Raw genomic sequence first — 69,239 nt, forward strand, 5'->3', positions numbered from 1 at the left:
CCAACTGATGCATGCATCAATGTGGGAAGTTCGGCGGGGTCAATACTACAAGCGCAAATCATGAACGTGAGGTCCTGTTAACCAACAGAAACTTATTGACCAAAATGACCCACACTGGCAAAAAAATGCATGGGCGAAGCTCAATATCTGAGCTACAAGAAAAGTTTATAAGACCTTTAGGAGCAGAGGATGGTTTTTGCTGGTGGTCTCAATCGTTGAGGTAGAAATGCTATAGTATTGGTTCAGCCAATTAAGGCCAGATCGACTAGATTCCTGCGACGCAATTATGCACTCATCTGTGCCAGAGGACGCAACTGCATGTTTGCCATGTTTCCGGTACCAAGGGTCACGAAAGTTTAAATCGGAAGACTCGTTTCGGACATGGAGTTGACGTGACGTCCCACACGAGCTTCTCCGTCCGGCTCTCTGCGGACGACCAAAAGCAGTCGAATGGCGCGACGCTTGTGACATCACGTAGACTCTATGCCGTCTGAATAATCCGAGCACATTCTTAGCATGCGGCCGCACCTTTTGCGTCTGCCCCAGCCTATATTTTAAGCTAGTGTGATCACGTCCGACAACCGGGTGTGAATTTATGAATGCATGGCTAGCTCGGTTCAGTATGGTTGCGGCGTTCAGACATCATGCACGTGGTTTTTCGCCTGTCACGTGCGGCTGTAATGCTTACCAGTCGAAATATAAACCTTACCTACGGCACTGCGTTCTCACGGCCCGAGGCATTACGGCCTGTCACGTGATCGCTGCCATGCAGTGGTGCCCGGCCTGCCGCCACCGCCGGTGCAGCCGCAGCGATCCGGGCATGGCGATTGGCCGTTTTAGCCAGCCGCCGCAGTGAGTTGCGCGAGTGTGCGTGATAAAATCCAGTTCTGTGGGAACACGTCACTCTCGTGGTCTTGCTTATGACTGTTGGGTTTACCCGAGCTGCACAAGTCGGAGGTGTACTCACCTCAGGGTTGTGCCGCTTAGTTGGGGTGTGTCTATTGCGGTGAATGGGGTTAACCGATTTCATAACTGGATGGATTCTAGGACGAGAAGCAAGTGGTGATTTCTGAACATTCTAGGACGTGATGAATAGCCTTCCACCTCAACAAACACATACAGGCACAGTGCAGGTGATAAGTTAGGCGAGCACGGTTAGTGAAAGTCTGCAGTAATACATGCGTGATCGAAAATATACCATGACCGCAGATCATCATGGATTTAGGAACAGGGGGAGCGAGGGGTCCATGGCCCCACTTTTCGTGGTGGGGGACCAGCAATGTTAGCTGCCCTCCCACTTTTTCGTATTTTACGTACGTTTAGCTTACTTTTGTTCTACCTTAAGCATGCATGCCGATTTACCTATTTCACCAGTAATTTTCCTCAAACAGTAAGGTGCTTCCCAGTAAAACAGTAAGAATCTGACGCTTCCCAGTAAAAGTATGCCCTTAGTCTGTCGCCCACTTTTTGAAAATTTCCTACGTCTGCGTAGATGAGTGCTTCCGTCCTGCGGTTTCTTTGAACGTCAATCATGTCAAGGTAAAAAAAAAAACGGCTGGTGGCTCACCTAGCCGCTTTGTTTTGATATGAAAACCCACCAAAAACTGATATGACTGACTGATATGTATGTATGACTGATGTATGACTGATATGTAGTGTGGGCGCCGAATGGCCCCATGTCACACACAATACGTTTTGAAGCGTTAAGGCGATACAGCTAGCAACGAAGATTTCATGCCCACCGGGACTGAACGACAAAATTGTTCACACGCGTTGTTAAATGAGTATCTTGTGATAGGTTCAGTAAGCGTCTGAGCCCCGGGAAAATTTGCTGATCTTTTCTTTGTTTTGCTCGGTATATGGGTAAATTTGAATGCCGAACACCTTTAGCGGGATGCCTAAAGTAGCGTTTCTGGGGCAAACTCAACACTGCGCGTGCAGTGAAAGGTATGTAGAAAACATGCACGCGTTGTAGAACGCAAATACATATGCCAATAGACATTGGAAAGTGTTTGAAGATTGCTCGAATTATCAAAATCAGATGTGTATATGAAATAAAAATGTGTGAGGAATAATGCTTCAAACAAATTGTGCATTACCGATCACATGCTCGAATGTTGTTGAGCGGTCTGCTTCGGGAACAAGTTTGAATACGATTTGAGAGCCTCACACATGACAAGGAATGACAACACATTCACACAAAAGTGTGAGTGTCTTGTATGTTCCAGCTGTGTTGCAAAAAGTAGTGATCGTAGTCGTAATGCTTTGTGTCTGACACGTCAAACGTACGTGCAAGGTCGCATCCGAAGTCACGTGCACCAGGACATTGCTGCATCTAAAAGTTCTCGTTATAATGGAGTGATCCGAATCTGTGACATTGGTTTTAGAATGCGCTGTCATGCACGTGTTTCCCCATGCCCTTCTGAGCAATGTTTGCTTGTGCAATATAAAGCCAGGGCTGATGTGAATGCGCCTTGAAGGTACTGGTAAGCCGTTGGGCCCTGTGCATTCTGTACGGAAATTAGTGTACAGATAGACGTCAATGACGTTCGGACGTCCACATTTTGTATTGTTCGAAGACGTTTGGGACTAGGTCAATGCGCTCTGTGAGTTGGGCGAGAGCACCCATAACCGACCCAAAGCATCGCCGCTGAAGTTTGAAACTCATCATGCAACTGTACAGCATTGCATTGTATTGCATGGACTCAGTCACGAAGAAGATAATTGCGCGTACAGTGAGTGGAGCCTAGCTCGTCCATGTAAACGTCGTTTGTTTATGACATGGGCAGTGGGGTGGCGTTTCAGCTACCCATGGGCACCTGCAGGCTTGTGGATGGGTATGGTGCATGGAGGCTGGTTAGGCACGCTTCAATTGCGCGCAACGCCGACGGTGTCGTAAATGCCGATTTTAGGCTTAGGGTTGGTAGACGAGTGGCGGAAATGAAGTTCAAAGCCATGTTGCCTCTGCGTGTTCCATTTCATTTCGGAACACGCGCATGCAAGACCACGTTCGTTTCCTGGACAAAGAAAAAAGCGGCATAAGATGCGTTACGCACATGCATGATGTTTGTGTCGAGCAATCGCCGCCGAAGAGTGAGGACAAGCAGATGATGTCAAGGAAAATGGCAAAGCGAAGGGAAGTCGCGTTTAAACATACATACATTCGAGAAACCACCGCAACGAGCGTTTCATCGCGATCCACTTACTGTTCAGAGTCGCTTTTATGATCGTCAGGTGCAACATATTAGCACGTGCCTCCTTTGCAATGTAATTTAGTACACCGCGAGAACGATGCACAACCCTGCGATAACCGGTGCTTAACGCTTGATGTTTGGCTGGTGCAAATGCATGCAGAAGTGATAACATTATGATTTGGGGCCTGCTGATGGCTCTCTTGAGCGTTGAACCGGGCGTATGGCCTCTAAGGCCTGCTGCCCCCTCTGCTCCGATAAGAGATACATAACTCCCTGTACGGCTTAAAGGCCAACAAGCCCTGACATACCTTTAAAAGTGTCCCTTCCCACCATCCAGCGGACTTCCCGATAACTCAATCAAAACGCAATGTGCTACACTGCGAGATGTTATCAGAACGACCAGTGTAAATATGACAAGCCCCGCACCCAGCCGCTCGAAAACGAGGAAGAACATGTGTGACCACAGCATACACTGTGCCTGCTGCTAGCGGCGGGTGGGGGCCTCGCCCCAGGAAGACCGGGCAGACCGCCCCTGATCGTGTTGTTCGCCTCGTGAGCAACATTTGTTCCGAGTCCTAAAATGGCGTTATCATCCGTTAGCCCTGCTTTGTTTCCACGGGGCGAGCTTGGCGGGCTTGTTGAAAGGACTTTTTAACGCTTGGTATTCTGTCCGGCTTTGGCTGCATTCTCGGATCGCTTCTCAGAACGACATAGATACGATTTTCCGTGTTTTGCGATCAGGAAGAACCCGAAGTCAAACCACCGTTACTGACCGGAGATCATGAGCACATAAATAGCAGATTAAGAGTACCACCGATTAAAACTCGATGAATAATCTCGATAACGCTCTGATTTGCACAATCGCTCCACCGCGGCTTTCCCCCGGCTGTGAGTGTGCTTTCCTTCTGCCGCGGCGCGGCTTGGGCCGGTCGCGCCTCGCGACGGCCCGCCACCTAGCGGCAGTCGCGCCAACCTGTCGCGGCGCGGTGGTCATTGAACGGGCCGCGGGTGAATCACGTGGCGGCGAACGGCGCCGGCCGGCCGCGACACCTGCTGTTCTCCCGCCGGTCAGCCAGCCGCCAGTGTCGGTCCCGCGTCCTCCGCCGCCGTGGTGTCCGCGCGCCGTGTCCGCCTGCCGTGTCTGCCTGACGTGTCCGCGCGTCCGCCCAGCAGATGAGGAGCAGGGTGTACCCGGCCGCGCCGCTGGGCCTGGTCCAGGGCGGCGGCGGCGGCGGCGGCGGGTACGCGCCGCCCCGCTTCCTGGAGAGCCAGCCGCCGGCCGGCCAGCTGCAGCTGCAGTTGCGCTACCCGGCCCAGCCCAGCTATCAGCCACCGGCGTACCGCCACCATGGCCCACCCAGCACGCCGGTGAGTACCGCCGTCGGTGCGGCCACCACGGCCAGTGCCCCGGCCGGGACCGTCAGCGCGGGGCGTACCGCGGCCACAGCCGCCATCACGGCTTGGTACCTCACTCGGTACCACTAGCGCGGAGTGGCACCCCGTCAGTACCGTCACCGGGTTCGGTGCCCGGCTAGTGCGATCGCGCGGTCGGTGGCTCATGGGCTCATCGCTCACTGGCCGCCCCCAACCCCCGCGTCCCCATGAGCTGCCCAGCACCCCGTTCGGCCCCAGCATCGCGGTCAATACCGCTACCCCGGCCCGGCACCCCGCCTCCACCCAGCCGTCGGTCAGCACCCCAGCCAGCGTCCCGGCGGCCAGTCGGTCGTTGCGGCTGTCGGTCATCAAGTCGGCCACGGTGTCCGCGCTGTACCGTGTCTGGCTGTAATGCGCGCTCGGCCATTTCGGCTCGGCTCGGTTCACCGGTGGCAGACTCGCCTAGTGGCGAGAACTGGTGAAGTGAGGGGGATGTCCGGAGGGGACGTGGCAGAGACAGGAAGAGCTGCAAGAGGCGAGGGACCGTTACGAGAGAGAAAGTTTTGGGACGGGGTCCAACAACAGAGTCAACACCAAAGTCAAAACATCGCTTTAGGGACGAAGCCCCTCCTCGGTTAAAGAGGACGTCATGTTGCCTTTTTCGGTGATGTCTGGCTGCATGCATAACTGTAAGGTCACCCCGCTCTTAAGCCATGGACATAATGCAAGCTGCTGCTTACGGAGCGTAAAATCCCTCGCTAATTGCATGACTCGCCGCGTTTCAGGACTCCCCTTCCCCGGCCCCCTTCCGTTCGAATGGTCCCGTCACGGGAATCTGTCTGCTATTGCGGCAGCCGTTCAATGGTTTGTCGACGCTTCCAACCATCACAAACCATTACCGATGTTCCCTCTCACCCTGGGCGTGGCATGGTATGCACTGAGCAGCAGCCAGTGCAGCGGCGGCAGCGTCGCCGGAAGCGCGCAGCGCGCTGCCGTGGACCTCTGAACAGCTGAACAGCTGAACAGCTCAGCGGGGCCGTCAATGCCCCCCCCCCCCTCCCCACTTTCCACGTAACATCAATGCCTGGTCTGTCCCGGCGGCGGGCGGCGTGACTTATCGTTACGCATCGCAATACCGGATGTTTTTTTCAGGCGCGCGGGTGCTAACGCGACGGAAGGCCCCCGCGGGTGCGTCACGGAATTTGCATCGCTTGATTGACGGGCGGCGCTACGATTTGGCGCTGCGTGGTTTAGCGGTATCGCGATTTCTGGTCTGAGCAAGTGTCTTAATTCCGTCAAGTAATGAAGATTGTCACGGTGGTGCGCCGAGCATTCCCCATGAGGGGCGTCAAAGTGGGTTCTATTTGTATTGTTCTGTGTACTTTGGCTTTGATAGGCGGTTTATCGTGAGTTTGTAATCGGAGCTGATCTAATCGTGAAGGTTTTTTCGTTGCATGCGTTTTCACTTGCCCCCAAACGCTCGCAGGATTGCAGTTTTTTTCCAGTTAGCTATGGCTCAAAGTTATGATAGGTTCCCAGACAGCTAATGAATAAGCAGCGTTATGCTATCACACGTACGACGTAAGCTGTTGAGCACATTTTATTGCTCACTGAAGTCAACATCACTTGTACTGTCTGGCACCAGTTTGGGTGAGGGACAGCGGGCGATGGCGTGGTGCACCCGGATGACATGGAAGTTCTGGCGCCTGGGAGATGTCTTCGCTGGCGCGTCCGTATGCCATCGACCTCTGTGCTCGTGCTTTCATTGTCTGACAGTGGAGGTGCAGAGTCATGCTGCATACTGTCGCCTTTTGGGGCCGGCGAAAACGCCTTGGTCTGGGCTCCGGCCAGACTGAGCGGTCTGGTCTGAGCCCAGAGAAAACGCCTTGAACTGGCTCGCATCAGAGTAAACGCCTTAGTCTGGGCTCGGATCAGATTGAACGACTTAGTTTTGGCACAGGCCTGATTGAACGCATTGGTCTGGGCTCGGGCTAGATTGAACGCCTTAGTCTGAGCTCAGACCAGAGAAAACTTCTTGCTCTGGGCTCGGGCTGGAGTGAACGCCTTAGTCTTGGCTCGGGTCAGAGTGGTCGCCTTGGCCTGAGCTCGGCTAGAGTGAACGCCTTGGTCTGGGCTCGGGCTGGAGTGAGCACCTTGGTCTGGAGCGTGCTCTTTGGAGTGCATAACAAACACCGTTGCCTTTGACTTATCACGCCTGTCACTGATTCCTATGATTGTGTGACCTTGCGCGCCGCCCGGGCTCCCTCTTGCGTGATATTTTGCTCCGCCGCACCACACCTCCCTCTCGCGCGACCCTCCGCCCCACCCCACCTCTATCACGTGTGACCCTCGGCTTCGTCCCAACACTCTCCCGTGTGACCCTCGTCCCCGCCCGCTTTCCTTTCATGTGGCCTTCCGTCCCGCCCACTTTACCCTTGGGTGACCCTCCGCCTCGTCCCGCCTCCCTATCATGTGACTTTCAATCATGCCCGCCTGTTTCTCGTGTGACCTTTTGCTCCGCCCGCTTCCCCTGCCCAGCCTCCCTCTCATGTGACCTGCCCCGCCCGCCTCCCTCTCTTGTGACCTTCCGCCCCTCCCCACCTCCCTATCGTGTGACCTTTCGCCCCGCCTGCCTCCCTGTCGTGTGACCTTCCAGCCCGCCTGCCTCCCTATCGTGTGACCTTCCGCTCCGCCCGCCTCCCTGTCGTGTGACCTTCCGTCCCGCCTGCCTCCCTGCCGTGTGACCTTCCGCCCCGCCCGCCTCCCTCTCGTGTGACCCGGGCCCGGCGGCGTCGCGCGCCGGACATGATGCAACGCGGCGCCCGGGCGGGCGGCGGCGCGGCCGTGCTATCAACGCGCGCTGCCGGCCGTATCCGGCCCCGGGCAGCCGCCATCGCCGCCGCTGCGTACCTGTGGCGGGCACGGCCCAGGACCGCGGCGTGCCGCCCGCTCGGCCGACGCCAGGCGGTTAGGCCGCGGCACGCCCGGCCGTCTGTCTGCCCCGGTCTGGCTGCCCGCAGGTTCGGCGTGTGCTCGGCCGCCTGGGCGTGGAAGTCAACATTCAGTTGGTGCCTCACTGCCCGCCGTGCGTTGCTGGGTCGCGATCCGAAGGGTGCGGTGAACACCATAGGCTAGAGAGCTTGTAGAAATTGTAGAAGAACACTGATAAACGGGAATAATGGTGACAGCTCCATGGCAAAATCAACAAACAGTAATCTTAGACTGGCAGCGATTGGTGCCTGCCACAAGAAGCACCGTTTGACAACGATGCGGCCGGGGCGGAACGGTGAAGTCAATCCTCTGTGGACGCGTGACGCCGATGGCTTACAAGTGACGCGCCGTCGCTGGGGCTTCGGCGGGACACCGCGCGCCGCCGCCGCTCCCGACCCCGCCGAGCGCGCCCACAGCTGTCAGGCGCTCATTAGCACCTCATTACATCACACGCCGGGTGCCGGCTGCTCCACGTGTGCGCGTGCTGGCCACTTGCTGGCGGCGCGCTGGGCAGGCGGGCGCGAGGGGAGCGGTCCGGGGTGGCGGCGCGCCGAAGGGCTTCGGCAGCCTGCGCTCGTGGGTCTTCCGCTCGGGGGATTACGGCGGTCGACAACGGCCGCTCTCTACGCGCTGGCGCCCGCTGACGGGCGTGGGGTTAGTTATGATGGTGTGGCAAGGCCCAGCCGATGGCGCTGACGTCATCGACTGCAGAGCGAGAGTGGCTGGGACGACCTATCGCGGAACAACTGTCCAGTCACGAATGAGGGAAATGCTTTGGTGATAAGGAAATGAAGGCGCAGTGCCTTACATGTGACGAATATCTAACCACCATCACATATGTATATATATATATATATATATATATATATATATATATATATATATATATATATCGCTTAGCGTCTTGTATGCTCAGCACGAAGTCATGACACACTCATTCTGATGCGTAGGCTTTTTACGTGTCGTCTGTCCCGAAGACCTCCATAATCATTTCGTTCCATTTTCCTTCTTCCCCAGCCAGAGGTTTATTTGTTCGCGCTGTATGTGTGCTTCTCTGGCCCGCTGCACTGTCGTCTGGCAAGGATGCCTGCAAAATCAAAGTGTAAATAAATGCGCATTCCAAATGTGACTGCACAGTGATTAACATGAGCTCTGCCGGCGGTCTGGTTTGAGCCTGGGGCGTAGCTGAGGTTCACGTGAACCTCGGTGGCACCGCGCACGGGATGACACCGCTCTGGGCCGTACCTCCTCCTCCCACCCCCCTCCGCGCGCTGCGGGCTCGCTCAACGCCAGCTGGACTGCCGCTGGCCGCCGCTGGCTGCCGTGAGCGGCGGCGGCTCGTCACGCCGGCTCTGGAGCTGGCGAGAGCGCCGACACTGAGCCAGGCCGGCGAGAGCGCCGACACCGGGCCAGGCCGGCGAAAGCACCGACAGTGGGATGAGCTGGCTAGGACGCCGACAGCGGGCCGAGCTAGCGACAGCACCGACAGCAGCCGGGCTGGCGAGAGCGCCGACAGCGGGCCAAGCTGGCAAGAGCGCCGACAGTGAGCCAATTTGGCGAGAGCGCCGACAGCGGGGCAAGCTGGCGAGAGCGCCGACAGCGGGCCGGGCAGGAAAGGCCGACAGCGGGCGTGGCAGGAAAGGCCGACAGCGGGCCGGGCAGGAAAGGCCGACAGCGGGCGTGGCAGGAAAGGCCACCGAGTCAGGCAGCGGAGACAGCCGTCGCACTGTCGGGCTCAGCGACAGCGAGGCTGGGCGAATGGCGGCGGACGCTAAGAGCGTTCCGCCAGACGACTCCAGAGGTCGCCGCGGGCGTCACAGCTCCGTCTTGGCTCCTGTTTTGCATTCTGCTGTTGTCAGGTGGGATGCGAAATAGTGTTTGTCACCTTGATGAGGCTATTTTTGTCGTTCTTGACGTCGGCTTTGCATCGACCTTACGACATTTCTGCGGGTATTTGACGGACGGCTCTGACGGTGGTGATTGAACAGGCGGGCTTTGAGGCCGCAGCTGAGGCGTCTTTGGAGAGCTGCATGAGCGACAAGACAGCTCTGATTCCAAGACCCACGTCGATATGCAGCGGCAGTCGTGCTTGTCGCGTGCTGAAATGGATTGGTACGCGGCAACTGCTGCAGCAATGCCTGATGAGGGCAGATGCACTTGGATGGTATGATTCGGGGGTATGCGCTCTGATGCCTCCGGCGTTGCGAGCGGCCTTCGGCATCGTGAAACTGTCTAGCATTTGGGCGCAAGCTCACTCGTATTGACCAGCGTTTTTTTTCGCGTCGTCTCAGCATGACACGATGGTTTTCACGGTGGTAGACCCCCAGGTCTGTGAGGAGCCGTCTTAGAAATAAAGTTGTATGTATTACGGCGTGTGGCAGGCGCAACGCCGACGCCTACGGGTAATGGTGAGCGCGAAGCCTACTGCAGTTCTCGGGGCAAGCCTTAAGGCTCATCTTGCCCCGACGGACAATCTGGTGCGGGGGCACAGATCTAGATGATGTCCGCGACTCTCGGTTTCTCGGAAGGATCCTGTAGCGACGTTGGCAATTTGCGGCAGCAGCATTTGGCGCCCACAGCCGTGGTACAAGTCGTCGTTCTCGGCCCCATCTTCCAGCTGACGCAAAGCTGCGTGTTGGGGCTTATATTTCGGAGTCCTGTTGGGCCCCTTGCATGCCATGGCGCTGGAACCATTGCCAAAGCGGGATCAGTCCACCAACGGAAAACCCTCCGTCGCGGGGACCGACAGTTAGGCATCATCGAAACTTACGAACTTCATCTTTGAGGATGTTCGTGTATAAGTGGAGCATCCTACTCGCGGAGCACCTGAGGCCCTTAAAAAAGAAAATATCCAAGCTAACTCTCAAAAACAACTTTGCGCGGACTGGAGCGGAAGGAAATTTGACAGTTTTTCCCCGGACACCGCACCTCACCGATTCCATGGCCTTGGTATGATTGACCCCACCTGCCCCGTTTCCACCTCAGAGGCTGCAGACGTGACCCGCGGCTTAACGTCTCCAGGTGCGGCCTGAGCGTGGCGAAGACGGTTCCTTGACACCGCTGTAGGGGTCAAGTCTTCTGAAATCCCGAGATGTGTGGTTACAGCTGCGCTGAAGTGAGCCATTGTCTACGAGATCAGATTATGTGATTGGCCGTTTATGAGGGTACTGAACATACCTCGGGCGTGACGGCAGTATCATCACACGGAGCTCACGTTGTTTTGAGTTAAAGGAACGGCGGCCAACCAAAAAAGGCTATTCATTTGTTTTGCAACGAAACTAAAACTCCCATTCAAGAACGCATTTTGTCAGCCGCAAAAAATCACGAACACGCGGGGCATTATAGCTTATGTGCTTTATCCACGGCCTTAACGTCATAGCAACGCCAGTAACGCCAGTAACGCCAAACGCCATTAAGTAGTCTCGCCTCTCATTGGACCGGTGTTAAGGCCAAAGCCGTGAAGAGTTATTGGTGCATAAGGCGAAAAAAAGCTGGTGAAAGTAAAGATGTGTGAATCAGAACATGCCGCAACCTGCTTCATGTCTAACTTGAAGGCATGTCAAATTGAAAAACCGCTGCTAGTGCAATGTTTGCCACACCATTTGGGTGGGAGGGGGCACACGTCTGCTCTGCGGGCTCGATGTGGGTTACGTCCCTATCCACCCTTCGTGGGACGCGCCCCTCCGTGGCTATCGCGTCCAACGTGGCCACCAACAACCCGTTACACAGTGGAAGGCTGACGTAGCTTCCCTGAACTCTGAGAAGGTCCCAGCCGCGCGCTTCCCTCTGCGGGAGAGGAGGGGGCAGCGGCGCCAGGCGCGGGTCATGAGGACTGTAAGACTGAGAACGGCGCCTCGAAAGCCGTGCGGCCACCGTCGGCGACCTCCCCGGCCGATGGTCGTCAACGGAGGGGGGCGGGGTGTTTGTCGGCTCCGTTGACCGCCGTCCGACCGAGCGCCGACGCCACCGCTGACGTCACACCCGTGACGTCACGTCCGCTCCAGTGACGTCAAAGCGGCGCGAAGAGTGGCGGCGGCCGGTAATTTCGGCGGAGCCTTCGACGCTGGCGACGCGCGCGGTGCCAGCCTCGGACTGACTTAGTGGGTGCGCTGCCCTGCGAGCGTTTCGGTGCTCGCGCAGGTGAAATCTCGCATGCCAAGGCTCCAAACCCCATGACATTTCGGGCCTCTCCTGTCTTGTATCCGGTCACACTCACATTTCGCTGTCTGGTGTGCCGTCACGCCTCGACGTCTCACGTCCTCGTGCTCGGTTACGCCACGCTTTCCTCATTGTGATGCCGTGTCGCCCGGTCCAGTCTCAGGTCCATGGTAGGTCCATGGTCGGTTTTCCATATCCTGGTGTCAGGTTATTTTTGTAGCTCATCTTTTACGATGTCCATGCGCAGTCATTACGCGTCGTTGCACGTGCACTCTTAGCATGCTGCGCCTTACCGGGCTTCAGCCTCTAAGTCTCGTACGTGGCTCCTCCGTTCCCCGTAGCAGCACCTTGATTCTTTTCGGTTTCGTGCCTCGTGACCTGACGGACAGCGGCGGCTGCACGGCCAAACTGCGCTGCGGGTGATTGGCTATTGTTTACAGTTGGCCATAGTTTCACGCAACCACTGGCATGTTTGGCTTGGATACCACCGCCAGCGTTCGTCTCCTTAGACATCAACCATCCATGGAAGACATCACCATTCATGGAAGACATCACCATCCATGGAAGACATCACCACCCATGGAGTGCATCAACCGCCCATTAAGACATCAGCACCTATAGAAGACATTAACCACCCATAAAAGCATCAACCACCTATAGGGCATCAACCACTCATGGAACACATCGACCGACCCTGGGAGGCATCAACCACTTATGAAAGCATGAAGCACCCACGGAAGACATCAACCACTCATAAAAGACATCAGCCACCCATGGGAGACGTCAACCACCCATGGAAGACATCACCCACCCATGGAAGCAGCAACCACCCTTGGAAGTATCAACCACCCATGGAAGACATCACCCACCCATGGGAACGGCAACCACCCATGGAAGTCTCAAGCCACCCATGGAAGACACCAACCATCCATGGAAGACATCAACCATCCATGAAACATCCCAATGAAGAATCGTCCGCGTGTCTCGCTGTGCGCAGGCCGTTTAACATAAACTCCGGTAGGAGACTTATCAGAGACTGATGAGTCTCCTCTGCGCAAAATCACTTGCCACTCACTCTTACGTAACATCTGCAGCTGCCTGATGACGCTGTGTACGCAGCCATCGTGCCAAAGTCCCCCACCAGCCAGCGACGGCCTCCAAAGCGTCTTCGTTTAACCGAAACGACCCCGCACACACCTGCCGAACGGCCGTCACCCGTCTTCCTTGACTTCGGATAAAAGCTCCCAAACAGAGCGGATTGTATGCAATCGCTAGGTGTTTTCGGCGTTTCACTGCTGTCTTCCCGAGGTCTGTGACTGGGTTCGCGTACCTTGAGGTCATTGCTCATGCCAGCCGCCGCATGGCGTGTGCTCCTGACGCCGCCTCGGAATCCGACTCGCAACCAATCATGTGAATATCCCGGGTTTGTCTGGGCCTGTCGTACCCAAGCTCAGGCAATCAAGCCTATGTTACGCTTTGATATCAGCGTCCGTCCCAGACAGACTAGTGACGTCGTTGGTGACGTCATAGGCAGCTCAGTAGTTAATGTGCATGGTGCTCCTGCTAATCAGCTTGCCTTGGGTCCTGCAAAGTGATCGATACTTTAAGTGAGCTGTAACATGTTCATGCGGAATGAATCCATGTGAATGGCGCCATGTTTTCCTGTCCTCACGTCCCCCGTAAATTCAATTTACCACCGGGCAATATCGGTTTGCAAAGATGGGCTGGCGGCAACAGTTGAGAATTGTGACAAAGTTGACAAGCCACGGCCAGCAGAACGGGCGTGTGCCAGAGCCAACAGAGCGGGTGCGTATCAAAGCCGACAGAGCGGGCGTGTGCCAGAGCCGACAGAGCGGGTGTGTGTCAAAGCCGACAGAGCGAGCGTATGTCATGGCCAACAGAGCGGGCGTGAGCTACTGCCGACAGAGGGGGTTTGTCAAAGCCGACAGAGAGAGCGTGTGCCAGAGCTGACAGAGCGGGCGCGTGCCGCAGCCGACAAAGCGGGCGTGTCGTGTGTCAAAGCCGATAGAGCGTGCGTGTGCCACGGCCAACAGAGCGGGCGTGTACCACGGCCGACAGAGCGTGCGTGAGCTACGGCCGACAGAGCGGGTGTGTGCCGCAGCCGACAGAGCGAGCGTGTACCGCAGCCGACAGAGCGGGCGTGTGCCGCAGCCGACAGAGCGGGCGTGTGCCAGAGCCGACAGAGCGGGCGTGTGCCGTAGCCGACAGAGCGAGCGTGTGCCGCAGCCGACAGAGCGGGTGTGTTCCAGAGCGTGCCGCAGCCGACAGAGCGGGCGTGTGCCAGAGTGTGCCGCAGCCGACAGAGCGGGCGTGTGCCGCAGCCGACAGAGCGCGTGTCTTTGGAACATGATGCAATGGTGACCTTTCAATGAAAGTTGGCGTGACTGTCTACCCCGCCTGTCATTTGCATTCTCCATCCACTCCTGGCGGTTCAAGGCTCAGCTCCGGTCAAGGGCGGCTCCAACAGGGCCACGTGCCTCTCACGGCGGTGGAAAGCAATTCAGTCTGCACTACTTTGGGCTTATTTACGCAACTGACAACTGATCTGGAAGTTAGTTCTCAGACGGATTTAGTCTCTACTCAAGATTCGACGCTGGATCCGCGTCTATTTCTAGTGTCAGCTGGTCGTCGTTTTCGATGGACGCATCCAGCATTCAGCCTCGTCTGCGTGTTGTATGAGACCGTGTAGATGGAAGGTTAGAAAATGTAGTTCTGCCAAGCCTTTTTCCACTGCATATCGTATGTAGAGGTTTCGCAAGAGCCTTTATATTTAGCTTGAAGTGACCACTCCGCTTTCGCAATATCGCTGAAACCGGAAATAGCTCAAAACCGGGACAAGACGCTGACTCGCAGTGCGAACGTAGGAATGTACCCAAACTGGAATGGGGTAATCTGACGCATTAACGGAGAACAGCCCAACGACCAGATCTGTAAATATATTCTAGACGTCGACAACCCAGTGCTGCCGACCTCTTTTCCGTGACGGACCTCGGGAATTCCCCGGCCGTTTCTCGTGCGCGCGCATGGTCTGCAACGGCCAGCCACCCGATCAACACGAGTCAACGGCGGAGGTCCGCCTCCCCCGGGCCGGACTCGACACGAGCGGCCTCCCCGGCCGGCACCGGCAGCGGTGGCCGCGCGGCGGGTCCGTTTTTGCCGGCCGGTCGCCTCAGCCCGTTCACCGGTCGTTTTTTGCCGCGCTGCCGTGCGCTACCGTTACGCCGCTGCCGGCCGCGGCGCGGCGATCGCCGCCGATTGGCCACGTCGGCGACGACGCGACGCGGCGTTTTTGCCGGCGGCCAGGCGGCGATAGAGCAGGCGGAGCGCCGCCAGCGTCTCCGCCCGCCGCCACCGCCGCCGCCCGTCACGTGAGGCGGCCGGCCGGCGACGGTGGCGCCGCCGCCGGCCGGAAGCGGAAGCTGCGCGGCCAGCCGGCCGAGCCCCATCGTCGCTTGAGCCGCGGCACGGGGAGGACGATGCCGGGCGCGGTGCGCGCGATGAGAAACGGCACAGTGCCGCCGATGGTGTACCGCTCGGGCCAGGTGAAGCACATGGGCCGCATCAGCAACTACACGGGCGGCTACCTGCTCCGGGTGAGTACGGATGTGAGTGGGAGCCGTGGGGACCCCGGTGACCCCGCCTCGGGCCACCAGCTGACGCCGCCGCGGCGCGGGTTGCGATCGCCGACGGTGGAATTGTTTGTCGGGCGTGGGCGACGGGCTGCTGAGCGAGGCGTGTCAAGGATTCCGATGTGCCGACCGGACGCTGCTTGTGGTCAAACGCGCTAGCGAGTGCGGCCGAAGGGGCTCGTTTTGACTGAGCGCACGTGATTTGGCGATGTTATCTGATTGTCAAGATCCTGAAGACTTAATTATCTATTTAATTATCACTTGTACCATGCGTTGAGCGTTTGATGCAACCGACCGGTGTGATCGATGTGACAGCATTGACCAAAGTTCCACGAAGCCTCTTCATATCGTTTTAGGGGAACGTTGCGAGTGCGCATGGCATGAGTGTTTGGACTTCCGTCTTGTTGAGCATAACTACTTTTTTGTGATGCCAGAAGGTACCGAAGGAGTACGTGCTTCTTTGATTTTGCCCTCGTTAGTGACGTTCCATCTGCACCAGCAACTCGCCTCGAGCATCCATTACGACTTGTCAGAAAGAGATATCGCCTTACGACGAGCCGTCATTAGCTTGAGAGGCGGGGCTTGCCAGGAGCACTTGGTTTAGGGTCTCATCTTTCTCCGACGTCCGCCCACTGATAGTCCCGCTCCGTTCCGTCCTGTACGCCGTCCGTGCCGTCCAGGCCTTCGGGTGCCGTCCTGACCGCCTGCGTGGCGCGCGCGGGGTGAGGGGGGGGGGGGGCACGGACGGCCGAGCCGGCGCCGGGCGCTGGACGCCGGACGCGTCGGGGGCGGAGCGCGACGGCTCGCGGAGCACCGGCCGGCACGGCCCGGCTCCGTTTACATTAGCGTCCCGCGGCCGGCCAAAGGTCGCGGCGGGACGAGCCGCCGCGCGCCGGAACGCTGGAACGCGCCGCGCGGCCGCCGCCGTGACGCGTGACGCGCGGCGCGCGCGTGACCCGGTCACGCGCGCGCCGGCCGTGGGCCGCGTCACGCCGTCGCGACGCTGCACGCGGGTTGAGGTGGGGGAGGGGGAATACCTATGTATGCCTCTGCAGTACCTTCCCAGTGCCTATGTATGCCCCGGCAAAGCAGTGCCTTCCCGGCACTGGCAATGAATGGGGATGTCTCGGCCATGGTGAGGCCCCGGCTGATTCAGATCTCCGCGCCGGCCGGGGGCCTTCCCGGAGTCCCCAGGCGCCCGCGGCACTCGGCGCGGCGTCGCGCGGCTGCGACCGACCTGTCCACGCCCCTAAACACACAATAGCCGGTCCGGCGCGCGCGACGCATTTGTGAGTCACCGCGGTGTGGCCGGAGCACAACTGCGGGATGGCGCGCCTGCGTCGCGGTGCCAGCGGCCCGTGAGTCAGACTCGTGGCGCGCTCGCACCGCGCCAGCAGTGCACCCTGGAATCAACTAGAGTTTAACACAGTTAACATACAGCTGATGCACTGATTTGCAGGTTTTAAATCGCGGAGTGCCGTTTGATCCCGTTTATACTAGCGCTCCCTTGCCTGTTCGTTCGGGTCTGTCACATCCCCCAGGGTTTCCCAACATGCATGAGCATGCCAATGTTAAAACCTGAATTCTGTCGAATATTTTGATTGGCATCACCAACGATTTAATGGAAAAGACTAAAGCAAATAAGTGTCTTCATTCGAACTTTTTTACATATATGCAATAACTAAAACGACTAACCCGGTCTTGCCACCGAAATATGTGGGCGCAAAATGACCCCAGAAGTCGGCGCGCCCTAAAACCCCAATCATCATCATCATCGCCATCGAAATGTACGTAGACCCATATACACTTAAAACACATGACTCACGAGTTTTTTACGAATCTTGGCTGCACTCAGAACTCTTCGCGCTCCGTGCTCCCGGTCAAGGTCGGGTCAGAATCGAAGTGTCGGAGCCGGGACGGGGCGGGGCGTCTGTGAATCCCCAGGGCGCTATAATTCAAATTTCGCCAACGCGGCAGGAACCGAGGAAAGGGCTGGCTGGAGCGCGAAGCGGCGCACAGCCGTCTGATTTGGCGCCACTGCCGGACCGGGTCAGGGGGAGCGCCTCAGACACTGCTGACGTCATCTCGGTCTCAGGAGCGGGCGCTCTACCGGTCGTCTTAAAAATTCGGAATATACGGAAAGGACCCTCATCGCATCGTTTCTGGAAATAATGTTCCGCTCATCCATCGCAGCATTGAACGACGCATGTAGCTGACTTGACTCTCCGTGCGTTTGCGAAAGCCAGATTTCTAACTCCGCGTGTGCAGTTGTGACTTCATCGATGCAGTCGGGGCGCAGGGACGCGGCGCGGCGCCCGTGCACGGCACATGGTGACGTGGCCGGCCAGGCGTGCCGGGCATAACCGAGCCGGGCGCGGGCTGGCGCGTGACACGGGAGTGCTGGTGCAGCCCCGCGGCTGGTAGCAGCGGCCGAGCGTGGTATCCGGCTGAGAGATTCGCAGAACTGCGGGCCGGGGCTTCCGCCAGGAGAATGGCACACAGCCGCTCCGCTGCTGGCCCGAGGTCTGCCCAGACGTGCCGCTGTCTGTCCGTCCTTGCGTCTAACTTGCCGCCAGCCTTGGCCGATTCCCCGCTGTTGGACTCGGCGGGCGGCGCGGCTGCGACGAGCGTCGAGTCACGGCTGCGACGCCGGGCGCCCGGAGGCAGCCGGGAAGGCTGGAGCTCCCACAGTTGTCCACTGACGTCGGCGGTCGTGCTCGAGCGGCAGCACCGGGGCCGGACACAGTCGCACGTGTGATCGATTTCCGTGCAAACACCCCGGGGCACAGTTGTTGCAGCGTTGTGGCGAGCTGTTGAACGCGGAGTGAGGTCAGACCACGGCATGGGACGGCAGGCCAGTCCACGGAATGTGGTTGCGAAGGTCAGCCGTCTTGAAAGTATGTTTCGTTTCTGACAGCTCTCTGGTTTCTCTCTCAACGCTTTGGCATTTCTTAAACGTTCCGTCAGCAACATGGGAAACGAGCGCGCTGATGACCGTCTCAGCACGGGTCAATAAACAAACCTTGCACCGCTGGCGGCGGCGGGGATAGGCACGGCGCCCGGTCGGTCCTAAGGTCGCCCACTTAAGGCTGTGCCTCGTGTGTGGTGAAGCCGCGCAGCTGATGCAGCCTGCCCAGCATTGGTGGGATGACCGCGAGCCAGACAGACGCCGTGCCTCGCTTCGCCCCAGGCACCACCGCAGACCTGACGCTAGGCTTTCCCAGCGGTGGGGGCCTGCCCCAGGTCCTCCACCCCGCACGGCGCCACAGCTCCCTCGGCCACGGCAGGGGGCGGGACGCGCCAGAGCCGGCGGCACGTGTCGACTGCAGCCTGGTTTGCCCCGTCCCGGTCCCATGCACACTCGCGCCACACACGTGTGCAGGGGCGGGCCGCGGCTGGCCCTGTTCTGTGCCGGTTAATGAGCCGGCACAGACACCGGCACCGACGCCAGCCCCAGCGCCGACACCAGCGCCAGTGCCGCGTCCGATGCCGGACCGCGGTACGAGAACTAGGCGCCCCTCCCCCTTGGAGAGGACCGCGGTCCGGGGCCACTGGGCGGCGACAGCGCGGGGACCGTAGGGCTGGGACCGCGGTCCGATGGTCACTGGACCAGTCGGGCCGTCGACGACAGGGCCCGGAGCAGTGACGAATGGTCAATGGACCAGTCGGACCAGGACTGGACCAGTCGGGCGGCTGACGACGGGGCCCGGAGAGTGGCGGACGGGTCGAGGCGCGACTTCGCCAAGGGCCCTCCCGGCGCAATCGGGCCCTCCACTGTCGAGCAACAGCGGAGATTAATGCCAACATGCCCACACTGGGACGATCCGTATGTTGTCTTGTTGGTTTGTTAGCCGTTTCTCGCCGCACCGTCTGTGTGTGTGGTGAGAGAGAAACAGCTGTAAAAGAGCCCACAGTCCCCACGCGGCGTCCATTGCCGGCGGTCGGTTCAGCGCTGGGGGTAGCGATACTGTTGGCCTTGGTCGTCCGCTCACCGAAAAGAAAACCGACAGCGAGATCAATTCGTAACGACGCCACGAAACGGGTTTTCCACCGGGTGCTCTAAACTTCGAAGGCGATAATCATGCATCAAGGAGGCGATTGCTGCCCGGTGCTGTTGTGACCCAATGCAGTTCGAGACGACAAATGTTTGTGCGCCTGCTCCGGCATCCAGACAGACGTGTCCCGCGACGATTTTGCTCAAACTGACCTTCACCTGGCTTGCCTTGACCTTCTCAAAGCAATATTCTGCACACATGCGACATTTCCGCACCTCTCAAGCTATCATTTAGTCTGCAACTTTGTCTTTGTGCCCAGACAGCTGGCATGCAGTACGAGGCGTCAACAAAAGGCGCCTGGTTGAAAGAGCGAGCCGCAGGCGGCCGTGCCCTTCAATGCATCGCCGCCGCCGGCCGTTCCGGCGGTGTCCGTGTTTGCCGGCTGGTCGGGCGTGCAGCCGTGCACAACTGTTTGCCGCCGCTGCCGCCGCCGCCGCCCAGTTGTCGATCGATTTCCGCGCGGTTTTCGAACGTCGGGGCTGGCGGGAGAAGCCGGAGGACGGCGCCGGCATCGGCGGCCCTCGCGCGACAAACAGGCGGGGCAGGGGCGCGCTCAGCCTGACGGGAGGGGGGAGGGGGAATTCGCGCGGCGAAGGTTTCCACGCGTTGTTGGGCCCAGATCGCGTCGTCACTGCACGGCTGAAAACCTGCGCAAACTGACGTTTATGCCGTGTTCTCTGTGGAGCTTGGCGCGCCAGCGATCACCCAGCCTTCTCCCACCACGCGAGGGCACGAATCTCCGGCGGCGGCGGCGGCGGCGGCGGCGGCGGCGGCGAGGAGCGCCGCCGCCGCCACCGCACGAGATAGCCGCCATCCCGTGACGTAGCGCGCGTGCGGACGCCCCCTGCCCCGCCGGGGAGCCAACGGTCACGTGTGTTCAGCTCCCGGGCCGGCTCGGGTTTCGCCCTGATGCACGTGCCCGCCCGGCTGCTCGTGACTCGGCGATCGCTGTAAGCAGCGCGCTGCCGTGCCGGCGGAGACCGCGCGCCGGCGCCGACGGATCTCGAGGCGCGCTCCGCCCGCAGAAGCGGCCCGCCGTTGCGTCACGGGTCACGAGTGACAAGGTTATGTAACGTTGGGCTGGGCCGGCTGGCGCTGTCAAAGAGATGGCTGGCAGACGGCGCGGCGGGCTCCACGACTGGCTGAACGGCAGGTGGAGCCAGCTGACGCCTGTTCAAAGAAACGCCAAAGGTAAGTTAGGCATCATTAAGTCGTGAAAAGCATGAAAGCGTATAAGTTGGTTTTGCCACTTCTTGAACTTACGTTTTGCCCTTGGGTGGAAGTTAATGGCTTTAGTTGCTTATATATGTATATATATATATATATACGACATAATAATTGTCATTCCACACATACCTATATATATATATATATATATATATATATATATATATATATATATATATATATATATATATATATTGCTGTCACCACAGCTCGCCATCGCGGGAATGTAGGTTCGCACCATGTCAACCTCGCGTGCTTTGACAGCGCGGTGCGTGCACCTGCAGGCCAGAGTGTGCCGGCACGACACTCGGACGAACCAGCCGCTCACAGAGAGCTGCTGGGGCGTGCTGCACGTCACAACACATTCCGGGAACCGCCGGTGAATCAGGGGGCGCTCCCGTCGGTCTGGTGCTGCGCCGCGCCCCTTCCCCCCCCCCCCCCCCCGCCTCCTGTCCGCCTTCTCGTTCCTTTCCGAGCGTGGCGGCGTGCAGCGGAGCACAAACAGCTGTTGCACAGCGGACTTCGGAAGGTTCTCTTGGGGTTTGCCAGCGCCTGAGTGGTTTCCGATCCGTGATGATTGCATGGGTCGTTATGACGTCACCTGGATCGTCACACTAGACTGAAGGGCGCGCATCAAAGTGCAGCGTGTTTCAACTTCTGAGTTACCATATCACACAGTTTTATGGGATGCATGAGCCGAGGTATTAGTACCACGGATGGAGTAATTGGTTGGGCTGTCGCCCTGGTATGGTGTTTTAGTGTTTTCAAAACGTTTTGGCCCGTTGAAATTTCGACCGTCGCCAGGTGATATGAAGTCCAGAAAGGGACTGGACGTTAGGATTTCGACCATGTACTCCTCACAGCTGGAATTCACTCATTATTATTGTTGGGATTGGAGACAGGACCTTCTGATTGCGAGTTCAATGATCTCGCAACTGAACTGACCGGGAAGGATAAGTTCAGTTGATAGAGCGCTGGCCTCGCAAACACGAGACTTCCAATCCCAGCAACGTAATCACATGGTTCCAATCCCAGCAACGCCACGGAGGATTTTCTATCCGCGCTACCACATTACAGTTCTCAGGGCTGTTGCTATTCTAGATCTGCTCTTTTGGGTTGTTAATTCCACCTCTTCATGATTTTTATACCAGGATAGGGAAATAACTTCGTTGTGTTGGTAATGTCTGCAACTACAATAAAATTTAAGTTTGTTTCCTCACCCTTGGATCATTTTTAGGTAAAAATCAGGCTAACCAAGCTCATTCTGATACATGTGCAAGACTGTGTCATATTCGCGCTGTGAGTGTGAGCAATAGCAAGACGTTTAACTAATTGTTTGTAGAGCTCATTATTCCATGATCTTCCTATGCTGGGAAGGATCACAGAAGTACTTACTTTTCCAGCGGAAAATACTTCGGCACAAAATGGCATTCAAGGTTTTCGCCAGTGCAGTTAAGCAAACCTGACAGGGGCAATTCACCACACTTACATGCACCCCATAACGATTAGGGGAAGCACGGCTCTGATTCATCCTGTTTCATGTATGCATTTAACTGCCGCGACATCTCAAGGTCGATGTACAGATCCGCGTTGGCAGGGCCTGTCGCGAACTATCTGACGTCATCGCTTCGACTGCTGCCGTGCGGTCGTCCCCGTCCCCTGAGAAGTGCGGGGTGTCCCCGTCTCCAGCGATGTGCCAGGCCGCTGAACAGCTGCAGGGGCGCGCCGCGCGACGCAGAGAGCTTCTCCCACCGCCGGCTGGTCCGCCCTGAAAACAGCACATTCGAATCTCGTGAGCCGCCCTGATCTCTGGGGTCGTCTGCGGGGCTGCTCTGTGGCGCGTGCAGCTGCGGTGACGCACGGGGCCGCGTCCGCTCGCCCAGGGCTGTGGCGAGTATTGCCACTCGTCAGCTGGAAGCAGGGGTGGGCTCCATATGAGTGCATCACCGCCGCCGCCGCGGGCGTCTCTCGCCCTCCGACGGCCACGTGCGACCGCTACACCCTCACACAGGGGTGTGGCCGCCGGCTCCGATGGCGTCATCTTTAACCGATCCAGAAAAAACGGACCCTTTTGGTCCGGAGATGTGCCCATCTTTGTTGGGTCACCAACTGCGCCGTTCAGTCAAGGGTCACCCATATTTCACTCTGCTCGCCGACTCTGGCCGGTTGGGACTTCGCCGTGGGCTCTTCCGTTCCAGCGACCACGCGCGGACCGGCGCGGCTGGGTCGCCTGTTGCATTTGGCCGCCGGCCAACGCAAACCCCGCCCCCGCAGGCCGGATGCCGGGTCGGAACTGACGAATCTGCTGATATTAGGCGAGGCGCCACCGCGATGGGGTCGATGGTTTTCCTGGTCGGTGTTGACATGTACGTTGTTGATCGGCTTACCATTTCATCAGAGAACCGCAGCTAGCTTTCTGCATCCTGCCATCCACCTCTTGGCTTTTGTTGCTTTGCAACGATTAAGGGCGCCCATCGCCACACTCCGTTAGAAAGCCCATGTTTGGACTGTGCTTGGCATCTGCATACGTGAATGTTTGTGCCCTGCAGCCGCGCTCCTGAAGAGATTCTGTGCTGACCGCACCGCTTTCTTCTTCCTGGTATATGCCCAGAACACTGCCCGCAAACCACGTATCCAACCGCGTGTCTGGTGCCATTCCAGCCGCCTGATGCCTTGCAACTTCTAGCATCCAACAAGTGCAAAAACCCCCAGCCCAGGGTGTGTTCTGCGCTGCCAGTCACAGTTTCACAGTTTACGGCGCTTCTGCCAGGCTGTGTACGAGTGCCGCCGGCCAGAGCAGGCCAATGAGTGCTCGGGCTAACGCGACTGATGCACGCCAGCCTGTCGATTGCCGTCAGCCAGTGCAGTGGAAATGCAAGCGTGCAGGCGCCGCGGTTGGCAAGAGCGGTCGCCATGTATCGCGACTGTCAGTTCGTTTGAAAATGACAACGCCCTGTGTTGAGTTTTTAGAGTTTTTCTCCAGCATTTGCTTTGCGCTGAACACGATCATTGGCAGCTGGGGAACAGGAAAATGGGATGAAGAGCTGTTTGTCGAGGAACTGATCTTTTTGGAACCCTTCGAGGCCTGAAAAGCGGCCGTCGCCTCGGTCCACGAACACCGAGAGGAAGCAGCGATGCTCTCTCCGAAAGGTGGTATGTGGTCGTGTCGGGCTGGAAAGCCGTCGCTCTGTTCCGTCGCGGCGCGGCTGCTCGTGTCCCGCGTTTCCGGCGAGAGAGCCTTGTCGAATAGCGCGAACGAAAGCACTGCCTTGCCGCGCTTAGTCACGATCACGTCTGCCGTCGGTTTTTTTTATCCGGTCGCTCGTGATCTTACAGCGCTTAGTGCTTGTGAGGCGGGGGACGGGGCCGCAGAGGAAGCGGCCGCCGTCCCTCGGGTCACGCTGACCTTGTCCCCTCCCCAGCAGGGGGAAGGGATTTCCTCTCCAAGCGACGACCGGGCACGCGCCGGGACGCGCCGCGAGCGGCTGCCGCCCCCACCGCCGGCCACAGTGGACTCGTCCATTAGCGGAGGAACATGGTCCGGTGCATTAGCGGCGGCGTCCGGCGTCAGGAGAGCCGGCTTCCGCGCCGGCTGTCACGGGCGAGGATCTGTCGGGGCGCCGCTCAGCGCCGCCGGGTGTGCCCCCCCCCCCCCCCCCGCTGAACCGGGTGCAAGATCACGGGATAATGGGTGGCTTATCGCGTTCCGGTGCCGTTCCTCTGCAGGCTTCTCGTACTGCGTGTGCGGAGTGTTTTTACTCCCCGTACTCGGTGCCGCTGCAGCCGCCACTAGCGCGCTCCGTCGCCTTGCGTGTTCCGGTCGTGCCGGTACCTCACGGCCGGCAGAAGTGTTCCATTTGCCTGGTGTGCAAGGAAGGGTTTCGCGGTTTCCCCGGCTGTCTGTCTCATCATTAGAGACGTCTTTACTTCCTGTGAACCGTTTTGCAAGTATGTCAGTTGAGCAAAAGTTAATGAGAAACAATGCAGTCCGCGATCATTGCTCCTCCAACTCACTCTTTTATCCTAGCTTTAATTTCAATCGCAAGGTCAGTTGCGACCTCAATTTCGAGGCCAGGACTAGTGTGCGAAAGTCGCCCCGCTAAGAGGTGCCACAGAGACATGGATGTCTTCGCCAAAACCGCGAAGGACGTTGTTGTGCACGGGCCGTTCAGTGCATCCATGATCGGGAGACCGAAATTACGAAGAAGTGACAAACTGAGAACCCTTTATCGTCAGATAACGAAATCGATGCTCGTTATTTCCCATCAAAATCCTGAACTTTGGCTTTCTGCCCGGGGCAGTTGGCTGACGGCTTACGACAAAGGTGTGGCCATCGCCAAAGTGTTGCCCGTATACCCGACAGGCCACATTCCTCTCCTTGCAACACAACAGGGCAATGGATGCGTCACCTGGGGTACTTTAACAAAGCCAAGGACGCGCGGACGTCGACGCAGTTCTGTGGGAGTCGCATGATACGCCGTGACGTCATATATGGATCACGGCTCGGGTTTATCAGCGGCTTCGGCCTGCTTCGAACGGGGGACACGGGACCGGACCCGGCTGGCACTGGGACCGGGCCCGGTGCGGTGCGGTGCGGCGTCCGCCGTCGCCGTGTCGCCGCCGGCCCGGATGCTGGCCCGCCAGACGGGCCACGTCTGCGGACTATTGATCGGTTACCGGGCCCGGGTCACGGGGGCGGCGGGGGCTGGGGCAGCCGGCGGGCGGGGGAGGGGAGGGGCGCGGCGGTGGGGTGGTGCCCACTGCGCTGGTCGCGGCGCCGTCTCGGGTCATTGGCTCGCGGTGGGTCGTGCAAGGTCACGGGGTGGCGCCCGGTGGCGCTCCTCCCCCCCCCCCCCTCTCCCCTCCCCGGCGGGCGGCGGGGCCGCGCTGGGAGGACCGGGTGTGGCGTTCTTCGAGCGGTGGTTCGATACCGCCACAAGGTCATCTATCCCAGGCCCTGTGCACTTGCCGGCCGCTGCTTAGTTGAACGAACAATTCTGAAGCCAGTCACTTGGGGGTGTTTTGGAAGTGTGACTGTCCACTCGGACGCTTTAAGTGCAATTTTGAAGATGCTAAAAGATTTGGCTGTTCTCGCATTGCAAGTGGGAGGAATTGTTCCACATTTATATGTGGTTATGGACTGAGATAGTCATTGTGAAGATCATTCGGTATCGTTCACAGCTATGCCCTTTTTAATACTTAAACCCCCTTTTTCCGAGCTTAATGCCCACGAACTTTTGCAGACCTTTTCGTGAAGGCTATTCCAAGGTCATTCCGGCGTGCATGTCGCCATACAAACGTCATTCAAATTCCATCATCTCATTGGCCTTTGTGGTGCTCAAAGACAACAAATGAGATCATCGAATTGTTCTGGCCTGGCGTGCGTCAACACGATTCATGGCAATAACGGCCGTCAGTTGGTTTTCGATTATTTTGAAGCGTTGAGCGCGAGTTCGGAACGCGAATCACGTTCTGCGTTACGTAATGTAGGCATTTGGGCATTAGCACGGGTTACGACGAAATTCAGACCTGGGAATCGAAAAGCCAATTGAAAGCGCGATTTGGCGACTCATTTGGTGTCTGATCTCGTTCTCCGAGGCCAAAACCAGCAAGATCATTGGGCCACACTGATAGTTGTGCAACATGATGGCAAGGGAAAGCTGTCTATGTTCAGAATGACATTTCAAAATATTGCACGGTCAATTACGTGGTGCGTGCAGAAACTCTGCTTCTGATACTGCCCGGGCTAACTCACAACATCCATTCAAAACGAACCTATGAAATACGTCGCTGAATCTAGACAGCGGAGTCGACCGACAGACAGAACTGTCTGCATACGTGAGCTTGCAGACAGTTAGACCAGCGGTGTGTACAGGCAGCTGTTTCCGCGGCCGGACAGACACTTCCAACCGGAGATTGACCGCACTGGCCTATGGCCCCGATTACGTGGCGACATACCTGGCCGAGCGCGCGCCGATAGCCAGCGCCGACTGCGCGGCGGCGGGCCGCTGAGTCATCGACTCACCGAAGTCAGCGACTCAGGTCGCGACTATCGCTGCGATAGAGCCCGGTGGTGTCAGAGCCCGCGTGCGCATTGCGACGGAATGGGTCTGACTCGGGCGCCCGTTATCTGCACTATCGTGCACGCTGTGCCAGATTGCAATTCCGCTGCGTGGCACGGCACCGGGCCCGGCGTTGTGCTCCCAAGCGGTTGATCTGCGCTGCGGCGTGGCGTAAGCCGGTGGCATGAACTCGCCGGGGTCATCGGCAATCTGTGCAAACGCCGGCGCGGGTTGATGAAAAAGTAGGGTGCTCAAATCGCCAGAATTAACGCATTTTCATCCTGATTACTGGTAAGTTATGAATATAATGAGAGCTGGTGCGATGACGGCCGAGCCTGGTGCCTGCCTTCTACAATCAAGACTTTGTGCTACGGTGTCAGTCATCGTATCGGGTGCATTCACGCAACTGGGTTAATGCCAAGTCAGAGATGAATCATTTTCCTGTCATTCCTCTGCAAGGAGCGATATGGCGTCGGTCGTCGCCTCCATCCACTTGCACGTTCTCATTTGAGTACCACCCTCTGTTGCCGCTTGATCTCGGCTGTCGAAAATAGCCCCGCACTCGCGGTGATGCTGCTCTAGAACCGGTCCGGGAGTTCTCAGCGTCCGCTGAGCGATTCCCGCTGGTCTCTCAGCAATATCTGACACCAATCCATCGAGCGGCGCTGGGACGACGGCCACCGGCGATGGGACGACGGCCACTGGCGATGGGACGTCGGCCTCCGGCGGTGGGACGACGGCAACCTGCGATGGGACGACGGCCACCTGCGATGGGACGACGGCCACCTGCGATGGGACGACGGCCACCGGCGGTGGGACGACGGCCACCGGCGATGGGACGACGGCCAGCGGGAGTTCGCCAGCGGCTTGGCTTTTCTTTGCCTCTCCGTCGCGGCGGCGCGGCGCGGCACGCACGCGGCTGCCGCGCGTGATGACCGGCTGGGATCGCTCGCTCGAGACGGCCCGCGTGGCGACGCGCGCGGCCCGCCCCCGATCACGTGATCGCAGGGCTCTGCGGTCGGGCTCTGTGGGAACCGCGGGCCACCAGCGCTGCTGCGTGTTGCATGCCGATGCGGCCTGTTCAAAACACGGGTATCCAGTGACGGCGGCCCGTCTTTATTACAGGACGATGACCCGCCCTACCCACGCTTGTCAGCAGCAGGTATTCAAAAGAGCTTTGCGTTTCCTGCGCGGGGAGCGAATGCGGTTGTGAAGGCTGGTGCGTGATGCGATGCACGTTGTCACATAGTATCATGGTTAGGTGGTCATGTCATTTCCGCATTAGCCTTATTGGATAGAGCAGGTTAGGGATCACGTTCTTACCTGCGGTAAGAATAGTATGAGCAAACCAAGCCTGAACGCCAACATTTATGGGCATTCGACAAATCCTTTGCTGCTTCAAGAGTGGAGAATATGGCCAAGAAGCATGCAGGTAGTCTGGGGTCTGCCTACGCTAAGGCAACGAGAACTGAGTGAGTTCTTCCAGCGTGGAAGCATAGGCAGCGACAGAAAGGATGCCTCCTGTGGAGAAGCAGAGCTAATGAAAACAAAAACTGAGCCTTCCAATGACTTGGCGCCAGGCGTAGATTATCCTCCCTTCAGCGACAAGAAAGAGTGCGGGAGGCGGCAGAGGGACAAAGGGACGCTTGGCATTCACGCATTGATTGGGGCAAGAACGGGGATTCTCCGATGGCGCAGCGCCAAAGGGCGCCAGACAAGGACAGAGGCCGTGGCCTTCTGGCCGAGCTCAGTCTCGCTGACGCCACCCGGCTGAGTCACGCTGCCACGGGCCGGCACGGGGTTCCACCGGGCCGTCGGCGCGCGGCTGGCGGTTCCAGCCGGGCCTGCGCCGCGACGGTCGTCAGCCAGAGGCCCCGCCGCCCTTCCGCCGCTCCCCGCCCCTGTCACCAATCTGACCTCCGGTCCGCGACGGCCGTCAGCCAAAGACCCCTGTCGCCCTGCCCCCCCCCCCCCCGCCCCTGCCACCAATCTGACCTCCGGTCCGCGACGGCCGACAGCAGAAGACCACTCCCGCCCTGCCGCCCCTCCCCGCCCCTGCCACCAATCTGACCTCCGGCCCGCGACGGCCGACAGCAGAAGACCCCTGTCGCCCTGCCGCCCCCCCCCCCCCGCCCCTGCCACCAATCTGACCTCGGGCCCGCGACGGCCGACAGTGCGCCGATTAGATAATGACGTCGGCCCGGCGCCGCCATTTTTAAAGGGCCGCCCACCACTGCACCGCCTGCTCGCGGAGGGAGGGGGGGGGGGGGCGGCGGGGGAGGGGTAATTGGTGCCGGCGGCGCGCGCAGGGGCGGCTGTTGTTCTCAGCTGTTGAGAGCCGCTCCGGCCTGTTACGTCCGCCCTCCCTCCCAGTGAGGAGGGTGGGCTGCTCCTTCAAACATCCCCGCGTTTATGAGGGCCATTTTACGGGGCGGATGCCTTAATGACCCCCTCTATATATCATAGTGGTGATGCGGTAGTTGATCTCCATCAGAGCGCTGTTTTTGCCCGTCCCACCGCCGCCGCCTGTGCAAGCAGGCTGGCTGGCAGGCCCCTTTCTGCCCGTGCTGGTGGCCTGGCTCCTCTCGGCTTGCCCCGGAGGGCGGAGCCCCCCCCCCCCCCATCCCCCTCTGCCGTCGCGTGACGGCGCGTGCCGACTGAATAGCCCGCCGCCACGGCGTCATTGGCGCCAATCAGCCACTTCCCAGCGCCGGACCCGCTCCCACTCTGTCTGTCTGTCTGTCTGTCTGTCTGTCTGTCTGTCTGTCTGTCTGTCTGTCTGTCTGTCTGTCTGTCTGTCCGTCTCTTTCTCTCTTTCTCTCTCTCTCTAACTTTCTACATATACTACCTGCATCGCTCTATCTCTCCCTCTATCTTCATCTCTCCCTATCAGTCTATCTTTATATGCATATATATTGTATATCTCCGCCCGCGGCTCTCGGCCACTCGCCGGCTCCCGTTCTGGCTGCCGCTCAGACCCGTGGGTCCGGCTCTGAACCCGGCTCCGGCTCCGGCGCCGACTGTCGCCCGGCTGGGCAGCTAACCTGGCTCCGACTCTGTGAGCGCAGCCACCGGTGCAGGCGGCGCCTCCCGCGCCCAGATAGCCGACCGTGCGGGCCCGGCCCCTGCTCCAGTTCGGAAGCTGCCTTGGTCCGGTCCCGGTCCGGCCCCCGCGGTGCGCCCGGTCCGGCCCCCGCGGTGCGCCCGGTCCGGCCCCCGCGGTGCGCCCGGTCCGGCCCCCGCGGGCGTGACGGCGGGCCCAGGCGTGACGTCACGGCCCGTGGGAGCCCTGGACGGCGCCTGCACAGGCCCGCCGTGCGTGCAGCTTTGAGAGCACAATGGGCGATTTGTGGTTTTAGCTGTGTTGACAGCTGACCGTTCAGCAGCCTCATGACTCTGCCAAAATTGTTGTTGGCCACGTAACGGCTACCCGCTGAGGCATCCATCTGTCAGTGCTTGAATGTAACAGCCGTGCCCACTGCTTTGCGAATCCGGGTGGTGTCCTGGCGTTACGTTACATGTTTCATTTCCTCATATTGTGTGCCAATTTTTTTAGAATGTGTCCTGGGCACGCATTCTCACCCAGCGTTCAACGGCACAGCGGGAACAGGACATGCCTGTCCCGCATGTGATGCAAATCGTCTGTGTATTCCGGGCGGAAAACTGCGCAGACTGTGCATGTTAAGCGGAAAACTACACAGACGTTCTATATTTAGACCGCGAACTCTGCTGTTTAAATACCTACATTGGCATCATGAGGCTCTTCCGACTTACGTAGTTTCGTAATGAAGGTGCCGGACTCCTAGATAGCATAGCTTTTGGGGGGCAATTGCCGGTAGACCTGCAGGAAGTGTTGCTGCTGATTTGCCATAATCTATCGCGTGTCATAATAGATAAGCTGAAACTGTTTCCCTGATGGCTTATTGTGACACATTGACCTCACGTCATCCCGCTTGTCACCTCACGGGCTGAGATTATATAAAGCACGGCATAAATCATGTCTGCATCGCGGTTTAGTCACCACTCATGGCGATTCCTATTAAGATATTGATGAAGCCACAACAAAAGCCGCCTTCGACCAGCAGCAAACATGACGCCTACCATAAGACCATAACGCACTGGTACCAAGGGGCCGCCGGTCTGGTTCCCCTCCTGCAGCAAATGACTTCATGTGGACAATCCACAGCTGATTGTTGGCTTAATTTTCCTCATAAAACGGGCTGTGGGAAAATCACCTCGAGATAGAACCTTTGGTTACGAGATAAAACTTGTGCAACGTTGCAATCCTTTCCTGTGGTTCTCTGCTTGCTGGAAAGGTACAATTCGTCATTAACTAGTAGGGTACAAGTCGCAATGAGCTGACGAGGTACTATGCGCCAATGGTTTAGTGCCTCTTCCTTTGCGTGTGCCCACCTCATGGTCAATTCTTCCTGGTATGACCTGTGGTATGTGCCACCAATGCAATGCGCCTTGCAGACGAATGTAGGAGTGTATGTGTGTGTGTGTGTGTGTGTGTGTGTGTGTGTGTGTGTGTGTGTGTGTGTGTGTGTGTGTGTGTGTGTGTGTGTGTGTGTGTGTCGCGCGCGCGCGTGTGTGTGCGTACTTCAACAGGAACCCACACCCAGCTTGACCTCCGACCTACAGCCATGTCACCCAGCCTGTTTTCACACGTGATCAGGAAGCCTTCGTGCGGAGGTGGGATCGATACCGACAGCACCAGCGCTAAAGTGACAGATATACCTGTACTGTACTGCACCTGTACTGTACCGATGTACCTGTACCCCGCTGCAAATAGCGTCTGGCGCCGTAATCGCGGTAAAATCGCGGCTGCCGCTCGCGCAGCACGGCGGCCGCCGCGGCGCTACCTCTTTATTGAGCCGACTTTCTCCACGAAGTTCGCTCAGTCGGATGTCGGTCAGCTGTTGGCGGAGCGGAGGTCATTGGCGCCTCTCCATGTGTCAGTGGAGAGTCCGGTCCCTGGCTCTCTGTCCGCGACCACGTAAACAAACCGCGGCTCCGGCGTGCGCCCTGTGCCGTCGCCATACGCGTGCGCTCAAACCTAACAAATGCCTTTTTCGGTCCCCGCTGGCGGCACTCACAAAGCCAGCGGCCACTCGTGTTATTTCTCGGCCGCTTTTGTTTAGTCAGGACCGGCGCTCTGACCCGGCGATGGCGCCAAAGTGCAGAGCAGAACCGGGCCGAATGGCTGAATGACAAAACCGGTGCAGCGTGCTGGCCGGCGGCTCTGGCTTCTTGCGCAGCCTGTTGTCGGTCGCCGCCCGAAGCCAGCGCCGCTTTTTGCGCTGCCCCCTCCCCTGCTCCGGATCTGCGTCGCCCCCAACCGAATCTCCGCAGCCATTAGGGCGGCGAGCCGGCCTGCGTCGACCCCGCAGCGCGGCCGCCGTCCGCCCGGCGCCCAGGCAGCTCAGCTGATCTCGGGTGACGTCACAGGTGGCCGGCGAGCCGCCGTTATCAGGCGGGAGCCGCTCAGCTGGCCTAGTATGACGTCACCGGCCAGGCGTGACGTCACCAGCGCGGCTGGACACCTGTTGCGTTCGGGCAGCTCAGCTGACCTCTGCGCGGCGCCTCCGACCGTCGCCGCGCCAGGACCGCCGCGTGACGCCGGCCTCGGCTGCGGCCGGTGGCGCACGCCTCTATAGCGGTCCTGGGACGAGACCGCTGCCCCAGGCCAGGATCGGAGCGCGGCTACTGGGACGGAGCCTCAAGCGAGACGCCGCGTCGCTGGTTCTTCGAGAGGGCTCTGCGCTCGGGCAGGGAAAGCGGCGACCGGTGCTTGCAGAGACCGCTCCGCTTTGTCCCCGGGCTACCAACTAAGGAGGTGGTGATGGCGCTTTCGACCGGTTCTCAGTATCGTTGGGAGTAGTTTGGTTGTTTAAAAATCGCCGTCTTGAACGGCCAACCCATCGCCTCGTGGGGTATTTGAGTTATCGATCGCGTCAAGTTGGCATGCTGCCGGACGGCAAAGGACGAGTTTTGGGTAGACGTCCGTCGAAGTTGTCCGGGCTGTCGGGTCACCCGGCTCACGGTGGTTGAGCCCGGTGACCCAGGTGGCCCCGGTGGCCCCGGTGGCCTCGGTGGCCTCGGTGGCCCCGGTGGCCCCGTTGGCCCGGTGCGTGGACTGCCGATTGAGACCGGGGAATGGGGCTTGCTCTCCTGGGACGAAGCGGTCTCGTCCGTAGCGCGGCTCCACCTAAGCTCCAGGTGTCCGCTCGTCGGCTGCTGGGTGAGAGGATAAACCTCTGCTCCTCACTGCCAGCGGGGGCGGTCGTTCTCGTCCCGTTTGCTGTTCCAGCTGGGACGTGAAGACCTACGAGCGAAACGGACGTGCCACAGCCGGTAACAAAGTGCGACACCCAAAAGCGCACTTGTGCGGGCAAGTCCTGCGCCGCGCGCTTCGCAGGCTGCTGTGCTCCGGTGTTTTACAGGCTGCAGTGCTCCGAGCACCGGTGGAGTGCTCCAAGCACCGGTGCAGTGCTCCAAGCACCGGTGCAGTCTGCCCAAATGACGATCAAATGACGCGGCCACCCGATGTCATCGAATGCCGCAGGGTTCTGTGGAAGCGTCGACAGATTGTTGCACGGTGAGTGAGCGGATGAACGCCCGGTGTCGTGGACGGAGGTGTTCTGCAGCCGGCGCGCCTCCCTGGCGTCCAAGTCGACTCGTCCCCCGGGACTCGGCAGTCCGCTTGTCAAGACCATTGTATGTCCCAATAAGCGGACTGGTCTGCGCGCAGTCCCCGCGGATTTCCTCCCAGGCGTTCAACACGCCCATACGCCCATACGCCGACACGCCCAGTCTGGAGCCAAAGTGCTTAATTGTCTAACTCCCGACCCGGGCTACCACGCTGGCACAGCAACAAAGCACAGCATTCGGCATTACAAGGCAGTTGTCGAGGGATTGATGTGTAAGGTGGTTCCCTGATTGTGGGATGATATCTATGGCGAATTTCTCGTTCGCCGAACCTCCGCTGCCTGTCGGAAAGCACTGGCTCACACCGCAGCATGAGGCATTGCCAGGCATCCCGCAACATTGCCTGCAAGGGACATTCTTTCCAACAACTGTCTCATTGGTTGGCCAGTGCTGCTTCGCACAGAGAAAGGCGGTCTACAGTGGGGCACCACAGAGCCGTAATTGCGAGCAGCTACGCTGAGCCCCTAGAGCCCCAATCGTCATCGTCACCATAGGCTGGCTTGCATGGCATCCGGGATCCGACCATGATGAGTTTCTGCCCCGGTCCTGTGACCAATGCCTCAGAACCTGACCATTATACGTCGGCTGGGTGGTACAGGAACCTCGCCTGCCAGCTCAGCGTTTCCGCTGGCATCCCGGGAGCTACTGCTAAAGCTGAGTGCTTGAGTGGCCAGATCGGACAGACTGGCAGCAGCCGACCGGCGACCGCCGGCTGGTCGCCGGCCGACCGCTGGTTGCCGGCTCCTCCGTCCGCCGACCTATCGCCGGCCGACGGCATCGGTGAATCGCTCGGCTCATCTGTCAAGATCTCGGTGGATTGCTGATGAAGACGCGAGCGGTGCGTGACCGCTGAGTGTGCGGCGGGGGAGGGGCGGGGGCCACGCGCTGTTGTCTCCGCGTGGGCGCGCCGCCAGTCCTCGCCGCCCTGTTCGTCGGTTACTCGCCCGAGGCGGGCGGAGGGGGAGGGGGGGGGGGGGGGCACTGCGCTGCACCGCCAGCGGTCACTCACCTTGCCCGGCCCGGCCCGCCGGCGCCGTGCCCGGAGGGTGGCGGACTCCGCCGCTCAGCCGGCCATCGCCCGGTGACGTCACAGGTCGCGCAGCTGTGGCGGCTCGGGCCGGTCGGAGGCTCGCTGTCCCGGCCGGCGCCGCTCCCCGACCTCGCCTCCTCGGCGGCCGGCCAAGGCCCGTCAGAAGGGGCCGCGCCTGGGCCACAAAGGACTGCCGGAACTGCCACCAGCGGCGGCGGTGCAGTGCACCCGTCGACAACCGCATGCCCGCCCAGATCAGCTTGATCAGCCTGCACCAGAGCGGCTGCGTGTTGACGGCGGCGCGGCCGGCGTCAAGCTTTCTGCATGCCTTCACGCGGTCCGTTAGCCGGGCGGGGGCCGGGCTCGGCGCTGGCGGCGGCGATCGCCGCTGCGGCCGCCGCTCCCCGGCCGTTCCTCACGTGACGCGCGGAATGTGGCGGCCAGCCCCGCGTCCAGCGCCGGCCGACAGCCCCAGCTCCCAGGAGAACGCTGTGGGATGACGGGCGGGCGCTGTAATGCGAGGGAAGGCCAGCACCCACCCACGAGCGGCTTCACCGGGCGGGCTCGGTTCCACCTCAGTGACGCCGTGGTCACGCTGGCGGCGGGAATTCATCACTCGTCGAAGTACCGTTTTGTCGGCATTCTTCCCTTGCCGAGTGACTTGCCAATGCATTGCAGGCGTTTTCCGCGGCCAGTTACCTAACAGCGCGAGACAATACAGCCATGCAGCGGCGGCGTAGAAATCGCGCGGCAACCCAGCCGCGTTTAGCATAACGCCTGGGGTTTCCCTGAAATGAGGAGCTGCGCATGTAGCCGTGGCACACACTGCGCCGCTGTGAGAACGCGTGCCCTCGGCCATCGCCCTGGCATACCTGTCCTCTGCTGGCTGTGTCGGCAGCAGGCTGGGAGGAGCGTCGCATCGCGGGGGCCGCGTCGGAAAATCCGGCGTGGCCGGTCTCGGTGCCGGTCACGCTCGGGCCGTGTAGCGGGCCCGGGCGCCGGCCCCGGCGCGCCGCCGCCGAGCTGGCCGTGCCCGCCGGCCCGCGGTACGGCCGACGCGCGATAAGCCAGCGCTCAGCGGACCAGGCGGCGGGCCCCGGCGCTCAGCGAACGGGCGGTCGGCCCCGGCGCTCAGCGAACGGGCGGTCGGCCCCGGCGCTCAGCGGACCAGTCGGCGGGCCCCGGCACTCAGGGGGCCGGGCGGTCGGCCCCGGCGCTCAGCGAACAGGCGGCGGACCCCGCCACTCGGTGGACCAGGCGGCGGGCCCCAGCGCTCAGGGGACCGGGCGGCCGGCCCCGGCGCTCAGGGGACCGGCGGCGGCGGACCCCGGCGCTCAGCGAACGGGCGGCGGGCCCCGGCGCTCAGCGGACCGGGCGGTCGGCCCCGGCGCTCAGGGGACCGGCGGTCGGCCCCCGGCGCTCGGGGACCGGGCGGCGGCGGACCCCGGCGCTCAGGGGACCAGGCGGCGGGCTCCGGCGCTCAGCGGACGGGGCGGCGGACCCCGTCACTCAGCGGACCAGTCGGTCGGCCCCGGCGCTCAGGGACCGGGCGGCGGACCCCGGCGTTCAGCGAACGGGCGGTCGGCCCCGCCGCTCAGCGGCCCGGCGCCGACCGGCGGTCGGCCCCGGCGCCGACCTTGCGGGCCGGCCGCGGCGCCACCGCCGGAGCGGTTCGGAGCTATCGGCGCCGATCGGCCGCGGCTGCCGCCGCCCGCCATGTGCCCCGCGTCGGCGGCCGGCCGGGCCACCGGACGCGCTCTGTTATTGAGCGGCTGGCCGGCGGCGGCGGCGGCGGGGGCGGGGCGGGGGTGGCGCGCGGGTGGCAGCCAGCTGGCGCGCCGCGCTCCCCGCGCGGCCAAGGTGAAGGACGCCCGCGCCGGTCGGCCGGCGGACCGGGCACCGCGCACGCGCTGGGGTCATCGGGTCAGACGCAGCGCCGCCCGAGCGTGGCCCAACTCTCACCTTTCGGCCTGCCAGACCCGGACGAGGCGGTAGCCTGCCGATAGGTTTTTCGATGCCAGTGCTCCTTGACCTGAATGGGTTGTCCGTTGAGGGTTGGTGAATGGCAGCGCCCTGCTAGAACAATGGTAGCGTCAGAAAGAAACTTCGTCCAGCCAGCAGAGGCGGATATTCATAAATTCATTCTGTGATCGAGGCACAGGTTGCCGAAAAACGATGCTTTCGGCTGCTTTTTGTGCCTTGTTACCGACGTTTTCGATGATGCAGCTTCATGTTCGGGAATACAAGGTGGTGGGAACGGACGCCAAGGCCTCAGAGTGACTTCAGGCTCGCCTCGCGCCGAACGCTCCGCCAACGTCACCAGTCCAGCGCCATGATACGGCTTCGCCAGCCGGCCGCTTCAAGTCCGGGTGTTGGCGGTTTGTCGGTCGGCCGACTGTTTTTGTCACCGTTCGTTTCGGTCGATCTCTCCGGCCGCCGCCGGTCTGCCGCCGGTCGCCGACCTCACCTGACCTAGTTCAAGGCCGGCGACGGGCCGGCCGCAAAAAGCGACGCCTAAAACCGCGCCGGGCCGACGCTGCTGTAAACAGATGCGCTGTTGTTGGGCAGTGACAGCTGTCTGACGTGGCGCTGAGGGAGATCTCGGGCCGGGTCGCGGCGGCTGAACGGGCATGGTGCTCGGCGCCGCGCCGCGGTGTGTCTTCGCACAGTGTGCAAGACGGGTTTTCCATCACATTCGGCTCGACCAAGGATGTCTATCTCCGCTCGCAAGACTGGCCTCCGACGAGAGAGGATCCAAGCGGGTACCGGTAGTGCAGTGGTTAGCTAACGCATGTGCGCTAACCACTACACTACCGGCATCCCCTACCGGCACCTACGCGTCTGGGAAATCAGAGGTACGGGGTTCAATTTCCCGCGGTACCTGCCCTTCTTGCCAGGGTGAGAGGCAGGCGACGCCATATAGCCTCAGCAGTTGAGTGCGTCATAAATCCCCAATCACACAAGGGCGGAGTCCATGGGGCATCGGACCATGTGGCCCCTCCCGCTAACGTGACCAAAGTCGGGTGAACGGTGACCTTCCTGGACCGAAGAAAATGAAAGCAACTTTGTCCGAGGAAAGGTCGTTTACCTGTATGTTTTGGAGGAAAAAGAAGCAAAATTCCATGAGTTAAAAACATCAGGACACCTTTTTTTACTTGGGCCCAACAAGCGGGTGTTGCGCCGTTCCCCTCCAAAGCCGACTTCTGGGTGCGCCCTTGGCCTCTTATCACATCCTGCTCGCTCCTCGGCTCGCCACCGCGCTTTGTTTCACCGCGCTCGACCCCCGTCTCCGCCGCCGCCGCCGTCGCGTCGGCGAAGCACGGGGCGTCGGCGCCGATGGCGCCACTGCGCCGCGCCGACCCCGGCGAAAGCTCGTCGGCGTCAGCGGCGAGCTGCGGCAGCGCCGGCGCTGCCGCGGCAGGGGCGGCGCGGCCCCTCACGTGATCGGAACGGCGTCGTTAGCGGCGTGTGATCGAGCGAGTTTTTGGCCGGCGACTTTCCCCCGGATGCGGGAAAGGTCGCCGCTCCAGCCGGCCGCCCTCGCCGGCTCGACGCCGGTGAAACCGCGAGGGCTCGGCGTGCAATGCGGGCGGCGGGCGCCGGCGCCGCCAGCCGTTCCCGGTGGTCGGGGTAACCCGCTGCTGGATGTCCCGAGAGTCGGTAAATAACATCACGGCCCGCGAGCTCCTGCGCAGTTGCGGCGCGCTGTATGCACGCCGCCGCACGCTTGGGCCCGGCTGGAAAATCTGATTCACGACCGATGTGGCCGGGCTCGAAACAAGCCAACGGGTTTCCCCGCTGAAATCCTCTGTCGCGATGCTGCTCACCAATGCAGCTTCTCGCACCGTGAGTAAGCTGCGCGATATGCGATGTGCGCGGCATCTTACTCGATGTGCTGGGGCTGCCTGGCGCTTGATGTACCGGGCTGCCTGGCGCTTGATATACCAGGTTGCCGCTCATGTGCCGGGCCGCCTGGCGCTCGCCACGGCGCCAGCGCTGCGGCGATGCCGGTCCGTCAAGCCGCCGCGGCCGCCAGGCGGCGCCGCCGGGGTCACCGCCGTGTCCGCCCGGCGGCGCCGCCGGGGTCACCGCCGTGTCCGCCGGGCGGCGCCGTCGGGGTCACCGCCGTGTCCGCCCGGCGGCGCCGCCGGGGTCGCCGCCGTGCCCGCCGGGCGGCGCCGTCGGGGTCGCCGCCGTGTCCGCCCGGCGGCGCTGCCGGGGTCGCCGTCGTGTCCGTCCGGCGGCGCCGCCGGGGTCACCGCACGTGCCGACGCCCGGCGTGAGTCAGCAGATGACAGAGAGCCGCCTGACGCGAGCGCCACCGCGTCCGCCACCGCTGTCGGACGCTCCCCGAAGAGGAGACCACACTTCCTCTCGTGGCGGGGGCGCGCTGTTCCGGGGCTGGGTCGTGCCGGCCTCTGCTCGGGGCCCGTGGCCTCGAAAGCTGCGGAGTCCCTGCCTCGGCACGAGCTGTCTGTCTGCTGGTCTGGGCGTCGCAGAACGCGTCGACGTTTGTGGCATCTCACTGACTGGCGCCGACGCTACGCTCGGTGCGGCGAGACTCGAGGTGCCTTCCGCTCTGTGTGCAGTCCGCTCTGGCTGTAGTCTTCTCTGGGTGCAGTCCACCCAGATTGTGGTGCGGGTGTGGTCGTGCCGTCCGTGGCGCCGGCGGCCGGCGCATGCCAGCGCCGGTCGGCTTTATTAAGGGGACTCGGCTATCGACCAGAGGCACCCCGCCGGCCTGACGCATATGAGAGCATTCCACGACACGGGGAGCGTTCAAAACGGCGCCGGGCAGGCCCCGGCTCCGGCGTCAGGCCCCGCTTCCGGCGCCTGGCTCGGACCCCGGCGCCAGGCCCCACTTCCGGGTCCGACCGTGTTACGGTCGGACGGTCTGCCGTCTCGCTTTCGGTTTCGGTCAGCGTATTGGCAAGAGACGGCCGCCTCGTCGCCGGTTGGGATTCAGCGTTCGAAATCTGGAGGGAGGACACAACGCGTGGAATGCACAGAGCTCCGGATCGTGTATTTTGGACGCCCTGCTCTTCTGCGCCGCCTATCATTTCCCTGGCCAAGTCCATTATTCTCCGTTCAGCCCTGGCTCGCCCGCGGTTCCTGTTTAGTTAGCAGCCCGTTATGTTACCGGTTGTTCCCCCTGTCACCATGATGTAGGCCTCCCACGCGTCCGACCCTCTCAGTGTTTTTTCAACAATTTCCCGGCCCCGGCTGCTACCTTCGTGCCCTGCCCCGTCCCTGTCGTCCTCCCTGCCCATGTCAGGCCACCCGGCCCCTTGCCGTCCCGTTCTGCCCGGCCGTCCCGCCCTACTGCTGCAGCTGGGCGGGACCGCATCCTTGTTACCCTTCCCCCCTGTGCCCCCGTCGCCGTGACCTGGGCTCGCCGCTGCACTGACAGGTGGCGGTCGGGGAGAGGGGGACGGGGGTGGCGGCCTGTTTGTTTGCTCGGTGACGGGGCCGGAAGGAGGCTCGCTCCGTACCGATTGCGCCCGCACTGCGCGGCGGCTGTCCGCGCGACCGCATCGATAGCTTGTCCCGGGGCTAACGCTATGGCCGCTCCCGGCCGCTACCGGTCCCTGGGCGTGCAGTCGGGACACCTTCGGGCGGGCGGGCCGGTGCTGCGCGGCCGGAGAAGCACCATGGAGCGGAGGGTCGGTGTGGGCGGAGCGCACCGTCGTCGCCGGGTCATGACCTGTTGAGCGACGCGTCGGTCGGGGCCGGCGTCGTCGGGTGACCCGCATGACCCGGCGGCGAGACGCAGGGGTCGTCGGGGCCCCTGGGCTGCGCGCGCCCGCACCCGTAGCGGCCGCTATTTCGGCTAATGCACCGGCGGGGGCCGGTGTGCCGCGTGACCGCTGTGGGGTGGAGGCTTTCAAATGCGCTGACGAGTGGAGGCGGATAATTTATGGCGCGTCGGGGTGTTGCAGGCGGTTGAGAGAGAACGTTCGAGTTTAATTTCGGCAGCTACTGCCGGTCTCGATTCTTAAAGACACGCGGTGATTTATGTGCTGGGATATGAGGTGTCATCAATTGAATGGACTTCTGGAATTTTCATCGTCGGATGAAGGACTGATTTGACTGTCTATTGTTTGCCGCCGACCGAATTGCTGGCAGCTGCGGAGTTGAGTTTTGTCACCATTTTATCCATTCACTGAGAGGTGCTGCTAATCTTTTCCCGTGATGTGAGGGACTACCTTCGCCTTCACGTCTCATACATTTTTTTTACCTTTGAATAAGAATGTGAATAAAAAGGTCTGTAGTGCGTCATTGACGTTTTTACGTGCGTGTTTTGTCACTTTGCGGACAGTCTCGACGCGGCCTCCCAAGGATGCCTAAAAACTCGCCGCGCCACTTTTTTGGAGGATTTGAGCCCGAAGACAGCTTTCCACTAAATCACCGCTAGAAAACCGCTAGAAACCTGCGGATGGCGGCACTTTACGCCGGAAAAAAAATCTGCCGATCACGGCTCTCGCCGGCGCCGCGCCGAGGTTTTACATCACGAAGTCAATTACGGCGTCTGGGGGATGACAGCGTGGGCCTGCCGGCGGCCGCCGCCGCGCGCCAGCGCCGTGGGAGGACGTGGTCAGGCAGCCCCGACCGCAGGCTGGCCCGAGGTCACGCGCGGCCAAGCGGTGCCGCTCCTGTGTCGAACGGCGTCCTCCGAGCTCTCGGTGAAGCGCGGGTGCCTCTGAGGACCCCGGTGCAGGCCTCGGAGGGCCCTGGCGCGGAGCTCGGAGAGCCCGAGCGCGGGTGTCTAAGCGCCCTGGCCCGTCGCCTCAGGAGGGCCCTGGCGCGGGTTCCCGGCCGACCGTCAGGAAGGCTGGGTGGCCCGACCTTGCCTGGCAGGTCCACGCATGCCCTCTGCATACGAGATGATGCGTGTCGTTGTTAGACCCTGGCTGGACACGGCGTGCCCCCGCTGGCTGATCACGGAGAGCCTCAGGCCGTCAGGCCAGCGGCTGTGGCACATACGCGCCAGCGGCTGTGGCGCCGTGGCGTGTGTTGCTGCTGCGCTATGTTTTGCTGCCCGATGATTGGTCGGTGCATATCCCCGACCATCACCGTCGTGCAGCTCGGACCACCTGATCAAGTGGGCCGAGCCGAAGGGCGGAGACACGTCACACGTCACGCGTCACACGTCCGCCACGTCACGTCACGTTACGTGTGACAGAAACGGCTGCTCCCCGCTGACCGCGATCGCCGCGGTGCCGGCTGTTAGCGAGCGCGGCATTCCGAAACCGGTCGGCCGGGTTGCGCGGCGGCGGCGGCTGGTTCCGGGGCTCCCAGCCTTTTAACTGTGTGTTTTCTTGGTGGTCGGATCGGGACTGAAGCGGAGAGGAGCGCCCGGAGTCTGTCCTGCTGCTCTCCCGAGGCCTGCGGCAGACGTGCTGCTCTGCAAGGCTGGCAGAGCGACCCGCCGAGAGTGGATGTTCACGAGCGATAGGAAGATAGCGCTAGAAGATAGCGGGTATCTTCCTGTTGGACTGCGCCCCTGGGTCGATGACTTCAGCGATTGCGGAATCCCTATGTGAAGATATAAACTAGAAAAGTTGTTTTTGCGGTTGTGCTCAGGCGTAGTTTCACAAAATGAGGTGGCGGAGGAAGAGAGGCGGTAAAAATGGCCCACTCAACCCCCAGAATAAGTCATCAAACAGGTTTTCCCTCGGAAGACCACTCTTTCCTCAAAGTTAGGGGGCTGGAGCCCAAGATGGGTGCTGAAGCCCCCAATTGACTATCAAACTAACCCTGGGTGGAGCTTGTTTACTCCGCAGTGCAGGGTTGCGAACGTACCTGCCCTCACCTAGACCCGCATGCTTTGATGCACACGCCCTAACGCAACCCGTCGCATCGTAGCTCAAATCGGCGTATCTGCGGGCGTAGCTTTGAACCGATCGGCGCAGATGACTCAAAGACCGCCGCTGCCGGCGGATATGGCGACCTGCACCGAGCGCCGAGCGCCGCCGTCCGCTCCAAGCTGACGTCACGCCCCGCGGCGGCTCCTATCTGGGCCTCGCTTTGTCACCACACTTGACCGGACGCGGCCGACCGGAAGATAGCCGTATTTGCCGGCCGCACGAGCGCGCCTCCCCGCGTGTCCGCCGCGGAATATCCGCCGGGCGCCGGCGCCAGGCGGACGGACCGAGTTCGCCCACAGTCGGATGTCAGTGGGTGTGTTGGCTTGTACAGGTGTTCGTACCAGCGGTGGTAAACAGAGGCTGCCTGCGCGCTATTGCCAGTCGGCCCATCTCTCCTTTGGGGGCAGAAAATAGGCATGTGCTGCTAGGTCGCTTCTTTTTCGCGCAATTGTTCCTTTTTCTGGCCGGTTCAAGCCCAGTTTCAGCGTGTAGGGAAGGCTCATAGCCCTTAAACGTTCGCCTAGCTACGAAATTGGCGTAATCCGTCATACGTGCGTGCCCAGGCTCTGCGAAACAGCTGCGAATCCCAGATTCACCTGTTGAACCGGAAGAGCCGAGGGGCGATCGGGCCGCCCCTGGCGGCCGTCGCGTGAACTACGTCCGGCGGGCGACCGGCAAGGCGCGGCGCCGACGCCGACCGCTGTACGGTCCGCGTTTTTCCGTGTGACCGAGCGTATCAGGCTAGCCGTGGCCGGCGCAGCATCAGCAGCTGGCGGGCTGGAGCGCACGCTCGCTGCTCACGCGAGCCATTCTCGGACCGGGACGCGAGCCGTGCCCGGCCAGGGGCCGCTGGGCGCGAGCGCGACCGGCGGTGACCGCAGCTGCCCGGCTGGCGCCGGACTCTGTCCCGTGATGTGCCGGTATTCCCGGCGACTGTCAGCGCTGTGCCGGCCGCTGGTAACCGCCGTCTAGTCCCGCCGGAAAGCCAGCGCCGCTGGTGCGATGATGTGTCGGTGGATCCCAGCGTCTGTCTGTCGTCATGCCACACATCAGCTGCGCCTCGTCGCTCCTCATGTCGCGTCAGACCTTCGGACCCCGACCGCTATCCGGCGGCGCCCGGCTGCAGCCCGAGCCTTCCGCCCGCGCTCGCCGCACCGTCGCCTCGTCCTCGTCCGTCGGCGGCGCCACCGGTGTTACGCGCCGCTGTCGGGGGGTGACGGGGGTGACGGGCTGTCGACAGGCGCGGACCCCCGCCGCCGCCGCCGCCGCGGTCCGCACGGCTGCGGCAGGCCGCCCCGCGACGAGAAACGCCGCGCGGTCTGGCGCGGTCGTTGCACGGGCGGGGGCGGACCGCGGCCGCGTTGGCGAGGCTGGCGAAAGCCGCCGCGTGGCAAGCCTCCGTGTTGTGTTCGACCGACGGAGAGCGAAGAGTCCGCCGCGGTTTCCACGGCTCCACGGCTCCGTGTGGTCGCTAGCCTGGTCGGCGCGGCCGCTCATGCGAAGTGGCGGCTCAGCACGGGCGTCTATGCGATGGTAGATGGTGGTAGATGGTGGTCTGTGCGGTGGTAGATGGTGGTAGATGGTGGTCTACGCGGTAGTAGAGCGCAGCCGGTGGTGATGGTGCCGAGACGCAGTTGTCTGTGACGGCTTTGAGGAACGGTTTGACGTGTGATTGAGGCGGCGGCCCCCGACGCGTCACAGCCGCTGGCCACGGCTCGTCAGCGTCCCGCTGCCCGACCTGACCGGCCGTGACCCGCGGCGGAGGCGCCCACCGCTGGCGGGAGACGATCGGCCGGCGCCCCCAGACGCCGCATCCCTCCCGCCAGTCGCATTAAACGGCCGTTAACGCTTAGTCGCTGCGCGCGGCCGCCGGCGCTTCCGTTAGTTCTCACGCGGCCGCGGCTTGGGCTCCCGTTAGCCGCGGGAGTCGGCCGGAAGGGGCGGCACCTGCCGTGCCTGGTCGTGGTGGTGGAGGCCACGGGGGCCAGTCCGAAGGGGCGGCACCTGCCGTGCCTGGTCGTGGTGGTGGAGGCCACGGGAGCCAGTCCGAAGGGGCGGCACCTGCCGTGCCTGGTCGTGGTGGTGGAGGCCACGGGGGCCAGTCCGAAGGGGCGGCACCTGCCGTGCCTGGTCGCGGTGGTGGAGGCCACGGGGGCCAGTCCGAAGGGGCGGCACCTGCCGTGCCTGGTCGTGGTGGTGGAGGCCACGGGAGCCAGTCCGAAGGGGCGGCACCTGTCGTGCCTGGTCGCGGTGGTGGAGGCCACGGGAGCCAGTCCGAAGGGGCAGCACCTGCCGTGCCTGGTCGTGGTGGTGGAGGCCACGGGGGCCAGTCCGAAGGGGCGGCACCTGCCGTGCCTGGTCGTGGTGGTGGAGGCCACGGGAGCCAGTCCGAAGGGGCGGCACCTGCCGTGCCTGGTCGTGGTGGTGGAGGCCACGGGAGCCAGTCCGAAGGGGCGGCACCTGCCGTGCCTGGTCGCGATGGTGGAGGCCACGGGAGCCAGTCCGAAGGGGCGGCACCTGCCGTGCCTGGTCGTGGTGGTGGAGGCCACGGGAGCCAGTCCGAAGGGGCGGCACCTGCCGTGCCTGGTCGTGGTGGTGGAGGCTACGGGAGCCAGTCCGAAGGGGCGGCACCTGCCGTGCCTGGTCGTGGTGGTGGAGGCTACGGGGGCCAGTCCGAAGGGGCGGCACCTGCCGTGCCTGGTCGTGGTGGTGGAGGCCACGGGGCCAGTCCGAAGGGGCGGCACCTGCCGTGCCTGGTCGCGGTGGTGGAGGCCACGGGGGCCAGTCCGAAGGGGCGGCACCTGCCGTGCCTGGTCGTGGTGGTGGAGGCCACGGGGGCCAGTCCGAAGGGGCGGCACCTGCCGTGCCTGGTCGTGGTGGTGGAGGCCACGGGGGCCAGTCCGAAGGGGCGGCACCTGCTGCGCCTGTTCGTGGTGGTTTGGCCGCGATCGCCGCACGTGGCTGTGGCGGGGACGAAGAGCAGGGAGAACTGTGGATGCTCTTCGGAAAATAGTGTTGTGGTCAAGCGCCTCGAAATCAGAGGGACGGGGCCCCATTCCCCCGCGGTGCCCGGCCTCCCTGACAGGGTGATAGGTGACGCCATATCACAGGGTGACGTCATGAAGCTTGGTGGCTGAGTGCGGCGTAAATCCTCAATAGCATGACGAGTGCGTTTCTTCCATGTTTAAATACCTTTGGGGTGTAATATTAATTTTGTAGGCTGGCTTTTTTAAAAGATTTAATCGAGCCTTTTGAATGGATGGATTCCTCGGACAGAGCTCACTCTAAGCAGTGTTTATTGTGTAAGCCCCATCCCCAGTCTGACCGGAGGGGGCGACTCCAGGTCAACGGCAGAATTTGGTGGCGAAAGTTTGACGTGCCTCAATGTTCGGCACGGTTCCTTCCTGCCCTCTGGCGTCAACTGATCTGTAGCCTGGCCGATGCCACCAGCCGCAGATTATGTCTGTCAAGGGCAAATAGCGAGCGCGTTAAGGGATTCGAACCCACCCTGCCACGGGTGGGTGGATCGAAATAAGGTGTTCTAACCAGCTGAGCCACTGGGACCAGAGGGTCACCGGGCATGTAGCAATAATTAACTTGTAGAATAATTTGGCCACGCATCCCCTGGTTGTCTATTTCCATATTTCATGAATATCGACTCGGTTTCTTTTGCCACGTGACGTCAGCTAAAAATTGCTCAGGTCGCATTGTGGTGGACCATTTAGCGGCAGTGACACCGTGACACATTATTAAATTCGGTGATCTGCGAGCCTGTGGCAATGGCCGGCTCCGCTCTTTGAAATGTCAATAACCAGAGGCTTAATTGCCTCCCATGCCACGACATCCCCAAGTTGAATTCGGTGCCGGGCTGGCAGCTCGTGGACGGACCCAACGGAGGCGGGAGGGGGGGGGGGGGGGGGGGCTGCGCTGCAGGCCGCTTGCGAAAGGCGCCTCCCGAAATAAACCCACGTGGGAGACAACGGCACCTACGTGACCACCCGCGGTCCGCCGAACGGCTGTGACGTCACGGGGCAGTCGACAAAGAGCGCGAGGGTCCATCACCCCTGCCCCCCCCCCCCATCTCACTGACCCCCAGCCAGAGCGCCGGCTGGATCCCGGCCCCGAGTTATTGGTGTCGCAGCGCCCGGTTCTGGGAAGCGGTCGTGCGCAGTTCGCGGCCCCCGAAGACGCCGCGGGGCACGGCCGGTCGACGTGGCGGCTTCCCGGCCCGGAGGGACGTGTGCCGAGAGCAGGGTCTATTTGGGGGATGCCGAAACTCCGGTTGTTTTACGTCACATGTAGCTGCGTCGTTGTCGGCGTCGAGGAAACAACCGGCCGAAACGGGAGTCAGACAATGGCCAGTCGCGATGTTTTCTCACGAGTGAGACGTGGAGGCCGCTCGGCGTTACTTGCCCCGGGAATGTGCTCCGGGAATGTGCTCCGGGAATATGCTCTGGGAGTGTGCTCGGGGAATGCGCTCAGATCTCCGGGATGGAGACAGCGCCGGCTCGGCAACGGGATGGAAATGAGCCCGTCCGCAGCTTTAGAGTGAGTACGTCCTCAGCTGTGCTGGGCGTGCCAGCAACTGGGCGACATTGGATCGGCGTGATGGGAACGTTGGATCGGCGTGGTGAGCGTTGGATCCGGCCTCATTGCAACTTGTGTGAATGCGCCTGGGAAGCTTACCACAGCAACCTTTGTGTTATAACACGCCATAGTCTTACACAGCAATAGTTTGGGCGCAAAAGGACCGCGGATGTTGCGCCCTTAAGCCCGAATAACAGCTGCAGGGGTGCGCGGGGCTGGTCGGCGGGCGTGCTGACGCGTCCTTCGCCGGCGGGCCACGCAGCCGAGCGGCTGCCGACCGCCGCGGCGTGGTTTAAACGACCGTCGCGACTCCCGAAATCAATATTGATAAGACGCTGACAACGAGTGCAGCAGACCGCGCCGCAGCAGCTTGATGTTGGTTGCCCTGGCGACGGGCGGTGCTGCTGAGCCCGGCGCTGCGGACGCACGCTCAGTCCGTTCACGCATCCACATGTGCGCGATGCGTGCTGAGCATGTACACAGCAGCGCCGCGTGCACGTGACGTCACGTGCCCCGTGACCCGTGACGGAGATGGACCCGCTGCTCCGGTGTTCAGTCCGCGGAGGTTAAATTGGACGCGCTGGGTCCATTTAGAGCAGAGCCACCACGAGCCCACCCACCCGGGATAAGTGGACCTCCCCTCGCTGACCCCACTGACTGTGATGACGTCACAGCCGGGCCCGGTGACGCACGCCTGACGTCACGCCGCCGTCCGTTCGCAGAGCACCAATGGCTACGTGCCGGCGCACTCACCGGGCTCGCACGGCAGCAGCTCTCACAACTCGTACGGCTCGTACAAGGAGGCGAAGACGGCCGAGTTGAGCAAGACCAATCTGTACATCCGCGGCTTGGCGCCCACGACCACCGACCAGGACCTGCGCAGCATGTGCCAGGGTCTCGGCCAGATCAACTCGACCAAGGCGATCATCGACAAGTCGACGGGCGAGTGCAAAGGTAGGCACCGACGCCGGCGTGAGGTGCAGCGCGCGGGCCGGTGGTGGCCGGCGCCGCGGCCCGGCTCCGCAGCCCTGCTCCGCGGCCCTGCTCCGCGGCCCCGCTCCGCGGCCCCGCTCCGCGGCCCGGCTCGGCGGCCCTGCTCCGCGACCCGGCTCTCCGGCCCGGCTCCGGGCCCTGCTCCGCGGCCGGGCTCCGCGGCCCGGCTCTCCGGCCCGGCTCCGGTCCCTACTTCCGCGGCCCGGCTCTCCGGCCCGGCTCCGGGCCCTGCTCCGCGGCCCTGCTCCGCGGCCTCGCTCCGCGGCCGGGCTCCGCGGCCGGGCTCCGCGGCCGGGCTCCGGGCCCTGCTCCGCGGCCCTGCTCCGCGGCCCGGCTCTGCGGGGCGCCCCCGTCGCGGTCTGGTCTTGCATGTGAGCTGCGGGTATCAGCCGAAAGTTGGTGGTAAAGCCACCGTAAGTAAGTAAAACAAATCCTTTCCGTAAGCGCACAATTACCATAGCAGTCGAGACGCCAGAAACCCCCAATCAACAACGAAAGGACTCTTACGGTCGCAGGGTTCATTGCAATTCTTTGTTGCAGGGATTCGCGTCCTTGTGTCGACATCTTTTTGAGGGTAGCGTCTTTTCTGTACGCGGAGGTGGGGGGGAGGGGGGGGGGGGTCCGACATCCTGGGGTGCGGGACACACATCGGGAAACCCTTCGCAAGCAGCAGTGACTGCTCACACTAGCCTTTTTGTTGTATCATACGGAAAAAAGACCCCGATAAGACACAGGCGACCAGGCCGGTCAGGCTGTCCCGGTTTATCGTCTTGTGGGCTGCTTGTCAGGCCGGGTGCATATACACCCAGAATGTAGGGCCGCAGGGGTGAAGGAGACAGAGGGATGTGTTCGGTAAGCGGACATCAGTGCGCTGACCGGATGGAGTCGTCCCAGTTGAGGATGACCGTTCTCAAAAGAAAACACAAAAAGGACAATATTTAGTTGCACAGGAAAGTAAAAGGCCTGCATGTGTGTATGTTACATGCGAGTGCTTCTGGAAGGCAAGATGGATCTCTGCATCCGGCGGCGATAGAAGAAAGATGTGGGCTGCCTATTTGCACGCATGCTTAAAAATATCGTTTCAATGCAAATGAGGTTAGGCACTGCTGGCCAACAGGCAGAGGCTAACGCCTCGCTCGGTCGATACAGATGAATGCCGTCGGCACTGATGTGCTCAAAGCATCCGTACACCGACAAGCATCATCTCCCTGAGCATGGTCAGGCCAGAAACTGCCCACCAACCTGGAAATACTTACATCCCGTCCAAGCGGCGCCGGCCGCCACATGTCCCCGTCGCTGGCGCGCTCCTCTAAAACCCCAATCATTACCGAGCGTCGTGAGAGAACGGTTGCCGCGCCTGGGCCGCCGCTCGGCTGTACACCGTTGGACGCGTCACGGACTGGGAAGGAAAACACCGACCACGAGCGGGCCGCATGCGGGACCCGCCAGTGGGGCGGACCGCAGGCAGCCGCCGCCGCCGCCGCCGGCGCTGAGAGGCTGGCCGATAAGGCCGGCCCGGCCGACAGACGGGGTCAGCGGACAGGCGGAGCGTAGGGGGGGGGGGGAGGGGGCATGGGCAGGGGGTAGCGGGTGCACTGACACGTGTTGCCGAGGCATCAGTGGCGGAAGGCACCGATGGTGAAGTGGTTGGGCGTCACCCACTGCACCTCTGAGAAATCGGAGGTACGGGGTTCGACTCCCGCGGTGTCCGCCCTTCCTGCCAGGGCAGGCGGTTCTATAAAGCTTCAGCAGGTGAGTGCGTCGTTAAGTCCCAATCACGACAATGACGCGGCAGCGGCGGCCGGTCCGCTCCGTGCCGGAGTTGCCCTGCTGCTCTGACGCCTGGCACGCGGACGTGGCGCTCGTCGGCCTTGCCGAACGAGTTTTCGCTTGTACGGGCCCGAAGCGGGGCTGTGGGCAGCTGTCTGGGAGCGCTCCGCGAGCGGCCGCATCAGGACGGGACGTGTCAACACGTCCTGTGGCCACCTCATCGCCTGATTCAGCGATCGCCCCGCCCCAGAGCTGACAACGAACCGCGGTCTGCACACCTCAGGGGAGGGAGGGCACTCCTTGTGACGGAGCCCGTGAACCGCCGTGTCTCAGTTGCCCGCCCGGCACCTGCGCCGCGCCGTCCCGTCCCGTCCCGACCCGGGCCAGCCGTCCCCGGTGACCTCTGAGTGACCTTGGCCGGGCTGCAGGCGGCAGGCCGATCGGTGCGCTCCGTGCCGATTTCAAAGCCCGTTACAACGCCGCCCGCTGTAATTGAGGGCCGCGCGGCGAATTTCTGCCGTCACGCGGCACTTCCAGCTGCCGCCGTCGCGATCGTGAGCCGCCGCCGACCAATCAGCGTCGTCTCGGGCGTCGGTCCGCTCGCTCGCAGCTGTTCGGCTAGGTCCATCCCCGCTTGTGTTTCCGGCTCGTGCTAGCGGATGGTGGTCCTCTTTGCGTTTGTTTATAAAACTTTCGATTCGGAGATCTCTCTCGGATTTTAGCCAGCTGGTCTCGATGTCGACGCGCCCTTAAGCACCAAACATCACCACCATAGTCCCTCACAGTCAACACACAGCTCTGTGCTGTGCGTTGGGTAAGTTGCCCAAAATAAGCGGAGGAGTTTAGCGTTAGACTGGCTTGTACGTGTCTGGTCTTCTGGCTTCCCGGGACAGAGCTGCAGTTTGTGAACCACAAAGCTTTCCTTCGCTGGGCCGCGGTTGGCAAGCAGCCATACACGTGTTCAGTCTGTTAATAATATAAAATAGTTGTGGAGTGCGGTCTTTCCTTTGATCAAATCTATAAATAAACGAACTCACCGCGGCCACCTCTAAATGTGAAGCGAGCGCGCCCTCCGCGTCTCGTCTCGTGCAGGCCTCGGCTCGAGCGTCCAGTCATGCCTCCGTCACCTCAAATTGGAAGTCCGCCGGCGAATGGACCGCTGTCACGCCACACCGTTCGCAGAACTCAGACGCCTATTGTTACCGGACAACTTCTCCGTCGGTTCTGATGCGGTCGCTGGGGCTGTGACGTCAGCATGCCCTTCCCCCTCCCCACGGCGATGTGTCGCTGCCACGGCGCAGGCGCCGGATCAGATGAATCTGTCCTCGCATAGGCGTAGGTGTAGGCTTAGGTACAGGTTCAGGTCTAGGCTTAGGCTCAGGCTTGAGCCTAGCCATGGGAACGGCGTTTCGCGAGGAGGCCATGGCTCCCACTTTCATGGAAGCCCAATGTTGAGCCAGCGCTGTGATCATTTGACACGCACGCTTTATAGGCGCGCCTCTGTGCGCTTGAGTTCCGCTAGACCGCTGCTGGCCAGCCCTGGGCCAACCCACGGTTTGACGAGAGGCGCGCATCTCCGCCTGACCTTCTGCATTACGCCCCCCTCCCCCCCCCCCCTCCCCTCCTGAGGCGGCGGCCGTGGCCCTATTGACCGGGCGGCCCGGCCAGCGCGAGCAGCGCTGCCAGATTCAGCCTTCGCCGCTGCCGGCGTGTTTTTGGCATGTGCCCGTAATGGAACATTTATATTCCCGGAGCTGCATTCTCTTCGGCGAAAATACCGCCGCTCAAGGCCGGCCTGGGTATGCCGCGGGCGCCCATCAGCTGATGCGAGCTGTTGATGAGCCGGTGTTTTGCGGCACGGGACTTCGGGATGGCGGCGCTTGTGGTCGGGAAAAGCGGCCGCACGTAAGTATGGCGGCTGTTTGCCCGAGAAATGGCGGAGGACGGCAGCTGAAGAAGTATGCAGTGCTAAATGAACGCCGGTAAAAATAATGACATTCTGAAAACAGGCTTGAAAAAACGCTGACCGCCGAAATGGGCTAATACTAAGACCGGATCATGATCAACAGAATATTGGCATGTTAAGCTGATTGCCCCCACCCCCACCCCCATCCCCCACCTCCCACCTATGTGAAATACCAAGGTTGCGGCGGGAGAAAGGCGATTCGATACTTGTATTGCAAAATGTTTGATAACAAGCTGACATTGAAGTCAGCGATGTATCAACGCCATCTGATCTATGATTTAGGTGTCGGCACTGACACTGAAGATGACCACCGACATGCACCAGAGCTGGACGTCATTTATATCGGTTTGGCTCCGCTTTGAGCTGAGGTAGACACTTGTGTCCGCCGCTGTGCCGGCTTTCTGGTATGTTAGCCTCACGCGAACCGAGCACAGAGAACGTACCGAGCGTGGGTACGCCGCCATCTCTGCTGCACACCCGAACGCCATTGCCCACCAGCACTGGGCTTTGCGACGCAGTTCGAGGCCACATGGCGTCACCCGCCTCTCGCCCTGGTAGAAAGGGCGGGCACCGCGGAGATCTAACCCCGCACCCCTACGCACCCCGTACCCGTACCTCGAACCTTCGCTAGACGCGCAGCTTCATCAGCGCGTGATCGGAGGGGGCGTCGTCGGGGCGAAGTCGGCGCTCGCACCGCGTCCGGTCTCGACACGTGGCTTCCGCGGCCCAGCTGCCTGTCCGGTGTGGCGTTTTTACGCGAGCGCAGGCCGCAGCACGGCCGGAGACAGCAGCCTGTGCCAGATTCGCCGCACCGCGCCACCCGCGCCGCGCCCCGGTATCTCAGAGCGGGAAGCGTGCCTGTAATCTACGGCCGGGCGGCCGTTTCCCCGCGCGGGCTGACCAGGTTCGCGTGCTATCCATGGCGGCCGGTGTGCCGTCTGGATCGAGCCGACGGCGGCGCACACGATCCTGCGTCCGCCGGCGCTCGGCTGCAGGAATCCTGGGCTTCGCCTGACGCTCCTGGCGCTTACCCGTACCGCACCCTGCGGTGGTGCCGCCGCCGACGCTTTTGATCATGAAGTCATTGGCAGGCTCGAGGCTGCTGATCAAGCGGTTTGTGTTTGATCGTCGATTTATCACCGATCGTGTGTCTGCAACAAAAGGTCATAGATCGTAGCATTTGTATCCATTTCCCCTGCTTTTGGGCTTCTCGTCGTCGTGGTTCTGGACGGGGCGATGTGTCCCAGCGCCGGTGTGCGAGCACCGCCGCCAGAGCATCGCCGCTCATCACCCGCGCTGGCATGGCCGGCGCCGCTCATTCTGTCTGACACACCCAAACCACGCCACATGTCGCCGCCGGTCCCGCTAACCCAATCTGTCTGGCGCCGCATGAGAGCGACCTTCGCGCGCGAGACCGGCGGTGAGGAATGACTCGGGGTGGCGGGCTGTCAGCAGCCGACGCTTCGGACCGGCGAGGCCGGGCAGCCAGCGGCCCCGGTCCAGTGCAGCGGAAAACGGCCATCAACCAATGAACGCCATCAAGTGGCTGTGCTACAGAAGCTTGTTAGCCAGGCGAGCGATGACAGGAAGAGCGGGAGGAGTCCGGTGGAATGAGCCTGAGCGGCGCCGGGAGAGCAACCAATGGCGGCACGCGCTTGCTGGAGTGACACGTGTTGCGATCTCCCTTCCCCGTCTGCGGCACCGCAGGATTGCCCACGTGATTTCCACGGGTGTGACACGCCTCGTCGAGGTGACGGGTGAACTGGCGAGGTGACGGGTGACGGGCGGCGGCGGAGCGAACGCCTCGTTTTGGCGCTCAACCCGCGGGGAGGGAGGAACAGGCGTGAGACGACCCGACCCGTCCACATGAACGGATGGGGAGGGTTGGCGGATCCACACTGGTTCGTCGCCCGACGGTCGAACGTCAGTGGAATCGGCGCGTCCAATCGGCACTCCGAAATCGGGATGTGCCGGAAAGCATCGCTTGTTAAACAGCGCACTGTCTTGCTCCTCCTCAGCACCCTCTGTCGAACATAACAGGAAAAAAACGCGGGGAGGAAAAGGAGCAGGAAAAGTGGGCGGCCCCGTGGCCGTTCAGCCACGCACTCTCCATCGGCTGACATTTCCGCTCTCGGACCTCAGGTCATCTCCTCACTGGCCGAGCTTCGCCCGGCCCGCTGGCGCCGTTCGCAGCGCTCTCGGCGTCGCCCGCCCGCCCCTCCGCGGCTCCCAATCCGCAGAGCAGGTGGCGCCGCCCCGCGGCCGGGCCAGTTAGCGCCGACTTCCGGCGTGTCGCGCCCGGCCGGCGCGGCCGCCCCGGCGGGACGCGCCGTATCGGCCGGACTTCCGGCTGGCTGGCGCCGCGCCGTGATCGCCGACCGGCCCGGGCCTGTCGCACACGCGCGCGCGCGCGCGTGCGTGTGCGTGAGCGTGAGCGTGCCGCATGCCACATGAGGCAGCATGACTGGTCTTGTGCTCCGGCGTCGAGCGCGTGAGGGGAGTGGCAGCCTATGTTGACTGCCGGCATCGAGCCAGAGGACAGAAATGAGCAGGCTCGTAGGCACGGTTCAAGAACAATGTTTTGTGTAGGTTTTGGTGGAACCGATGTCGTGGTGGAAGTGACGAAGCGATGTTTGGATGGCACGCACAGTCAGAGTTATCTCGGGACATCTCGTGCGTTCTGCAATGTGCGTGATTTTTCGATTATCTCTCATAGGCCAGAGTTAGTATTTTCTAACTGTAGCACATGAGTTTCGAAATGAAAGAAAGGCCTTCTGCCCTCTTTTGGTATTGTTTTTTGTGTGTGTTTGCCGGTCCACTAGACGTCATGCTAGTGTCTCAACAGATCGATTTATTATCCCTACACCATCGCAACTGTCTTCAAGAGTCAAGGTTTCCCTAAACCTTGTTCAAACTTTTTTTTAGACCAAGCAAAACACATAACTGAGCAGGTCCAACATGATATTTAAGACCTTTGTCTTGGCCGTTCACTTTTTGCGTTGTCTTCTATTTGTGAAAATGCAAGTACCTTCAGATGCTACTAGCCTACCGTTGAGCTCATATTAGACTCAAAGCTTTGCAGAAATACCGCAACGTGAAAAACGAACACCTGGCAAAATGTCGCAGCCACGCGATGCAGGAGAAGATGGTTGAGTTATTGCCGCTAATCATTTTTAAGTCATGCGTCGATCTCAAATGATATTGTGTAAGAGCCCCATTCCATTCGTTTAGTCCATTACGGCTGCCTCAGCAGTTCATAAAAGTTTATACGGTTCGCTAATCAAGTTACGACAGCCCCCGTCGGCGAAATGTGGACGTCGTTGCCGCCGTGGGTGGGACTTTGAACCGCCTCGGTGGTTCCGGCGGAAGCGATCGACTTCCTGTCATATCGGCCTGCGACCCACCCCCACTCTCGCCCTCGCCTCTGACTCCGCCCTGATCCCCGCACCTGCAGGCTACGGCTTCGTCGACTTCGACACGGCGGACGCGGCGCAGAAGGCGGTGAAACAGCTGGTGGCGAAGAATATCCAGGCGCAGATGGCGCGCCAGCAGGAGCAGGACCCGACCAACCTGTACATCACCAACCTGCCGCTGACATACACGGAGCGCGAGCTGGAGGCGCTGCTGCAGAGGCACGGCACCGTCATCTCCACGCGAATCCTGCGGGACGACCGAGGCACCAGCCGCGGCGTCGGGTTTGCTAGGTGAGCGGCCAGGGGCCGGTTTTGCTCTGTGACGCGGAGGGGGGGGGGGGGGAGGGCACCTATACCAGGCGACAGGGCAGCTAGGTGATGGCTGGTGGGGAGGGGGGGGGGCGTCAGAGCGCCCGCCTCACCGGGCTGGGAGCGGGAACACGTATGATTCTTGTTGAGATCAATTTGGGAAGCATGCAAATGGAACGTCTTAATTTATATGGAAAACGGTTTCGCCGGTCACATTTGTGAAGCAATCGGCGTCGGTGAGCATTCCGTTTTGGAGGCTTGATTTATAGCGAGTGGCGGATAGGAAGGCGGACAGGACGGCTGAGCGCGGGGGAGTGGCAGCGGGCAGGGGGCAGCTTCCCCAAGCCTGGGCAGGAGAGGTCGTCAGGTCAGACCAGCTGGAGGAACAGCGAGTTGGTGACGTGGTGGAGGGGGGAGACAGGTGGTGCGTCCGAGCGCCGCCAGTGCCGGGCCATGCCAGGTCATGGTGCTGGACGCGGCGCGGATGGGAAGATGAATACTGGGGTCGATTCGCTCACCCTTCCAGGAAAAACCGGCTTGGATGGGACATTACGGAAACTGCACTTCAAATGAGCACTGCTGCGAGGCATCGTGAGCTGGCGGTGTGTTTGTTGACATCATTGTTTGGCCTTCACTGTGTTATTTGATGTAGAGTAGCACAACATTTTCCCTCTGTTTCCCTTTTATCAACATATGTGTTGGCTGTTGACCATCTCGGGCCGTAAGTATCATTCTGTTTATGTATGTATTCCGCCTCCTTATCGCCACTTCCGTTTTTAAACGTATCACGTTCATAACTGGCCCATCGCCAGCCGTTGTCCGTGATCTGGAGTCACCAATGTACGCTCAGCTGGCGGCGCTGACGGTGGCGCCGCGTCCTCGCAGGATGGAGTCGCCCGAGACATGCGACAACATCATCAAGACACTCAGCGGCCACACGCTGGAGAACCACAACCTCAAGCTGGTCATCAAGTTCGCCGACGGCAACAAGAAGCGCCAGCAGCTCAAGAACTACGACCAGCAGCGGTGGCGAGAGCAGGAGGCCAACGGCCGGCTCAACGGCTACGACGCCGGCGCGATGACGCACGGCGCGCTGAACGGCGGCGGCGGCGTGCCCGGCCTGGCAGCGCCGCACTACCAGCTGCCGCTACCCTACCTGTCCGGCCCCGCCTGGACGCCGCAGTCGGTCATGATCGGCGGCCCCATGCCGCCCATGGACATGGACATGTACCAGCTGCTGCAGGGCATGCAGCAGCTGCACATGGGCAGCGCCCCTGCGGCGGCGCAGTACGGCGGCGCGGCGCACCAGTACGCCGGCTACGCGCCACCCCCGGCGCCCGCCTACCACCCGGGCGCGGGCATGGCGCCCATGTACCACCACTCGCACATGGTGCCCATGCCCATGGTGGAGCCCGAGGGCATAGCCAACGGAGGTGACGACTAGGCGACCAGCTGCGCGCCCATAGGTGAGCGGGAGCGACGTTGGGCGCGGCCTGGAAGGGGGGGGAGGGAGGGAAGCTGCTTGAGGGGGTAGGCTGATAGTTTGCTACAGGCACTTTCTTTAGATCTGTGGTTAGATTGGGACGCAAATGTTCCGATTTGTTGAGTCGGATTTGAAGAAGATTGATGAAAATGCCGTATTTTTGTGAAAAATGCTTCCGACGCTCGCGAATCATCGGTGTCGATAAAGATTCCATTTGTCGTCTAAGGTTTTTTAAAGATCAGAACAGTTGTCGCCCTCGAACGAATGGCTTCAGCTTCAAGTGTCAGCTTACGTGTCGGACTGCTGCATGCAGCTCCTGGCGATCAGGTGCGGCATTGATTGACGAGCATGGCTGAATCGACCGGTGGTCGTTTCTGCGCAAAGTGCCCCACGTGCCGTCGGATCGCTCGGCGGTCAGCGCGGTCGTTAACGCCCCCGCGCCTCCCGTTTCAGATAATGTTTGTGTACATACGAAGAGAGGCAGTCACGCGAAGGACACGGCAAGAAGCGAGCTTACTGTGGTGGTTCAGCACGAGCAAGAGAAGAAAAAGCAAGAGCAAGAGAAGCAAGAGCGGTAGCGGCCGGTGCTCAGAAGGATTAGTTCGGCCGACGGCCGCGCGCGGCGCCACCGGTAGATGGGCTAGGCCGGATTCTCGCTCAGGAACGAATGCCAAATGGAAAGCCAGGACTATCCATCGGGCCCGTGTGTGCAGTTGTTAAGTTTTAGTGGAGCTGGAGAGACCCTTCGCTGTCCCTGACTGGTTTTCACGCGTCGGCAATCACCGCGTTTTAAATTGCGGCCGTGCGGCTGGCGGCAGCCCGACTGGCCAGGCGCCTGGCGACCGCTGTCGGAGCCGGGGGAGGGCTGCAGCCGCTCGCCCGCCGTCTCGCCGTCTGTTTCAGTTGGATGAAGCCCACATCCAGAGATCGTCCCGCGTCCACACGTGCCTCTGATGCGTGCTGCCGGCGACAAGCGCCTGCGACGCGACATTCCAACGCGAAGAGCGACCGGTGGAGTTTCGCACGCTGGTTCTGCACGGCAGTCGTTTGTCGGCCGCGTTTCCAGCGGCGCCGAGGCGAGTGCCGGCGAGTGAGTGCGGCCGGATCTGTCAGGAAGGATACCGTTCCCTCTAGTCGGGGCGACCCAGCCGCGCCGCTTGGCTTGCCTTTCCGCCGAACGGTCGCCCCGAGCCCCGCTAGACCCCTTCCGACGGCTTCTTTCTCACACGGTGCCTTGTTTCCCGTACCTCCAGCTGAAACCCGGGGTCTATTTTAATACGAGACGCGCGGAGGTAGGTGTGCCTAGTTTGCGCAGGCCAGTGACTATGTGGCTTCTGAAGTCGCGCTCGCCGGCGCACCTGCGGCCGGTGGCGGCGCGGCGCCAAAGACCATGTACATAGAGCGTGCGCGTGCTCGCCGAGCGCGGCGAGCGCGGCACTGTGATTGTCCCGTGTCGTCCGCCTGAGTTGTGCCAGGCCGTCGAGAGATGGCGGGCCCGTCGCGGCGCGCGAGTGACGCCCGCGTCACGCGACTCCCGGCCCGGGGTTCGGGCCGGGGGGCGCGCCGGGCCGCGCCACGCTCCGAGCTGCGGACCCTGGCGCAGCCGAGCAACTGTCATTCCAACTGTACGCTGATTTACTGGACGGCAATGCGCGCTCGCCGTCGCCTGTGTGCCGCGCGTGCGGCGGTGATGACGCGCGCTGTGACATCACGTGCGGCACGCGCCACACCCGGCCGGCCCGGTCAGCTCTCAGCGGTGCGACGGCGTTATTTTTGTACAGATTTTTTGTGGTCTGGTGTACTGCGAGGTCGCTCGGCGCGGAGAGCGGCGTGCGATGGGCGGGCCCTGCGCGGCCGAGAGGTGGAAAGAACTGTAAATACCGCCAGCGAGCGAGTCTCGCGACAGCGGCGACACCTGCCGGCGCGACGGTGGCGCTGCCGAGCGGCTCGCTTCCGCCGGCGTCGGGCGAACTGTCTGGTGTCCATGCGTTGTTGATGGTTGCAGAGTTTATGTGCGGTCCCGGGTCCGGCGGGGCGTCGGCGGCTTGCGCGCGTGACCGCCGGCCGCCGCAGGGCACTGGCGGCCGCTTGTCCGGGGCAATAGGGCCCAGCTTTAACAGCGTCGCCGCCCGACCGGGCAGCTCACGCTGCGAGCGGTCGTCGCCGGACCTCTGCGGAGGGAATACAGAGCAGCGACAGAGTGAGCCAGTGTTTGTCCGCTACGGCGTCTCGACGGGAGTGGTCTGGCGCCGGCCGGAGCACGCGCAGGCTGACGGGCTGGCCTCGGAAATGTGGCGGTGTTTTGCAGCGGCGAGATAAGAAGTGGCCGAGTGGTCCTCAAACGTAAACAGCCGAGTGGTCCTCAAACGTAAACAGCCGAGTGTACCTCGCACTGGGCGGCACTGGCTGTTTTGGAGTCGGCGGGGGTGGGGGGAAGGGGCTTTGGAGATGAACTGCTCCAGCACCGCAACGGGCTCAACATAGTGGCTTATAGGAACGCGAGCGACATCAGGACACTTGCGACTGCCGCGGAGTCATTTTAGAACGGGAATGACATCAGGACACTTGCGACTGCCGCGGAATCATTTATGAACGGGAGCGACATCAGGACACTTGCGACTGCCGCGGAATCATTAAGAACGGAAGCAACATCAGGACAATTGCGACTGCCGCCGAGTCATTTAAGCGTGGATTAAACGCCCGTTCAAACATAACATCTGCCTTAATACTTCGATGTCGATGGGACTGTGGCCATCACCTCTGATGACGTCATGATACCGAATAATCTGCCGATCCGGTGCATCTAAGTCGGCTGACATTTTCTGGCTGACCCGGTAGTAGTACGACTTGGCAAAAGCCAAACCTCGAGGCAATTAACCAAAACGCACAAGCACGGGCGTGTATGAACCCGTTGCTGTCAGCGACCGGTTGGATTGGATCATCGCGCATCTTCGAGAAATGACAAGTTAAGCTTAGAACATGTCGGGTGAGCTTTCACTAGCCGGGCAATGACAATGGGCCTTCCGGGGTCCGCCGGCATCGGGGCCTCATTGCTGTGCTGGCCGACGCGTCGGCACGGTGACGGCGGCCATCTTGGCCAGCCCGTCCCTGGACAGCGCAAGAGACTGGACAGAGGTGCACCGCGTCTCTCCGCCTCCACCATGCGTGACTTTTGAATACGGAGCGCAGCCATGTCAACCTCAGCCTCGACGCCCGAGCCACTGTCATTCAGAAATACGCTTTCAAGTTTACGGACCGTGTGCGCGAACAACTGAACGCACTTGCCATGCAGCGCGCTTGCCATGCATTGCCATTCTGACCAGGAGAGGGCCTATTATTGACTGTGGAGATGCCAATTTGGGCTGTAGAGGGCCCCCTGTCCTGTAGTGGGTCCATTCTAAGCCGTAGAGAGTCCATTATTGACTGTCGTGGGCCTGCTTTGTCCTGCAGGGGCCATTATGGCCTGAAGAGGACCCATTATTGGCAGTAAAGGACCCACTCCGGCTTGAAGGGGTGGGGGAGGAGTCTTCTCTAAAGGACTCATCGGTTTATATAACCCGATATATATCCTGTAAGAGGCCATCCGCGCCGAAAAGTGTTGTCGTTCTCGCGTCGCTGGCCAACGCGGCGCGCTAGGCGTGACCGCGAGATACCAAGATACACCAACGTCCATGTTAAGGCATCACGGTTGAGTGTCACCCACGCTTGCTCCGCCTGCCACACGGTATGGGCGCGCGGGCCCGGACGATTTCGTTTAGCGTTCACCGCACAGCAGCCCTTGCACGGCGCGCCAGAAACAGAAAGATACTCTCACTGCACTTGTTATGCTTATTTTCTCGATCAAACTGTGCTTGACTTTACCAGGTTACTTTCTAGCCTTGAACACACATGCTCGCCGTATAATTTGTCTTGACCAATGAACAACAATTAAACCCACATTTTCTAAGAGTAGAACTTCGGTGTCTAGACATTCGGAAACGCATGAAGGAATCCCCTGCCAAGAGCGCAGAGTCCCACCCTCTTTACCTCGTCCCCAAGAATGTGTCCCAGAGAGGCCGCAGTGCGGAGCGCGTAGAGTAGCCGAGCTCCACGGATGACATTGGGCTCGCGCCGGAATGAGAAACGAGCTTTTTATCGCGCATGCGCACCACCCAGCTGTAGCACCTGGAACACCAGGTTCGGAGTTCCCTCACTGCTCGGCGGCTGGCTTCGGCTCCCCATACGCCGCCGCCAGCAGCCAACCCTGCCGCCTAGCGTCAGATCTCCGAAGTCAGCAAATCATTGCCGCAGTGTTTAGCCGGGCCTGCGTCATACACAAAGGCGGCTCCACCATTCCGGACGACCGCAAAACACCGAACGCTTTACCGCTACGCGGGCGCGCCATGACAGATGAGTCTTCATGAAAGAAGGGACACGTATGGCGTCAGCAGTCCGGCCCCAGCGAAGAGACAGCCAAGATGTGGGCGGCGCTCCGCCTGCTGTGCGCTCTGTTGGTCACCTACCTGCGGATCAACCGGCCGAAGCGACCGCTCAACTTCCCGCTAGGTGGCGGGACCGTCGAATGTCTGATGGGGGCTCCGAGTCGCAGTCCGCCACAGTGCACAGACAAAGGAAAGGCACCGATGCTCAGGAGAGTGAGCCCTGCAGCCTCAGCACGCCCCGTGCTCTTTACGCCCCATGTTGGTGCGGCTTCTGTTCGAGCCCCAGCCTGTCCCAACCTCGCTCTTGTGGTGTTCAATCCAGCCCGTCAGGCGCACGTCCGACGGCGCTTCCCTCTTCGGTAGACGGCCGAAGGCAGAAACACCGCCGCGGTCGACATTTCAGAAACGCGGATGTTTTGGTGCTTTTCAATATCCGACGAAGAGCAGAGTCGGAAGAAGAAGAGCAGAAGAGCAGAGAGGGGCAATGAGTCATTCCCGGGGCGCCGAGCAATGGCTCATTCTTCGGCGCCCCGGGCGATGAATCGGAATGGCTCATTTATAACGCGCTGTGATCTAGCCCGACCCCAAATGTGGGACGAAGGAACGCGTGCCAAAACCGTAGCTGAACAAACGTGCAGGCCAGAGCGTCTTGTGGGGGCTTTTACCCACATATAAACGGACATCCCAATATCACGTACTGACAAGCACTCCACAACCACAGGACCGCCGACCCTCCTGATTTTCGGCAACCTCGCCATGCTGATCAAGTCCTCCTGGGGACGCTTCCCCACCGTGTTCAAGGCGCTGCGCGGGCGATACGCCTCGGACGTGATCGGTCTGGTGGGCGCGCGGCCAGCCCACGGTGCCCGCACTCGGCGCGGAGCTGACTCGGGAGGCATGTGGCCAGCTCGGGAGGCATGTGGCCGGGAGGCATGTGGCCAGCTCGGGAGGCATGTGGCCGGGAGGCATGTGGCCGAACTCGGGAGGCATGTGGCCAGCTCGGGAGGCATGTGGCCGGGAGGCATGTGGCCGAGCTCGGGAGGCATGTGGCCAGCTCGGGAGGCATGTGGCCGGGAGGCATGTGGGCGAACTCGGGAGGCATGTGGCCAGCGCGGACTCAGCGGCAGGTCGGAGCTCTTCCCAGCAGTCTACCTCAACCACATGCAGCCGGGGGCATCATTTTCGCGGAAGGAGCGCTGTGGCAGGAGCATCGACGCTTCGCCCCCAGGCACCTGCGCGACCCGGGCTTCGGCAAGAACAGCCTGAACGCAGCGGTCGCCGACGAGTCAAGCCGCTTCGCCGAGCACCTGGAGGCGCGGGCGGGCCGCGAGGTTGAGGCTAACAGCATGTTTGTTACGTCAGTGCACATCATCGGGAAGATGGTGGCGGACAAGCGATGCGACTTCGAGGACCCGGAGCGGCTGCAGCTGCGCAACGTGTTTGAGGGGTTCACCGAGGTGGCCGGCCCACAGAACCTATGTTCCTGTTCCCGTGGACGTGGTTCGTCACGCCCGACCGCTCCGGCTTCACGGCCCTAAGCGATACAGCACCGAGACCAACGCCATGTTCAGCCGCGTCATCCGCGAGCACCGCGCGGTCCTCGACGCGGACAACACGCGCGACTTCATCGACACCTCCCTTGTTGAGATGCAGAAGACGGACGCGGCGGGCGCGGCTTCACGGACAACAACTCGACCGCCATCGGCATGGACTTCTTCGTCGCCGGCAGCGAGACCACCTCCACGGCCTTGACGTGGAGGTGGTCTTGACGTGGTTTGACGTGGACGATGCTGTTGAGCTGCCTGCACTCGTACGTGCAGACGAAGGTGTAGCAGGAGCTGAACGCAGTCCTCGGCGGCCAGCGGCCCCCGCACTGTGACGACCGCACGCAGCTGCCATGGACCAAAGCTGTGATGTCGGGAGTCTTGCGCTACAGCGGCTTCGTGCCGCTGGGTCCGCCGCACCACACCAGCGAAGGCCCCGCGCAGCTGACCGGCTACACCATCCCGCAGAGCAGCATCGTGTTCATGCACCTGCACTCTACGCATCACGACCGCACGCACTGGGGCGACCCGGGCTTCTTGGGCCGGAGCGCTTCATCGGCCCCGGCGGCTGCTTCAGGCTGGACGAGGCCATCATGCCGTTCGGCGTCGGCAAGCGCGCCTGCCTAGGCGAGTTGCTGGCGTGCACGGAGCTCTTCGTCTTCCTCGGCTGCCTGTTCCAGCAGTTCTGACTGCGCCTGCCGGAGGGCACGCCGCCGCCGTCCCGTCTGTGGGGAGTCCGTTCAGTCTTTCTACAGCCGGGCGACAACGTCATCCCCGAGCTGAGGCAATCGTCGCAGCTTGCCACCCCAGTTGGCGGCGAGAAGGCCTGCTGTGACCTGGGACGCAGGCAGGCCAGGTCACAAACGGCCACGAAAGCGCTGTGCTCACGTGGCACAACGCTAGTTTTGTGGCCGGGTAAGATCCACAATACTAAGGGAGCAGCCATTACACGATGCATTACTGATGACATTACTGATGACATCACTGATGACAGCGGGCAGCAAATGCTGGTTATCAAAGGGGTCGGCGCCATAGCTTCCGGGTGATATTCATGCCTCAACGGAAGGCCACGGTGTGATGGGAACATTTTTGATCTGGGACGAGGTGCCTCAAAACGCAAGTCTGCTAATGACCCAAATTATGAGCTGTGGGCTTTCTAAGTATACCAATCCGCCATTCACTGAGGAATTTCGAGTATCAAGAGAATTGGGCCTACCGAAAGACCCTCCCATAGCTGAATATGTTGGAAGTCGATCAAACCCTCCTCATTCTCCGTGGCATATTTTCAATTTGGTCGGAGGTTTCTTCCTGCGCCGTACCAACTGTTCAAAATGTTGGCCCTAAGATCAGGTAAATGGGGGACTGAGCCTCATCAACTTTCTGAACATTAAGCATTCTCGCTGCTAGCATGGACTGAAAAGAATGGCCAAAAATGTCTTTAACCTCTCCGCTCCCAACTTGGGAGGACTTCCATTTTCCTTGCACTTATCGATTACTGGAACGAATCCACGCCCTGCGCAAGGTCGGGACCCGGTTCTGTTTCGTACAAGACAAGCAACACAGAATCGCACTTAGTTGATACGGCTACAGTCGCCTTGCGATGCCGCGAAGATGGGAGCTCGGGGCCGAGAACGGCGATTGAGCATCTAATACACCCAGGTCTTTGATTCGGGCCTCCCAACAGCCCGGTATCAGACGCGACGTTATCTCGCCCCACGCCACCACAGCGACAACAGGACACACTCGCCCGTGCGGTGTGGCACCCATCCAAGCAAAGGGGGGATGTGACCGAGCGACCCTCTTCTTCATCTGTGCACCCATAAGCGTAAGGGGCACACTGAGTGAACGCCTTACGATTCAGTCGTCCGTGAAAAGCGGACGCGGATCGACACACCATGCATTGGGGGCCGGTGATCGCACGACGGACTCCCGACCATGGAAAGGCCACGTGCATAATAAATTAGTTTATTTTTTCAAGTACAAGTCAAGCCGTATACTAGCCCGGGTGGGCGTCCGTCTCATCCCGAACACCAGGCGCCACCCTACCGTCAACTCAACCACAGCAGTAACAGATCGGCCAGGGGCGCTGCATAAGAGCCGCCGTCGGGCGACGGCGGCGCCGCCACGCGGCCAGGCCGGCGGGCAGCGCCGCCGGCCGGCGGAGGCGACGGGGCGGGGTTGGGGTTCCGGAGGGCGCGGGAAGCGGTCTGAGTACAAGGCGCCGCTCCATCGGTCAGCGGTCGGGGCGGCGCGCCTGGGGGCGGGTCACACGCGCGCGCCGCCGCCGGCCCCGCCCACCACACAGGAATGAGTCCACAGCACGCCCCGAGACAGACAGCACCGGAAAACAACACGACGGAGCGACAGCAGACGGATCACGCGGGCGGCGCTCGCCCCCGCGCGGCGCTCCTCACCCGGCCCGGGCCGCGTTCGCCCACCACCGGAGCCCGTTGGGGGGTGGCGCCTCGCCCCGGGCGTCCGACACGTCGGCCAGACTCTCGGCCGCCTGCGCCAGTCCAGCCAGACCCCGTCACATGGGGGGGGGGGGCGGGGTCAGGCCCAGGTCAGCGCAGGCCCGGCAGCGACGCCAGGCAAGCACTGCCTCACGGATGACGCGTCCGGCGTCGACTGAGATGTCGGTGCGGGGAAGCCCGCCAGCTGCCACAGCGCAAGAGCGTGCTAATCGCGGGACGTTGCCGAACCCGACCCGGCATGGCTTCCACACCGCTCGTGAGAGCTCACGAGCCTGGGCGCCTCGCACTCCCGGCCGCGCGACGTTGGCAGCCAGAGCGCCCGCAAACTCAGATCACGGTGGTGAGAGCTTTGGGTCTTGAACGCGACACTTGTATCCCGCATTGAAATTCCTCCGTGTTTAAGAACCAGGGCCTGAAAATATGGTGAGACTGTTCCCAGTCGGAGCGCTTGCTAACATGCGAGCGACACGAGCGAGAAGTCTGCGCGCGTGATTTCTGCCCTGACCCGGGCCGTCGCCGAGTCCCCTGGCACCGGAGCCGCGCGCGTCTCCACCGCCCCGGTCTACGGCGGGGTCTAACAAAGCAGGACTCGCGGTTGGTCACACCGGCGGCCGGCACGACGTCACGTCCCAGCCGTGACGTCACCGCCCGACTAAAACACCCGGCGCCTGAGGCGCGGCCGCGCGCGCGCACGCGGCCACGCCCACAAAAAGGAAGAACCCGCCGGCAAAATGCCGGCGCTCGTAAAAACGGGTTAGCCAAACCGGTACCTTTGTGAGACCCAAAAGAGAGTGACGCCGGCCGCACGCACATAACACGAGTAAAGCTGCAACAACTATCGACTAGTTCACGCGCCGCGGCGGCGGCGGCCGGCGCGCCCGGCCGCCTCTGTCCGCGCTATCCGGGGACGCCCGCGTGCCGATCGGCGCCCGCCCGATAGCTATCACACCCACACGCACAGACGGCCGGCGCGCGCGCGCGCTGGCGGGAGTGTCAGGGAATGTCTGCTAGCAGTCCGTGTCCGGCGCCGCGTCGGCCGCCTTGACCGGCGTGCTCGTCTTCTTCGAGCGCGTCAGGCGGTCCAGCTCGGCGGCCGCGTCCGAGCGAGCCAGGGAAGTGTCCGCTGCCGGCGGAGAGGGCGACGTGTCAGCTGCGGGCGGCGCTGACGGCGCTCCATTCCGCACCAACCGAAACAGCGCCGAAACCGCTGCGGCTCCTTGGGGAGGCCGGAAAGCCAGTGATCCATGTGAGAGGTGACCCGGAGCCAACGCGCGTCTGTCAGCAGCGCTTTGCAACACTTTACCTCGCAAACCTTGCTTGCAGGTGGTCGCAACGGCGGTCGGCTATGAAGCGCCTCGTCATATACGTTGACGACCACGCTAGCACACCCATAAACATTTGGAGTATGATCGTGGAAAATGCACATTGATGCCTGACAATCACGCTGCCTTTGCATCGCATAGCGGCCCTGCATGCTTGGGAGGGCTTTACAACACGTCAACTGCGAATTTCCCCAAACCAGGCCCCGGAAGCAGCTGCTGATGGCGTCTCGCCACAGCGCGCCCTGTCCCAAGCGGAGGGGGGGGGGGGGGACACGTACGGCTATCGGTGGACTTGTTCATGCCGGGCGAGCCAGCCTTCTTGTTCAGCAGCGAGTTGAAGAAGTTGGCTAGCACGCCCTCGGACGTGACGCCCGCTCCTGGCTTGCCGGCGTCCAGCTGCGGAAAGGGGCACACAGGTTATAGGTGAAGACCGGTGTGACCTGGTGACCTGGCCTCCCGCCGCGCGTGGTCGCAGGTCCCGACAGCGGGCCCGTAACCATGCTGCTATCTCAAGCAGACCTCCACACAAACACAAATGGCTCGTTGCATAAGTGTGCGGTATAACAACGGATTCATTCATTTCAGAGGTCTCTAGCCACAATCTCAACACCTGGTGTTCTTTTGCGAGAGCTATGCATCACGTATTGCCAATGCCTGCGCCTGGCTTCTTGTCAGCAACACACAGACCTGGCTAAGAAGCGGGCCCTGTCGTTACCAGTCGCCTGCCGCACTCCACACTGGTGCTTGGTCGCGTCTCTAAAGGCACTGGACGGCAGGGACGGCAGGGTAAAGATCGGCACGGCAGGGATGGTGGGGCAAGGATCGGCACGGCAGGGACGGTGGGGCAAGGATCGGCACGGCAGGGATGGTGGGGCAAGGATCGGCACGGCAGAGACGGTGGGGGAAGGATCGGCACGGCAGGGATGGTGGGGCAAGGATCGGCACGGCAGGGACGGTGGGGCAAGGATCGGCACGGCAGGGATGGTGGGGCAAGGATCGGCACGGCAGGGACGGTGGGGCAAGGATCGGCCACCCGGGGGGCAAGGATCGGCACGGCAGAGACGGTGGGGCAAGGATCGGCACGGCAGAGACGGTGGGGCAGAGATCGGCACGGCAGAAACGGTAGGGCAAAGATCGGCACGGCAGAGACGGTGGGGCAAGGATCGGTGCGGCACGGACGGTAGGGTAAAAATTGGCACGGCAGGGGCGGTAGGGTAAAACCGACGCGGCAGGAGCGGTGGGGCAAAGATCGGCACAGCATGAACAGAAGGGTAAGTACCGGTACGGTCTGGACAGCAGGTTAAGATCGGCCCGGCAGGACACGACAGACTGGGCGGGGAGCAGAAGCACAAGTTACCACGCTCGGACAGCGTCCACTACCGCAGAGCCGCTGGACACCACGCAATCAAAGCGTAGCACACGGCGCAGCATGGCAGGGATAGCTTTGTCGCGTCATGTCGGACACGGGATGTCAGGATACAACGGAGCGTCACCACCTGTCTCCGCAGCACGCAGCTGCGCAGCTGCGCAGCACGACTGACGCAGCCAGTTATACTCGCGCACGATTCCATGCACGCCACGACCAGACATCGGGGCACGGCGCGCCGCGCTGAAGCCGCCACGCCGCACCTTTTTCCCGGAGGAGGTGTTGTTGGCGATGCTGGGCGAGCCGGCCACGCGCCGCTCGGGCGTCTTCTGGACGGCGTTGGCGGCGGCCACGCGCGAGGGCGTGTCCTGGCGCGAGGGGCCGCCGCCGCCCGGGCCCGGCGACGCCACGCCCCCAGCCAGCAGCTGCTGCTGCTGCCGCGACAGGAACGTCTGCTCGTCCTCGGCCTGCAGCTCGGCGTCCTTGACCAGCGTCTGCGGCAGGCGGTCACAGCAGCTGTACATAACACGCCGATGGCGGCGGCGCAGTAGCCATCCATAAGACGGTGTCGTTGGCAGCAATATGGCGATGGGCAGCGCCCATATCCAGATAAGCAGTTTCCTTGTGCATGGCGGGTTAAGCTTTGAAACGAGCTAACGACTTTACGCAGGTAAAGTGAATGTAGTACTTCTCCTGGATTAGTAGGGAAGCGTGGGCGGCACAAGGACGTTTGCTGGTCTGTTGAATGTTGGATACCAACACGAGCAATACACAAAGGGAAAGCAACGTGAACCGTTGAATTAGACATAAGCAAAACTAAGATCCGATGTCAAATATGGAAGTGGAGAAGAAAAACGGGCCCGAATTATACGGCCAACGTATCAAATGCAGTAGCTGTTTTTCCACAACACAAAATGAGGTCGTCATCCCCTGTGCAATGACTTTTCGCTTCTTCTATGCTGAGCGACCCTCTCTCATGCGCCTCTCATGCTAAAGAGGCACACGGTGTACCTCCTCACCTTCTTAATGGCCGGTCGTGAGATGACGGCCGTGTAATAGTCCTCTGGGTGTATACTATGCATGTTTTCGTACAGAATGGAGATCTTCTTGTCATTGTCCCAACCGGCGGGTCTGCAGAACGGCCGAAGCGTTAGTTGACGGATCTGATCAAGGGGGTAGCGGACTCCCAACGGAAATACCTGCAGGGACTATCCTTCCGTATGTATCCCTCGTGCTAGAAGACTGCTTCCAAACATCACCGACCCCATTCT

General features: G+C 61.3%; 3 protein-coding genes across 3 annotated transcripts in view; 2 read left to right on the plus strand and 1 right to left on the minus strand.

The window, feature by feature from the left end:
* The first annotated feature begins 15,200 nt into the window (after positions 1–15,200).
* LOC119105875 (RNA-binding motif, single-stranded-interacting protein 2) lies at positions 15,201–59,045 on the plus strand. Its single transcript, XM_037229427.1, has 5 exons — positions 15,201–15,331; positions 47,630–47,861; positions 55,091–55,340; positions 56,244–56,824; positions 57,295–59,045. Exons 1-4 carry the CDS (start codon positions 15,215–15,217, stop codon positions 56,800–56,802), a joined length of 1,158 nt encoding a protein of 385 aa, XP_037085322.1. The 5' UTR covers positions 15,201–15,214; the 3' UTR covers positions 56,803–56,824; positions 57,295–59,045.
* Positions 59,046–61,298: 2,253 nt separating this feature from the next.
* Positions 61,299–63,495, plus strand: LOC119106173 (cytochrome P450 2B4-like). The gene is made up of 6 exons (XM_037229782.1): positions 61,299–61,386; positions 61,984–62,137; positions 62,491–62,719; positions 62,802–62,927; positions 63,155–63,321; positions 63,384–63,495. The coding sequence occupies exons 1-6, from the start codon at positions 61,299–61,301 to the stop codon at positions 63,493–63,495; spliced, it is 876 nt and encodes a 291-aa protein (XP_037085677.1).
* A 1,260-nt stretch (positions 63,496–64,755) lies between these two features.
* The window catches only part of Dlic (dynein light intermediate chain), a 13,411-nt gene continuing 8,927 nt past the window's right edge, over positions 64,756–69,239 (minus strand). Inside the window, exons 6-9 of the mRNA XM_037229428.1 lie at positions 68,988–69,099; positions 68,232–68,462; positions 66,881–66,998; positions 64,756–66,403 (exon numbers count right to left, since the gene is read on the minus strand). Coding sequence (XP_037085323.1) covers positions 66,288–66,403; positions 66,881–66,998; positions 68,232–68,462; positions 68,988–69,099 — 577 coding nt within the window. The 3' untranslated portion in view covers positions 64,756–66,287. The remainder of the gene's footprint in view (positions 66,404–66,880; positions 66,999–68,231; positions 68,463–68,987; positions 69,100–69,239) is intronic.

The sequence above is a fragment of the Pollicipes pollicipes genome, unplaced genomic scaffold, assembly GCF_011947565.3.
Source record: "Pollicipes pollicipes isolate AB1234 unplaced genomic scaffold, Ppol_2.1 Scaffold_6138;HRSCAF=7277_pilon_pilon_pilon, whole genome shotgun sequence".
Lineage (NCBI taxonomy): Eukaryota > Metazoa > Arthropoda > Thecostraca > Pollicipedomorpha > Pollicipedidae > Pollicipes > Pollicipes pollicipes.

Excerpts from the sequence above, each read along its gene's own strand:
- LOC119105875 (XM_037229427.1), top strand. The coding sequence starts at position 15,215 with ATGCCGGGCGCGGTGCGCGCGATGAGAAACGGCACAGTGCCGCCGATG. Across the intron at positions 15,332-47,629 it reads CGGGCGGCTACCTGCTCCGG|AGCACCAATGGCTACGTGCC; the intron begins GTGAGTACGGAT and ends GTCCGTTCGCAG. Across the intron at positions 55,341-56,243 it reads CGCGGCGTCGGGTTTGCTAG|GATGGAGTCGCCCGAGACAT; the intron begins GTGAGCGGCCAG and ends GCGTCCTCGCAG.
- LOC119106173 (XM_037229782.1), top strand. The coding sequence starts at position 61,299 with ATGTGGGCGGCGCTCCGCCTGCTGTGCGCTCTGTTGGTCACCTACCTG. Across the intron at positions 62,138-62,490 it reads GCCCACGGTGCCCGCACTCG|GCACCTGCGCGACCCGGGCT; the intron begins GCGCGGAGCTGA and ends CTTCGCCCCCAG. Across the intron at positions 62,928-63,154 it reads AGATGCAGAAGACGGACGCG|CTGCCATGGACCAAAGCTGT; the intron begins GCGGGCGCGGCT and ends GACCGCACGCAG.